General features: G+C 38.3%; 2 protein-coding genes across 6 annotated transcripts; one reads left to right on the top strand and one right to left on the bottom strand.

Moving 5' to 3' along the window:
- Window positions 1–5,795: 5,795 nt before the first annotated feature.
- LOC132491689 (pericentrin-like) lies at window positions 5,796–9,099 on the bottom strand. The gene is given in 3 exon segments (XM_060100523.1): window positions 5,796–5,948; window positions 6,043–6,229; window positions 6,382–9,099. Coding segments are annotated over 3 exon segments (3,051 nt in total). The 5' UTR covers window positions 9,093–9,099.
- A 7,044-nt stretch (window positions 9,100–16,143) lies between these two features.
- Window positions 16,144–45,420, top strand: ZNF484 (zinc finger protein 484). Of its 5 annotated transcripts, XM_060102393.1 has the most exons (7): window positions 16,144–16,311; window positions 21,153–21,319; window positions 26,279–26,323; window positions 28,485–28,584; window positions 34,390–34,516; window positions 34,792–34,887; window positions 41,985–45,420. In XM_060102393.1, the coding sequence occupies exons 5-7, from the start codon at window positions 34,483–34,485 to the stop codon at window positions 44,303–44,305; spliced, it is 2,451 nt and encodes an 816-aa protein (XP_059958376.1). In that variant the 5' UTR covers window positions 16,144–16,311; window positions 21,153–21,319; window positions 26,279–26,323; window positions 28,485–28,584; window positions 34,390–34,482; the 3' UTR covers window positions 44,306–45,420. The 5 variants fall into 5 exon arrangements, with proteins under 5 accessions (XP_059958376.1, XP_059958374.1, XP_059958373.1 ...); XM_060102391.1 differs by lacking the exon at window positions 28,485–28,584 and having other exon boundaries at window positions 16,144–16,245; XM_060102390.1 differs by lacking the exon at window positions 28,485–28,584.
- Window positions 45,421–72,089: the final 26,669 nt, after the last annotated feature.

Here is a 72,089-nt window from a genome sequence, read left to right as displayed (position 1 = left end):
CTCTATTAATATCCTGTTTTCAATTTTATTTATTTTTGCTCTAATTTTTATTTCTATTCTTCTGCTTGCTTTAGTTTTACCTTGCTCTTTTTCTTTAATTTCCTAAGGTGGAAGTTTATTTTTTTTTAAACTTTATAAATTATTTATTTTTACAGTAGGTCCTTGTTTGTTATCTACTTTAAATATAGCAGTATGTACATGTCAACCCCATACTCCCAATCTATTCCTCCCCCTCCCCCTTCCCTCCTGGTAACCATAAGTTAATTCTCTAAGTCTGTGAGTCTGTTTCTATTTTGTAAATAAGTTCATCTGTATTCATTTTTTTTGATTTTGCATATAAGCAATATCATATGATATTTATCTTTCTCTGTCTGACTTATTTCCCTTAGTATGATCATCTCCAGGTCCATCCATGTTGCTGCAAATGGCATGATTTCATTCTTTTTAATGGCTGAGTAATATTCCATTGTATATATGTACCACAACTTCTTTATCCATTCATCTGTTGATGGACATTTAGGTTGTTTCCATGTTTTGGCTATTGTAAGCATTGCTGCAATGAACATTGGGGTGCGTGTTTCCTTTTGAACCATGTTTTCCTCCAGATATATGCCCAGGAGTGGGATTGCTGGATCATATGGTAGCTCTATTTTTAGTTTTTTAAGGAACCTCCATACTGTTCTCCATAATGGCTGTACCAATTTACATTCCCACCAACAGTGTAAGAGGGTTCCCTTTTCTCCACACCCTCTCCACCATTTATTGTTTGTAGATTTTTTAAATGATGGCCATTCTGACTGGTGTGAGGTGATATCTCATTGTAGTTTTGATTTGCATTTCTTTAATAATTAGTGATATTGAGCATCTTTTCATATGCCTCTTGGCCATCTGTATATCTTCTTCGGAGAAATGTCTATTTTAGGGCTTCTGCCCATTTTAAGATTGGGCTGTTTGTTTTTTTGTTACTGAGCTGCATGAACTGCTTCTAAATCTTGGAGATTAATCCTTTGTCAGTTGCTTCATTTGCAAATATTTTCTCCTATTCTGAGGGTTGTCTTTTAGTCTTGTTTACGGTTTCCTTTGCTGTACAAAAACTTTGAAGTTTCATTAGGTCCCATTTGTTTGTCTTTGTTTTTATTTCCATTTCTCTAGGAGATGGGTCCAAAAGGATCTTGCTGTGATTTATGTCATAGAGTGTTCTGCCTATGTTTTCCTCTAAGAGTTTGATAGTGTCTGGCCTTACATTTAGGTCTTTAATTCATTTTGAGTTTATTTTTGTGTATGGTGTTCTGGAGTGTTCTAATTTTGTACTTTTACATGTCCCTGTCCAGTTTTCCCAGCACCACTTATTGAAGAGGCTGTCTTTTCTCCACTGTATTTTCCTGCCTCCTTTATCAAAGATAAGGTGACCATATGTGCGTGGGTTTATCTCTGGACTTTCTATCCTGTTCCATTGATCTATATTTCTGTTTTTGTGCCAGTACCATACCATCTTGATTACTGTAGCTTTGTAGTATAGCCTGAAGTCAGGGAGCCTGATTCCTCCAGCTCCGTTTTTCGTTCTCAAGATTGCTTTGGCTATTCGGGGTCTTCTGTGTTTCCATACAAATTGTGAAATTTTTTGTTCTAGTTCTGTGAAAAATGCCAGTGGTAGTTTGATAGGGATTGCATTGAATCTGTAGATTGCTTTGGGTAGTAGAGTCATTTTCACAATGTTGATTCTTCCAATCCAAGAACATGGTATATCTCTCCACCTATTTGTATCATCTTTCATTTCTTTCATCAGTGTCTTATAATTTTCTGCATACAGGTCTTTTGTCTCCTTAGGGAGGTTTATTCCTAGGTATTTTATTCTTTTTGTCGCAATGGTAAATGGGAGTGTTTTCTTAATTTCACTCTCAGATTTTTCATCATTAGTGTATAGGAATGCAGGAGATTTCTGTGCATTAATTTTGTATCCTGCTACTTTACCAAATTCATTGATTAGCTCTATTAGTTTTCTGGTAGCATCTTTAGGATTCTCTATGTAGAGCATCATGTCATCTACAAACGGTGACAGTTTTACTTCTTCTTTTCCGATTTGGATTCCTTTTATTTATTTTTTTCTTCTTTGATTGCTGTGGCTAAAACTTCCAAAACTATGTTGAGTGGTGAGAGTGGGCAATCTTGCCTGATCTTAGTGGAAATGGTTTCATTTTTTCACCATTGAGGATGATGTTGGCTGTGGATTTGTCATATATGGCCTTTATTATGTTGAGGAAAGTTCCCTCTATGCCTACTTTCTGCAAGGTTTTTATCATAAATGGGTGTTGAATTTTGTCGAAAGCTTTCTCTGCATTTATTGAGAAGATCATATGGTTTTTCTCCTTCAATTTGTTAATATGCTGTATCACGTTGATTGATTTGCATATATTGAAGAATCCTTGCATTCCTGGAATAAACCCCACTTGATCATGGTGTATGATCCTTTTAATGTGCTGTTGGATTCTGTTTGCTAGTATTTTGTTGAGGATTTTTGCATCTATGTTCATCAGTGATATTAGCCTTTAGTTTTCTTTCTTTGTGACACCTTTGTCTGGTTTTGGTGTCAGGGTGATGGTGACCTCGTAGAATGAGTTTGGGAGTGTTCCTCCCTCTGCTATATTTTGGAAGAGTTTGAGAAGGATAGGTGTTAGCTCTTCTCTAAATGTTTGATAGAATTCGCCTGTGAAGCCATCTGGTCCTGGGCTTTTGTTTGTTGGAAGATTTTTAATCACAGTTTCAATTTCAGTGCTTGTGATTGGTCTGTTCATATTTTCTATTTCTTCCTGATTCAGTCTTGGCAGGTTGTGCATTTCTAAGAATTTGTCCATTTCTTCCAGGTTGTGCATTTTATTGGCATAGAGTTGCTTGTAGTAATCTCTCATGATCTTTTGTATTTCTGCAGTGTCAGTTGTTACTTCTTCTTTTTCATTTCTAATTCTGTTGATTTGAGTCTTCTCCCTTTTTTTCTTAATGAGTCTGGATAATGGTTTATCAATTTTGTTTATCTTGTCAAAGAAACAGCTTTTAATTTTATTGATCTTTGGTGTCGTTTCCTTCATTTCTTTTTCATTTATTTCTGATCTGATCTTTATGATTTCTTTCCTTCTGCTAACTTAGGGTTTTTTTGTTCTTTCTCTAATTTCTTTAGGTGCAAGGTTAAGTTGTTTATTTGAGATGTTTCCTGTTTCTTAAGGTAGGATTGTATTGCTATAAACTTCCCTCTTAGAACTGTTTTTGCTGCATCCCATCGGTTTTGGGTTGTCGTGTCTCCATTGTCATTTGTTTCTAGGTATTTTTTGATTTCCTCTTTGATTTCTTCAGTGATCACTTGGGTATTAAGTAGTGTAATGTTTAGCCTCCATGTGTTTGTATTTTTTACAGATCTTTACCTGTAATTGATATCTAGTCTCATAGCATTATGGTCAGAAAAGATACTTGATACAATTTCAATTTTCTTAAATTACCAAGGCTTGACTTGTGACCCAAGATATGATCTATCCTGTAGAATGTTCCATGAGCACTTGAGAAAAATGTCAAAATACTTTAAAATTTTCTCCTAAGACTTTTTTGATACATGTGTTATTTAACAGTGTGTTGCAGAGTCTCCAAAATTTTGGGATTTTTCAGCTCCTTTTTTGTTGCTGATTTCTTGTTTAATTCCAGTGTTGTCTGAGAACATATTTTATTTAATTTGTATTCCTGTACATTGTTAAGACCTGTTTAATGGCCTAGAATGTGATCTATCTTGGTGAATGTTCCATGTGAGCTTGAGTTCAACGTGTATTCTGCTGTTGTTTGATGAATATTTTATAAATGTCTATTATGTCCAGTGGAATGATGGTGCTGGTGGGTTCAAATATATCATTACTGATTTTATGCCTATAAGATCTTTCAATTAGTGATAGAGGAATACTAAAGTCTCCAATAGTAACAGTGAATTTGACTACTTCTCTTTTCAGTTCTACCAGTTTTTTTTCCAGTTTCATTGAGAAATATTTGACACACATCACTGTGTAAGTAAGTTTAAAGTGTACAGTATGGTGGTTTGATTTACATATATTGTGAAATGATTACCACAATAAGGTTTAGTTAACATCTGTCATCTCACATAGATACATAAGTAGAAAAGAAATAAGCAATCTTTAAATTTATAAATAATATGAGATGAAAATTTAATACCTCCTCCTCTCATTCCTCATGTTCTATCCAAAAATTGTATCATACTTTAAATTATATCATAATTAGTGTTTGCATCATTATAACAATGTAAATATAGTTCACTGCAGAACCTTTTAGAATACTGTGATTATATATCCTTTTAAAAAATCGAAGTATAATTGACCTACAGCACTATTTTAGTTCCAGGTACACACCTCAGTGATTCAATATTTCTGTACATTACAAAATGATCACCACAGTAAGTCTAGCTACCATCGGTGACCATACAAAGTTATTACAACATTATTGACTATATTCCCAATGCTGTACATTTCATGTCCATGACTCAGTTATTTTGTAACTAGAAATTTGTACCTCTTAATCTCCTTCACCTATTTCACTCAACCCCCCATCCTCCTCTCCTCTGGCAACCATCTGTTTGTTCTCTGTATCTATGAGTCTTTCTGGTTTGTTTTTTTGTTGTTGTTCATTTGTTTCAGATTCCACATATAAGTGAATTCATACAGTATTTGTCTTTGTCTGATTTATTTCACTTAGCATAATACCCTCAAGGCCCATCCATGTTGTTGCAAATGGCAAGATTTCATTCTTCTTTATGGCTGAGTAGTATTCCATTGTATGTATATGTGTCTGTCTGAATATATAGATATTCATACGTCTTCTTTATCCATTCAACCTATTGATGGACACTTAGGTTGCATCCATATCTTGGCTATTGTAAATAATGCTGCTATGAACATTGGGGTACATGTATCTTTTTGAATTAAGTTTTTTCATTTTCTTCAGATTTATACCCAGAAGTAGAATTGCTGGATCATATGGTAGCTTTTTAAAAAAAATTAATTAATTTATTTATTTTTGGCTGTGTTGGGTCTTCATTGCTGGGTGTGGGCTTTCTCTAATTGTGGTGAGCGGGGGCTACTCTTCATTGCAGAGCAGGGGCTCTAGGTGTGTGGGCTCAGTAGTTGTGGCTTGCCGGCTCTAGAGCACAGGCTCAGTAGTAGTGGCCCATTGGCTTACTTGAGCCGTGGCATGTGGGATCTTCCCGGACCAGAGCTTGAACCTTCATCCCCTGCATTGGAAGGCGGATTCTCAACCACTGTGCCACCACGGAAGCCCCATATGGTAGTTTTATTTTTAGTTTTTTGAGGAACCTCCATACTGTTTTCCTCAGTGGCTGCCCCAATTTACATTCGCACCGACAGTGTACAAGTGTTCCTTTTTTCTCCATATCTTTGCCAGCATTTGTTATTTGTGTTCTTTTTGATTGTAGCCATTCTGACAGGTGTGAGGTGGTATGTTATTGCAATTTTTTAAAAAATAAATAAATAAACATTTTTTTAAAAAAAAGGACAAGATTTCGCCCGCAGACCACACAGAACAGGCAGAGCCGAAGCATACAATGAAGCCACCACACCTCTCAGCACTAAGCTGCCCTCTTCCTTCCATCCGTAAACACGCTAAACCAGGAGCAAAGGACAAAACCCCCCCTGGGAACATCCCATAAAGCACGTCTCAGTCACGAGCGAAGGTTCTACCTGGTACTTGTGTTCTCACAAGGCTGAGATTTCCTGCTTTGTAATTTTGAATATCTACTTCTTAAATACGTGACAAAAGTATGAAGGCGCCAGAACAGGATCATTCCTGAGTGCCTGGCATGCACACCTGGCCCAATGGGCACAGAGCAGCCCGTCCCCACACTGAATTCCCGCTACGTGATGACGTTCTACCCAAATAAATGCATCCTATTCACGACATACAAGTGCCATAGGTCTGCAGATGAGGAAAGGGGAGCGCTGGCTAGGGCAATGGGGCTGTCTCCAGAAGCTCCTTTCATACTACAGCTGAAAGCACCTGCCAAGGGGACAGTTGCTGCTCGACACAGGACAAAGGGTTTAATCTCACAGAAATCGGTAGAGGTCCTGAGGAGCACTCTGAACCCTTTGAAATCTCACAGGGAACGCTGTACGCAGGCACAGGCGCACGTTTTTCCAGGATCAGAGATCCAAAGCCTTCACCAAGGAGCCTGGGACCAAAAAACGCGTAAAACTCACTGTTGTGTACCCGCCTCACCAGGAAACCCACCGCTGTCCCTGGGACACACACACACACACACGTGCAGCTGACACATGTGGGCAATAGAAGACACCAGTCCTGGGGAAGGGCAAAGCCCCGCACCTCACCTGGCGAGCTCTGCGCAGCCGAGAGGCTCTCACACCCTCCACGTGCTCTGTGTTCACTCCCGCTCTCAGGCCGTCCTCTGTGGACTGAGGCTCTTCATCGTGTTTCAGCTTCAGCTTCTCTAACACCCAAGTCAAGACCACGTGGTGAGAAGCACCCTCTTTCTGCAGCTGCTCCTCCAGGCCCGGCAACTCCAGGCCCCGCAAGGTCTGCATCTCAGACAGGTAACGCGACTCCAAAGCGTACAGGCGTGACGCGTGTCTGGTCTCCAAAGCACTGATTTCCGCAGCGTGTTTTGTCTGCAGCTTACCCACAAGGGCTTCTGAGAGAGCCCCCCACTCTCGCTCCAAAGAAGCCCTTAGCGCGTCCACCTCGGCCTGGTGCCGGGTCTCCAGCTCCGCAGTCAAAGACAGGACGTGCTGCCGGTGTCTCTCCTGGAGCAGCTGGAGCTCGCGGGCGTGCTTCTCCCGGGCCTCCCGCAGGAAGGCGTCTTGCTCTGCGGCAAATTTCTCTGTGATTTCTCGATGTTCTTCTAAAAACCTGCTCTGGGCCAGCTTCAGCTGGAGGGCACAGTCCTCCTTCAGGTGGTCCCGGTCCATGGGGGCCAGACCACCGCCCAGCTCCCGGCCACACTGGCTGCACTGCAGAGACTCGTCCCCCAAGAGCCCCAGCTCCAGCTGCCTCAGGCGGCCCTGCTGCTCCATCAGCGACCCCTCCAGGTCCAGGATCTGGGCCGCCTGCTGGTCCTGCAGCTGCCTCATTTCGGCTTCTCGAAGCTCAAACCTGTGCATCATGGACAGCTTCTCGGACTCAGCCTGCTCCTGCAGCTCGAGGAGCAGCTGCGTCAGCCTCTCTTCGTCCCCTCTCCTCGGGTCCTCACTCGTGACTTTCCACTCAGCCTCTCTCTCGCCGAGTTCTCGTCTCATTAGCTCAAACTTCTCCTTAGCGCTCTTCAGTGCTTCCTGGTGGGCTTCAACTGAAGTACATTTCACTTGCTCAGAGTCCTCTTCTAGGCGGATTTCATGCTGCAATTTCTCGTGTAAATTTCTATTTTCTACTTTTAAGAGGTCGATTTCTTCCTTGAGCTCCGTGAGAAGAAGCAGGAGATGAGCCTTGTGCATGGTTTCCAGACCCAAGTCTCCGGCTGCCACCTCCAAGGCTGTGCTGTGTGCACACAGGAGGGGCACCTGGGCGAGCTCTTGGCCGGGCTCTTCCGAAGGCCCCGCATGCTGCTCCCCTTCCAACACCTGGGTCCCCGCGAGGCCCGCCTCCTGCTGGACTTCCTGGGAGGACTTCCCCGCTGCTAGTTGGTGCTGGTGGTTTTCTTCTAGCTGTGTGTGCAACCCCAGTGTCTCCTTGTGCTGCTCCAGCTGAAGGCCAAGTTCATCAAGACGGTCTCTTCCTTCTCCTTCAGACGTCTCTTCTGAACAGGCACTGATTCCCACAGCCTCCGGCGGGGAGCTGTCCTTCCCGTCCTGCAGCCGCTGGTGTAACAGGGTCGGGTCCTCCTGGTGGCCCCTCTCAGCCTCCCTCAACTTCTCTTCAGAAGAGATTCTCAGCTGTTCCAGTTCAGACTCGTGCCTGGTTCTCTCCTGCTGCTGCTGCTGCTGCTGCTCTAAGTCCCACGTCAGGTGTTCCAGCCCCTCCACGTGAGACGCTCGGGCCAGGAGCTGCTTGGGTAACTCGCTCGGCTCCTGCCCGCTGGACCTCGCAGACTCCAGCTGGGCCCCTAGGCGCCGGATCTCCTCCTGTGACTGGGCCTGCAGCTCTGCGTACGAGGCGTGCAGGTCCTCCAACTCAAGCTGCTTTTCCTTTTCCTTTTCTCTGAATTTCAGCTCCAGGTCTTCCACGTACTGGCAGTGTTCCAGCTGCAGGTCCGCGCGTAACTTGCTCAGGGCCGCCTCGTGCTGAGCCTCCTGAGTCTGAAGGGAAAATTCAGCCTGATTTTTGTCTTGAAAAACCTTCTCCAACTCAGCCTTCTATTCTGCCAATTCTTTCTTAAACTGGTTTTGTAAATTCTCCAGTTCTGACCGATGCCTTTCCGATAATTCTTGGCGTAGGTTTTCTAAGCACAATTCTCTCTCGGATTCCCAGTCTTGCTTCAGGGTCTCTATCATCTGGGCATTTTTCTCCATTTCTGATTGTAGCTTCTCCTTCAGCTCAGCTGCCTCCTCCCGGACCAGCTCCAGCTCCCGGCACGCGCGGCTCTGAAGCAGGGCCCGCTCCTGCGCGTGCCGCCCGGCGAGCTCGGCACGCAGCTCGGCCAGCGCCGCCTCCTTCTCGCGCTGCAGGTGCGCCTGCGTCAGCTCCAGCCGCGCCGTGTGCATGTCGCTCAAGCTCAGGAGCAGCACTTCCAGCTCCAGCTCCTTCGTCATTACCCCAGGCTGCTCCGGACCGTCGCCTTCCAGCTTCTGCGGCGTCCCCGCTCCACCGGGCTCCTGCAGCTGAGGGACTCCTGCGCCATCAGGGGTGTCGCTGCACGACGTGTTCTTGCCAACGTCCCGGCCTCCCAGGAGTCCGCTGGCCTCGGCCTCAGCTACCGGACTCTCCTCCTGGTCAGGCGCATCGACAGCCGCGCCCTTCCTCTTCGCCGGCGTTTTCTTCGAATGCGCACAGTCACCTTTTGTTTTTCTCTGTCGGAAGTGAGCAAGCTTCGCTCTCCCGGCCTCCACTTTTCTGCGCCGCTGCTGTTGCTCATCTTCTTCCATCTTACTCCGGGGCTCTTCGCAGGTCGCCGAGAGGTGGCGGGGCCGATGCGGTGCCCTGTTATTGCAATTTTGATTTGTATTTCTCTGATGATTAGTGATGTTGAGCATCCTTTCCTCTGCCTGTTAGCCATCTGTAAGTCTTCTTTGGAAAAATGTCTATTCAGATCTTCTACCCCCTCCCCCCTTTTATTTTTTGACCATGCCACATGGCTTGCATTATCTTAGTTCCCCGACCAGGGATTGAACCCTGGCCCAAGGCAGTGAAAGCACCAAGTCCTAACCACTGGACCACCAGGGAATTTCCCTCTGCCCATTTTTAGATTGGGTTGTTTGTTTGTTTGTTTTTTGATAGTGAGTTTTATATATTTTAGATATTAACCCCGTATCAGTAATATCATTTGCAAATATATTCACCCATTCAGTAGGTTGTCTTTTAATTTTTTAAAAAGTTTTGTTTTTATGTGGACCATTTTAAAAGTCTTTATTGAATTTGTTACAATATTGCTTCTGTTTTATGTTTTGGTGTTTTGGTCATGAGGCATGTGGGATCTTAGCTCCCCGACCAGAGATCGAACCTGCACCCCAGCACTGGAAGGCAAAATCTTAACTGCTGGACCACCAGGGAAGTCCCCTCTTTTCATTTTTTTGATGATTTCCTTTGCTGTGCAAAACCTCTAGCTTTATTTTGATTAATGTTAGCATGCAATATCTTTCTCTGTTGCTTTAATTTGATCTATTTGTGTCTTAAAATTTTTTTTTGTTTAGTTTGAATCCACAGCTTTATTTAGAAATAATTAATATATAACATTATGTAAACTTTAGCTGTACTGTGTAATGATTTGATACACATATATATTAGAAAATGATTACCACACAAGATTAGTTAATACATCCATCATCTCACACAATTACAGTTTTTTATTGTAATATAATGGACATATAACATATCAGTTTCAGGTGTACAACATAATGATTTGATATATATGTATACATACGTACATATTTATATAACAAAATGATCATTATTATAAGTCTAATTATATCCATTACCACACAGTAACAATTTTTTCTTGTGATGAGAACTTTTAATATCTACCCTCAGCAGCTCTCAAATATACAGTACACTATTATTAACTATTTTCACCATACTGTACATTATTGTCTCCAGGACTCTTTTATTTTATAATTGGAAGTCTGTACCTTTTTTAAAAAATAAATGTATGCATGTATGTATTTATTTATTTATGGCTGCATTGGGTCTTTGTTGCTGTGCGTGGGCTTTCTGTAGTTGTGGCTAGCAGGGGTTTCTTCATGGCGGTGCAGGGGCTTCTCATTGTGGTGACTTCTCTTGTTGTGGAGCACAGACTCTAGGCATGTGGGCTTCCGTAGTTGTGGCACACGGGTTCAGTAGTTGTGGCTCGCGGACTCTAGAGTGCAGGTTCAGTAACTGTGGCGCAGGGGCTTAGTTACTCCGTGGCATGTGGGATCTTCCTGGACCAGGGCTCAAACCCATGTCCCCTGCATTGGCAGGCAGATTCTTAACCACTGTGCCATGAGGGAAGTCCCAGAAGTTTGTATCTTTTGACTCCCTTCACCTCATTCAACCACCCCCACCCCCATGGTTGGAAACCACCAATTTGTCTGAGTTCAATTTTTTCCTTCTTTCTTTTTAAAAATTTCAAATATAAGTGAGATCATACAGTATTTGTCTTTCTCTGTTTGACTTATTTCACTTAGCATAATGCCCTCAAGGTCCATCCATGATGTTGCAAATGGCAGTGTTTCCTTCTTTTTAGGGCTTAATAATTTTCCATTATATACACATATGAAGGTCTATACAGATCCTTTTCCCATTATTTAATTGAATTATGTCTTTTTGCTATTGAGTTGTAGGAGTTCTTTATATATTCTTGATATTAATCCCTTGTCAGAAATAATTGATATATAACATTGTGTAAATTTAAAGTGTACATTTCTCTCTACCTGGAGATAGTAGCATTTCACAGGTTAAATGCTCCCCCTTTTGTTTCCCCCCTACTCCCTCCCAGACTTTAGATTCCAATGGTAAGTAAGGTTTTGTTACATGTACTTCTGAACAACTGGCTATAAATCAGAGGTTCCCGTGATTTCCTCCTTGGTTTCCATTAATTTGCTAGAGTGGCTCACAGAACTCAGAGAGACATTTTACTTACTAGATAACCAGTTTATTATAAAAGGGCAAGGTATAGGGAATAGACACTGCACTTCCATGTCCTCTCTGAGAGCGTCACTCTTCCCAAATCTCCATGTGTTCACCAATGCAGAAACTCTCTGAACCCCACCCTTCTGGATTTTTACGGAAGTGTTATTTCATAGACATGATTGATTAAATTGTTGGCCACTGGTGCTTGATTCAGACTCTCTCCCCTCCCTGGAGGTCAGTGGGGGTGAGACTGAAAGTTAGGTAGGAGGTCAGGGGCCCCTGGTTAGTTCCCCTGATAACTAGCCCCCATCCTTAGGTGTTTTCCCAAAATCGCCTCATTAACATAACAAAAGACAACCTTTTCATTCTTATCACTCAGGAAATTCCAAATGTTTTAGTAGCTTTGTGCCAGGAGTGGGGAAGAAGACCAAATATATATATTTCTTTTTATAACTCACAATATCACAGCTTCCGAACCATTTGTTGTGTTACCACCGAGTCTAAGCTTGTACTGCTTGCCCACAATAGGCCAATATGTCGAGAGACAAGGTATTGGGGCAAGGAATGGCGACTTTATTTGGAAAGTCAGAAAATTGAGAAGATGGCTGGATAATGTCCTAAAGAACCATCTTAACTTGGAATAGAATTCAGGCTTCTTTTATGTTCAGGGAAAGGGGAAGCAGGAGGATTCAAGATTAAAGGGTAAAAGTGGAATGCAGGCTTCTTGGAGTCACCTGGCCTTCAAGGGAAGCATAACATTTCTTTGTCCTTCTGCTTGCTCATGTAGGCTGGATCACAAGCCCCCCCCTGTAAAAACTTAATTTTTTTTTTTTTTTTTTTGCTGTACGCGGGCCTCTCACTGCTGTGGTCTCTCCCGTTGCGGAGCACAGGCTCCGGACACACAGGCTCCGCGGCCATGGCTCGCGGGCCCAGCCGCTCCGCGGCATGTGGGATCTTCCGGGATCGGGGCACGAACCCGTGTCCCCTGCATCGGCAGGCGGACTCTCAACCACTGCGCCACCATGGAAGCCCTACTCTAGTATTCTTATCTCTGCTTATTAGCAAGATTTCTGGGCTAAAAGCGAACTTATCTACAAAAAGTAGTAGCCATACTAGCTCGGGACCAGGGGATGGAAACTTTCCTCAGGGAACTTAATGAGCTATTTGGGCACAAGCAATATTTCTCTAATATTTAACTCCTTATGTGCAAGACTAGAGTAATAGAGTATAAGCTGAAAAATGAGGGAGGCTGTTCCAACATGGTGTTAGTTCTGTTCTTCCTCTGTTACAGTTGGAAAGACTATCCTTCTGCCATTGAATTGCTTTTGCACCTTTGTCAAAAATCAGTTGGCTGTACTTGCATACTATTTCTGGGTTCCCAATTCTTTTTCTTTGAACTGTCTGTCTCTTTGCTAATATCAAACTGTCTTGATTACTGTAGCTATATAATAAGTCCAAAAAATGAGTAGAATGATTTCCACTATATTTTGTCTCAAAATTATTTTATTGAGCTGGCTGGGTCTTCCAGGGCTAGGTAGAATTAGAGTGGTGAGAACAAACATATTTGCCTTGTTCCCAAACTTAGGGGGAAAGCATTCAGTCTTTCATAATTTAATTTGATATTCGCTCTAGTTTCCCCCCCTAACTTATGAAGTTAGGAAGTTCACCTCTACTCTTAATTCCTGACAGTTAAAAGAAAACAAGAAATGACTGTTCAATTTTGTCAAATGCCTTTTCTGCATCAATTGATATGATCATGTAATATCTTTAATTTTATCCTGTTAATATGATGGATTATAATGATTGATTACATTGGTTTAATTTATTCCATGACTTAATAAACACCACTTGGTAATAGTGTGTGATTATTTTTATATATCTGTTACAAACAAAATAACAGGCCCAAAATGGAGTCACTTATGCTAAACCTCATGTCACCAAATCAACACATACCTTAATTACAGTTTCAGCTCTCCAAGAAATAAAATCTTAAACCAGTCAATACGGAATCACCTGATCAGCACTTGTTAGGTAATCTGCCTGATAGCCCCTGTCATTCCCTAAAGGAAACTAATCTTGCAATAACCAATCTGCTTTCTGCCTAATATAAATATCTTCCTTGTTCCTGCTCTCTTCTGCCCATAAAAAATTTCATTTTGCACAGCTTCTCAGAGCTCCTTTCTATCTGCTACGTTGGATGCTGCCAGATTCATGAATCGTTGAATAAAGCCAATAAGATCTTTAAAATTTACTCAGCTGAATTTTACTTTTAACATATTTAAAAATTCTACTTGCTAATACTTTGTTAAGGATTTTTTCCTTATCAACATTCATGAAGTATATTGATCTGTATTCTTTTTTTGTTTTTTTGGTACTGTCTTTCATTTTGGTATCAGGGCAATACTGACCTCATGAAGTTTGTTGGACTGTGTTCCTTTTAATTGTTTATTCTGAAAGAGATCGTGTAGAATTTGTGTTAATCTTTAAATGTTTGTTAGAAATCTCCAATGAAGACATCTGGGCCTGAAGATTTCATTTTCAGATGTTTAAATTTTGACTTCAATTATAGAGCTACTCAACATATTCATTTCTTGCTGTGAAAGTTGTTGGAGTTTGTGCTTTTATGAGCAATTGGTGTATTTATCTAAGTTGTCAAATTTATGTGTATAGAATGGTTTTTGGTATCCTCTTTTTTTAAACATCTTTATTGGAGTATAATTGTTTTAAAATGGTGTGTTAGTTTCTGCTTTATAACAAAAATGAATCGGTTATACATATACATGTATCCTCATATCCCCTCCCTATCCCACCCCTCTATGTGGTCACAAAGCACCAAGCTGATCTCCCTGTGCTATGCAACTGCTTCCCACTAGCTATCGATTTTACATTTGGTAGTGTATATATGTCCATGCCATTCTCTCACTTTGTCCCAGCTTACCTTTCCCCTTCCCCGTGTCCTCAAGTCCATTCTCTAGTAAGTCTGCATCTTTATTCCCATCCTGCCCCTAAGTTCTTCATGACCTTTTTTTGTTTTTTTAGATTCCATATATATGTGTTAGCATACGGTATTTGTTTTCTCTTTCTGACTTATTTCACTCTGTATGACAGACTCTAGGTCCATCCACATCACTACAAATAACCCAATTTCGTTTCTTTTTATGGCTGAGTAATATTCCATTGTATATACGTGCCACATCTTTATCCATTCATCTGTCAATGGACACTTAGGTTGCTTCCATGTCCTGGCTACTGTAAATAGAGCTGCAATGGACATTGTGATACATGACTCTTTTTGAATTATGGTTTTCTCAGGGTATATGCCCAGTAGTGGGATTGCTGGGTCATATGGTAGTTCTATTGGTATTCTCTTGTTATCTGTAGGATCTACAGTGGTATCTTACATTTCATTCTTGTTTTTGGTAACTTATGTCTCCTCTAGAGGCTTGTCGATTTTATCACACTTCCCATAGAACTAGCTTATTGTTTTGTTTTCTGTATTGTTTATTCTTTTTTTAATTTTATTGTTTTTTGCTCATATTTTTATTATTTACTTCCTTCTTGTTTTTTTTTCTCTTCCTCTTCTAGTTTATTAATGTGGGAACTTAGGTTATTGATTCGAGAATTTTCTTCTTTTCTAATGTAAACATTTAGCAGTATAAAATTCCTCTCACCACTACTTTACTTGCCAACTACAAATTTTGATACATTTTGTTTCCACTTTCATTCATTTCAATATATTTTAAAAATTTCCTTGAGTCTTCTCTTTTGACCCATGGATTATTTAGAATTGTGTTGTTTAATTTACAAGTGTTAATTTCCCATTGTCTTTCTGTTACTGATTTCTTGTTTGATTCAATCGTGTCCAGAGAACATACTCTTGTTGGAGAAAATTTTCACATACTGAGGTATGGAGAAGTCATTTTGGCTTATACATGGTTCAGCCTGAACTTTGGGTGAACTAAAGAAGCCTGACTCATGGCCTGTCAAGTACACACAGTGCTTCTGCTTTAATCATTAAGGTAAAGAATGTTTGTTTCAAAGACAAGGATAAATAACTCCCTTCCTATAGCATCCAATGTTAACACTCCCTCGAAGATAAAGTTCCCTTTCCAGACACCAGGGTCCTGCTGTCTCGCTGTATATGTAATAAATCTGTCTCTTTTGAAAGCTTGAAGGAATATACCCCTGTCATGTTTGATGTATGCTCTTTGTTCTGATAAGGTTTAAGCTTATGCTAAAAACCATGCTTCAAGGGAGTGGTTCCTCAGAGCTATCTGAGAAGCTGTCTCCTGGGCTACAGTTCTCAGTTTGGCTCAAATAGAACTCTTTTATATTCCTATTTTAGATTATTTACTTATTATTTCCACCAATACTCTCTAAGATTTCAGTTCTATTAAAGTTGATAAGATTTGTTTTACAGTCCAGCTTATGATATCCCTTGGTAAATGCTCCATAGGTGCTTGCATAGAATGTTTATTCTACTGTTTGGGGGTGGAGTGTTTAATAATTGCTGATTAGATCTTATTGTTTGATGGTGTTTGAAGCCACAGGAGTAGGGGAAAGGCCTGGGGCTGTTTGGGGTGACCGACTCTGGTCACCCAGAGCTCTGGGTTGTTCCTGGCTTAATTCCAGGATACATACCTCTCTGGTCCACCTTTCCTCCTGACAACTCTTAATTACACACAAGTCTACGTCACTTCAACATGGCCGCCCACAGGCCTGAGTGACTACAGGGGCGCCGCCATAATGACTTCAAATTTAAGACATTTAGAGACGGCCGGGGCTCAGCAGAGCGCCATGTTGGATACTGGCAAGTTTTGGCAAAGAAGCCGCTACTGAGCATGCGCACACTCAGGAGGCGCCGAAGGAATTCCGCAAGGACAGGGAGGGATCCAGAAAAAGGAAGTGGGTGCTGTTGTTGTTCCAGTGATTAAATGACCACTGTCTTGAAAGAGCGTGGGTGAGGGGCTGGTGAGTGCAGGGAGTTTCCGAGGGCTGAGTGAAGAGGTGTCTCTGATGTCCGTGAAGAACAATCGGGTCAGTGATGGAGGCGGTCAGTGGATGGAATAATAGGGGTCGGTGTGGTCTTGATGGTGGCTTCCCGGCGGATTGATAGTGGGCTCTTTAATGGTGAATCCGCGGAGACATAGGGTGGGAGTGATGGGGTCTATGATGGTGGATTCCCAGGCGGAGTGAAGGGGTCTGTGGGATCTTTGATGTTGGATCTGTGGACGGATTCCCGGTGTCTGTGGGGGGTGGGGAGGATAACTGTGAGGCCTGAGTAATGAAGGCTCTGAGGGGGAAGGATGCTAGATCTTCATTGATTTCCTCTCTTTTTTCTGCTTACTGGTTTGTTTCTATTTCTGATATTTTAAAAGTTGTCGATGGAAATAATCAATAAGTAATCATAATAGGAGTAGAAAAGAGTTTTATTTGAGCCAAACTGAGGACTGTAGCGCAGGAGATAGCGTCTCAGAAGTCTCTGAGGAACCTCTGGGTTGAAGCATGATTTTTAACATAGTCTTATACCTTATCAGAACAAAAATCATACATCAAACATGCCAGGGATATATTCCTTCAAGGTTTTAAGAGCACCAGATTTAGTACATATAAAGTGAGATAGCCGAACCCTGGTGTCTAGGAAAGGGATGCCATGGGAAGGGAGTTATTTATTTTTATCTTCGAAACAGACTTCTTTACTTTAATGGTTAAAGCAGATGTGCTGTGTGTGTTCACACAAGTTCAGGCAGAACCATGTATAAGCCAGAATGACTTCTCCATACCTCTGTATGTGAAAATTTTCTTTATCGTTATCATGGTACACTTTGCTAGAGATTTTTTGATCCCTTCCATATCCAGATTAGTAGCTACTGTGTCATTCCTAATATTTATGTATCATTTTTCTTTCCCTTTTTTATTATCAGTCATCTCAAAGTTTACTTTATTGCATTTTGAAGTACCGATTGTGCTTATACTCTCTTCTGTTTTTATACTAATTTTATCTTTTTCTTTTTAGATAGTTTCTCTTTTATCTCCATTTTATGTAAATTGTCATTCTTTCCCTTATTTTCCCAGTTTTATACTGGATACGTTTAGGGGTATAAAGTTTCTTTTATATACATCTTTATCTTTGAAACGTATAGTTTCAGTTTGATGTTCCACTTTGATCCTGAGTTATTGGAGTTTCTTCATTCCCAAATTATTGATATGTTTTGTTTATTTTAAATTTTATTATATTGTCATAAACTGTAGACTACAAAGTCTCAACTTTTAAAAATTTGTCAAGATTTTACTTGAAGACAAGTTACACAAGTTACATTGAACTTTGTTCAATGGCTATAGAAGAAAGTATGTTTTCTGTTTGTGTGGTACAAACTTCTCTTAATGTATATTAAATATAGCCTGTTAGTATTTTTCAAGTTTTTTTCTTTCCTATTTTTGGTCTACTTGATTCATCATATTCTGAAAAATATATAAAAATAATCTCTCACTAATAATTCACTTTGTAGTTCTATGTGCTTTTTTGCTAGCTTTATTTGTGCGTGTCTGGGGGAGAGACATACATAAACCTAATGGTTAATGCATTTTGTATCTTTTTTTTCATTTATTGGATGCTATTATTATAGGATCCCTCTTTTCAACAAAAAGCAATTTCAATTTTGAATTTCACTTTGGTATTTATATTGCTATCCCTGCATTCACTTTCATTTCATTTGGATGATTTATCTTTGCCCAGGGCTTTATTTTATATTTCTATTTGTCTCATTGTTTAGGTTAACTACTTATAATAGATACATTTTATTTTTCTCAAATCCAACCTATAACCGAGTCTTTGTTTGTCAATAGGATAATTTTACCTTTTCAGTTTAGTGTAATAATGATTTACCTGATTTTTATACCTTCTGTTTTAATGTTTACTATTTATTTTAACTCATTTTCTTTTCCTTTTTCATACTTTTATTGGATTGATGAAATTTCTGTTCATTGTTTCCATTCTACACCCCAGATAAATCCTGTTTTTTTCCTGAGATAGTTAAAAATGTTTTGTCATAGGATAGTATTATTAATTTTCTGTTTAATGGCCTCCTTATCACATAATCATCATCTTTTAAAATAATTATATATCTCTTGCAAAAATTATTGCTGAACAATTTTTCTATTTGCTGTTTCTCATCTGATTTATTTTACATTTGTTTGGACTACTTTTGTGGGTATTTTCCTCAGGTAATGATAAGAGATATTCTGCAAGTGCTCTTATTTCTGAAAATGTCTTTGGCCCTAACAAAGAAGTGGTCCTTTAGATGCTACTTCTGATGTCAGGTAGCTTTCATTACTGCAGATGGGGCATCTTGATTTTCTTAATTCTTTTTCTGTAAATAATCTGTTCTTTCACACATGATTTAGATTTAGATGTGTTTTAGATTTTAAAATTTACCTTTAAAATTCAAGAATATTCCTAGATTTGTTCACTGATTGAGCTCCAACTGGTGTGCGTGTTTGTGTGTAAATTTGTTGGAAAGGCTAATGGTGTAGGCCTAGTGAGTGGTGTGGATAGTGGTAGGAGTCCTTGGGTGATTTCTCAGAGTCCATCACAGGTGCAGGTATGTCTGGAATTGGAGTCTTGGGATCACTGATGGAGATGCATTGTGGGTAGTGTGGACAAAGAACACCGCCTGCCATTTCAGTAAACAAAGTATGGTGTGGCTATCAAGCCATCAGCCACTGCAGCCACCCCCAACTGTGCATCCTGAGGGGAGTCCAGAATGGGGAAAAGCAGGATATTGGCCTTAGATAGTTAGATGCATGTCAAAGGAATGATTTCAGTGAGCCCAGACTCTTGCATCTCCCATATACAGGAAAGTGCTAAACTCATTAACTTGAGATGTCTGGATTTTCTTTAATTGACAGTAATCTTTTGATGTTCCAATTAGATGGTTTTGGTTTTGTTTTGTTTTGCAAAAACTCATATATATTCTGACTCCTCCCATACCTCTTTGGAACAGTCCCTCAGAGCTATCTGAGGGGCTGTATCCTGGGCTTAAGTCCTCAGCAATTCTGCTGAATAAATAATAATCCTCACCTTTTAGGCTGTGCACTTTTTTTTCAGTCGACAGTAGTGATAACAGTGTGGAGGCCAGTTATTGGTACATGTGGTATTGTGATATAATAAGAAATATATATTTTGGTTTTCATCCACTGTTCCCAGCTCCTAACACCTTTATTATTTCCTAAGTGATAGGGCTATAGGGGCTTCTTTTGTTGCTGTGTCTTGAAATAGCATCCAAGGGATAGGGTGAAATTAGTGGGGGTTTTTTGCTATAAAAATTTCCTTTCAACCACACCTGAAGTGATGTTTGGAAAGCCCCTAGTGAATTGCTGGATGGGGGCTGGTTGCCAGGGGAACCAAGCAAATTATTAGAGTTTTAGAACTTGAAACACACTCTCTGGCTGGAGGTTGAATCAGTTGCCAATGGCCAGTTATTTAATCAATCATTTGTACATAGTGAAGCCTCCATAAAAACCCAAAAGGGTAGGGTTTGGAGAGTTTCTGGATTGAACATGTTGAGATTCTGGGAGAGAGATGCACTGCTTCCGACGTATCTTGCCATAACCATCTCTTCTATTCTACCTGGCTGTTTCTGAGTTATATTCTTTTATAACAAATTGGTAATCTAATAAGTAAAATATTTTCTTGAGTTCTATGAGCTGCTCTAGCAAATTAATGGAGACTGAGGAGGAGGTCGTGGGAACCTCTGATTATAACCAGTTGGTCAGAGCACAGGTAACCTGAACTTGTGATTGGCACCTGAAGTTGGGGTGGGGACAGTCTCGTAGGACTAAGTCCTTAACCTGTGTGATCTAGTGCTAACCCTTAAGTAGATGGTGTCAGAACTGAGTTAAACTGTAGGACACCCAGCTGGTGTTGTAGAATTGCTTGGTTTGGGGACCCCTCCTCCCAACACACACACCACACACACACACACACACACACACTTGGTGGCCAGAAGTGTTGAGAATAGAGGAAAAACACACAGGAGGAGTTTTTCCTTTTCAGGGCATGATTGATGTAGAACCAGGACCATGAGGTAGAGATGTTGGAGGTTCTGTGATCAGGGACTGTAGAATGAGTGATTGTGATCTCGTGGAGAGAGCAGTGAGTGGTGGCTTGAAGTGAGATCTTAGTTCCATGCCCAAGAATTGGACCTGGGTAGCCTGGATGAAAACCAAGAATCCTAGCCCCTAGACCAGCAAGGGCAAAGTTTCCCTGGCTCTTGCCCGTTTGAAAGCAAGAATGTTTCAAGGAGGCAAAAACCGTAAAAACAGGTACAAAGTTTATTATTAAAGACACAGCACAACATGTGGGAGAGACATAGAGAAACAGTTTGTGTAGTTAAGACAGAAGCAAGGCAGAGATACACACCCGCAGAGAAAGAGTATGGGCATCCTCCCTAATGAGGAGGAGTGAAGTAAAGAGGTGGTTAAATCATTTATATAAGGCATTCCGTCTGGATCTTTGCTTATCTTTGACCAATTATCTCACTTCTTTTTCCACACCTGACCTATCCTAGGTCCCTCCCTCACATGCATGCACATCTTTTTGCCAAGATGGATTCCAGTGCAGAAGCCTGTGGGAAGGTTGACACCACCTATTATGGGGTGGAGCCCCCTCCTTTTTTTGACCCCTGAGGAGCCTTTATACGCATGTGTAGTTGGGGAGGTCTCCTTGACCTCAAACATGAGAAATATGTGGTCTCTTTATCGTTTATCTGGGCAGGACTCAGCTCCTGTCTGCCCCTGCCATTACTGTTATCTTAAAGTGTCCACTGGAGGCAAAGTGCAGCTGTTTACCCTGTTCCTGTGTTCTTTCTATCTGGAAGTGTAAACAGGAAGCTGGCTGTAAATGTCTAACCTGGAGCCCATCGATTTCTTGCCTCAAGAAATATAAACAGAGGATGGTTGTAAACGCCTAGCCTGGAACCCATCTATCTTCTGCCTCAATTGCGGCCTGTGGGAAGCAGGACAAGGGAACCAGTGATTCTGATGTGTGAGTAATGGCTGCTGGGGGGAGGTCAGTGTGCAGCAGTTGACAGTTGTAGTAAGCAGATTGAGGAGTGGGAGTGAGGAATTGAGTGTCAGGGTTGGTGATGACTTGAGGGGCTGGTGAAGTCAGATAATGTTTGATACAGTAATTGCATTCTATGTGGATTACTGATTTTGTAATAATAGCAGTAATTAATATTTAACAAGCACTTATGTGCCACACATGGACTGAGTGCTTTTCAAGTATTATAAAATTGGTTTGTTTATCTTAAAAGTATAAGGATGAGGAAACTGAGACTGAAGTAAGTTCTTCAGATTGTCACAGCTAGAAGGTGGAAGACCTGGGATTCAAATGTACGTTGATTTGGCTCCACACCTCATATATTTCCCCTGTGCCACCCTGTTCCACACTGTTTGATGCACTCTTGGGAGGACAGCTGAGAGGCTGTCACTGAGTGGCACTCTTTCTGTCAGGATCCCTTTGTGTTTCCACAGAGCTCTGAGGTCAGACCACTTAGTTGAGCCTTCAGGATCATTTTTTCAGACTCCAGCCCAACTAGGCCCGATAATCACTGGCAGTCTTTGGACCCTCACTCAACTTAGGGCTCCTGGGAAGACTGGAGTTCTAAGAAAACACAGAGGTGAAGCTCATTGTGAACATGCCAGCCAAAAAGAGCTTGTCTCATAGATCCCATATCCAGTTCAAATCCTGGCTTGGCAGGAATATGACAGTTCCTGTGAGTGGAGAGGGGGAAGCCCAGAAGCACGAATATTCTCAGAGATGGACTTGCTGAAACAAAGCATGATCCTTTGCAATGTGAATAATGCATGGCTCATGTCATGTACTCCAAGGCTGTTCCCTGTAATGGGAGAGGATTTATTTTTTTAAGTGTTTATTATAGAAAATTTCAAACATACAGGAAAATAGAGAAAATGTTATAATGAACCTACAAATGGGCTCATCACCCAGTCTCAATAATTATCAACTATTTGCCAGTGTTGTTTCACCTTATCTCTTCTCACTTGCTTTGTTCTAGTTAGAATATCTTAAAACAAATCTTGGATACCATGTCATTTCACCCACAAATACTTTAGCATGCAAATCCAACTGATGTGGACTGTTTTCCCCCACATAACCCCCAGGCCATTACTCACCTAACAAAAGTTACAGTAACTCCTTAATATCATCTGATACACAATCTATAGTCAGAGTTCTCTGATTATTGTGGACAAAGAAAGTTGTCACCTGCTGTATCAGTAAACAAAGGATGTGGTGGTCAACAATCCATCAGCCACTGCACTCGCCCCCAACTGTGCACCCTGAGGGGATTCAGGATGGAAAAAAACCAGGATACTGGCCCTAGATATTTAAGGTGCATATCAAAGCCATGATTTAATGAGCCCAGACTCTCGAATCTTCCCATACATAGAGAACTGCTAAATTCATTAACTTGAGATGTCTGGATTTTCTTTTTCTTTTCTTTTCTTTTTTTAAAATTTTTATTGGATATAGTTGATTTACAATGTTGTGTTAGTTTCAGGTGTACAGCAAAGTGAATCAGTTATACATATACATATATCCACTTTTTTAAAGATTCTTTTCCCATATAGGCTATTACAGTATTAACAGTAATCTTTTCATGTTCCAGCTACCTATTTTTTTGTGTGTAAAAACTCCTATATATCCTGGCTCCTCCCTTACCTTTTCGGAGCAGTCCCTCAGAGCTATCTGAGAGGCTGCATCCTGGGCTTAAGTTCTCAGCAAGTCCACCGAATAAAACATAATTCTCACCTTTTAGGTTGTGCATTTTTTTTCAGCTGATGTTATCTAAAAAATGACTTTTTAAACTTTTCCTATGAAAATTAAAAAAATACAAATGTAGAGAAAGTAGTATAAAGAAGCCTCATTTAGGGGATTTCCCTGGTGGTCCAGTGGTAAAGAATCCGCCTTCCAATGCAGGGGATGCGGGTTCGATCCCTGGTCAGGGAACTAGGATCCCACATGCCACAGGTCAACGAAGCCCGTGCACCACAGCTACTGAGCTGTGCGCCTCAACTAGAGAGCCCATGTGCCACAAGCTACAGAGCCCATGCGCTCTGGAGCCCGCATGCCATAACTAGAGAAGAGAAAACCCCCACGCCACAACTAGAGAGAAGCCCTCGCGCCGCAATTACCCATCAATTTTCACAATTATCAACTCATGCCCAGTCATTTGTCATCCATCCCTTCCTCCAACATTTCTTTTCTTCTGCTAGATTATTTTGAAGCAAATCTCAAAGATTTTGTCATTTTATCCATAAATATTTCAATATGTAAAATTCCTTTAATAAAAATAGCCACGGTGCTATTATCACACCTTAAAAAATTACAATACATTTTAAAGTATCATTTTATGTGGATTGGATTGTTAAGATTTAGAGGCTTGATCAGATTCAGATTCCTTTTTTTTGTTTTTGTTTTTTGGGGAGCAAGACTACTTCCCAGGTGATATACTTGATCAGGAGGCACATAATGTCTGGTTATCTGTTTTGTGATGTGAGCAGCCACTGATGATTGTTTCTTAGATCCATATTTCATTATGTGTGCAAAATGGACATTTCTATTTCTACCATTCCTTTACTTTGTCGACTTATAAAAATGCATAATGTGAGAGTTGAGAGTTGTCTTATTTGGGGCAAAATGAGGACTATAGCCCAGGAGACTGTTTTATATAGCTCTGAGAAACTGCTCCGAGAGGTAGGGGGGAGGGTCAGTATTATATCTGATTCAGGTGAAGGGGGTGGTACGTACAGTCAAGCACACATTTTGGCAAAGTCTTGCTGCTAGTCCTGTGAAGGTTGCTGCTAGTCACAAGGAGCAGATGTCTCTGTTCATGATTTTAATGCCTTTCTAGATATGAGGAGATGCAAGGATTTGGGCTCATAAAATATTCTCCTGAAAATATCTTACTATCTGCAGGGCTGTTCTGCCAGTTTTTGCCAGAGCATCAAGTGCCTCATTCCTGATCTCCACCCTGAACTCCTTTCAGGATGTGTTGAAGGTCAGCAGTTGCAGTGGCTGGTGACTTAACCCTTGTAGAGGCAGATGGCAAGTGCCAATTTTTAGTTGGCAACTTGTAGCTGGAATAATTATATAGGCAGAAAAAGAAATTCCTTCATGAAGTGTTTGGTTATGCTTGACTGACTCTTGCTTTTTGACAAGTTTCAAAAATAATGGTTTGATTCCCTAATACTTTCCAAAGGTGCTAGAAATGTTCTCTCTCTTGATCTGGATGGCAGATGTGAAAAATAGGGGGAAATGCTGTATACTTAATATTCATGTACTTTACATAAGTTATACCACACAAAAAAATTAGCAAAGAAGTAACCAAAATGTTGTATATATTAGAAGCAAAAAATTTAAAAGTCCATCATAAAAAGATACTGGGGAAGATAGGTCTAGGGTAAAAGGGACACAGTCCTCAATGTATAAGTCTTGATTGGAACATTCAACAAAACAGCAAGAAAAGGTTTTTCTGGGGTAATTGGGAATTTTGAATATGAGCTGAATATTAAAGTGTTATAGAATTGCTAATAATTTTCTCAGGCATGATAATAATCTTTTAGGAGATTGATGTTATGAATTTAGGCATGAAGTGTCATGAAATCTGCAACTTTCAAATGGTTCAGCCAAAAAAAAGTATATACACTAGTATACTCATATATATGTATGCATTTACATGTAACTATATGTGTATATACAAAGATTAAACAAATATGGCAAAATACTAATTGTTGAAACTAGATGGAAGTTATTTCTTGTACTAATAATTCAACTCTTTATGTTAGAAAACTCAATAAAAAAATTAGAGGGGCTTCCCTGGTGGCACAGTGGTTGAGACTCCGCCTGCCGATGCAGGGGACACGAGTTCGTGCCCCGGTCCGGGAAGATCCCACATGTAGCGGAGCGGCCAGGCCCGGAGCGGCTGAGCCTGCGCGTCCGGAGCCTGTGCTGCACAACGGGAGAGGCCACAACAGTGAGAGGCTCGTGTACCGCAAAAAAAAAAAAAAAAAAAAATTAGAAAACAGTGGCTTCAGTCAGTAAGTGACTTAGGTCTTAAAGTTTATTAACTAGAACCAAATCCACTTATTATATTGTAGTTAAGACAAAGTTTCCATTGACAGTTCCCTTTTAAGAATGGGAAGCGGGAATTCCCTGGTGGTTCAGTGGTTAGGGCTCAGCACTTTCACTGCTGGGTCCAGGTTCAATTCCTGTTCTGGGAGCTAATATCCCACAAGCCGCGGGGTGTGGCCCCCCCAAAAAAGAACTGTAAGCAAAGAACAGTGAAAAAGCTAGCAGTCTCCCTTTTTTTGGTCTTACTTATGGATGTTCTCTCTACTTGTTATGGGCTGGTCACAGAAGCTCAGAGCAAAATCATTAAAAAGTTACTTTGCTTTTTACTAGCAAATAAGAAAAATATAAACATTCAAATTACTTATAATTTTACCATCACCCAAATATTATATCTGTTAACATATATTTCCTTCCAGATAATTTTCTCTATGTGTATGAATGCATTCATGTATGTGTGTATGTGTGTATGTACACACATATTGTTCAATGAAAATGGACTCATACTGTTTGGTACATATTTTTATTTTTACTTAGCATTTTAACATATTTTTCTACAGTAGTTTAATTTTACATGACATTATGTCTACTTTATAATACCTATAAAGTATTTAAAGCTGTCCACAATTATTGTTATCAAGATGTTTCTAAACTTTTTTTTTTTTTTGATATTAGCTGTGGTAAAACTCCTGGATTTAAATCTTTGTGCAACACAGGATGATTTTTTTATGATGTAGTTCTAGAAATAAGTTTTTGGGTCAGTTGCATGGACACTAAATTATGTATATGTCCATGTGTGCCATTGACACACTTCCTTCTCTCATCTGTCCCTCTGTCAATCTGTTTTTTCAGATCTCTGCCCCTTTCCCAGAAGAACCAGAAATGACCAAGTCCCTGGTGAGTTCTTATTTGTTCATGTATTTATTTGTTGCTTTCTTTATTTTTTAGTGGATTTTAGGAGGCATCTATTAACCCATATAGTAAATGTGTAAGTATAAATAAATGAAAGTTAAGATCAGAGAAAGTAAAGAAGAGATTATCAACTCCAAGTCAAGCTTGGATTATAGGTATATGTGAGTTGTGTGGCTTCACACAGTTATGAACTTTGAACTGTAAAATTGTCTCTGGTCTTCCTGAAAGACATAACAATGATGGAAGTGAAATACATGGTTTATATTGTTGAAAAGTAATTTATTTCATCTATAGTAACTATTTCCTGGTTCTTGATGTTTGATAAAATTTTTGATAGATCTTCAGATGAATGGAGATAGGACAGTGTCTTTAACAACCCTGTTAGAAGTTCACTAACAGGTTTTCTATAGTGACTTACAAAGCAGTGCTTTTCACACTTGCACATGACTTCAGATTCTGATTTAGTAGGACTGGGATTCCCACAGGATATTAGTGCTGCTGGTGCAAGGACCACGTTGTGAGGCAAAGTTTTGAGTGAATCGACGTTGAATTTTGTCAGTTGCTTTTTCTGCATCAGTTGACATGGTCAGGTGATTTTCCTTTTTAGCTTATTGCTGCTGTAGATTACATTGATTAATTTTCACATATTGAGCCAGCCTCAGCCTTTCAACCTCTGAATAATTTCCACTTGTTCATGACATACACTTCTTTTTATATATTTGTATTTGCTAGTATATTTTTTAAGGATTTTGTATCATGTTTAGGAGGGATATTGTTCTATATTTTTCTTTCGTTACTACTATACATGGATGAAAGTCCCAAAACTCCACTTGGCTTTTTTCTTTTTCCATACCACTCCATTGGAGTGTGACGGGGCCCCTCTGTTCAGCCAGGCAAGAGTGGGAATCTAAGCTACCCACTGGGTCTTTGCTGATGGGCATGGGATCAGGCCCAGAGTTTTCTGTTTATTTGTTATGTTTGGCTGGAGCATGTTTTGCCTAAAGGTTTTCTGTCTTTCTAGATTGCCCCTTTCCTGGTCTTTTAGCTAGAGAGAGCAGACTTTTCTTTGAGTTTTTTTGTTGTGCCCTTGTTGGTGTTTCTGGGTTGTAGGCTTTTCTAGTACTTGGCCAGGGCTGTATGAGTTAATAGACTTCAGGAAACTCATGCTGTGTAGTTCCTTGGTTCCTGAGGTCCCTAGACAGTTTGCTTTTTTTTTCTTTAAGCTTTCAGTCTTCTTATGTTTGCTTTATGGATAATGTCTATGGTTACTAGATGTACTTAGTGGGTGAATAGGGACAAGTGCATCTACCCTGTTTTTCCAGGGGTCGAAGTCAGTTCATTGATTTTTTTTTTAAAGGAGGAGTTATTTATATATTAAGCATGGTCTTTTTTTTTTCAATTTTTTTTTTACTTCTTTGTTCTTTGCATTTTAACTTTTAAAAGTAAATATTTAATTGTGAATATCATTAAGGTTATAGATATGTTTACTCAAATAGATTTTTGAAGCTTCATTTAAAAAAAAACAAACCACCTGTTAGCTGCTCTCTTTTCCCTCAAATTGCAGCTCCTTAAAGGTAATCACATCACTCTGAACTCAACTGAACTAATTTTTTTAGTATTTACGTTCCCATGTCTAAATAACATGTTTATATTGGTACCTTTTGGTTTTCAGTTTTAGGCAGTTTCTACTGACTTAGCACAATGGAAAGTAGGGATTTTACTCTCTTTCAGACACTTAAGGCTTCAACACTTATATGCACATTTCTTCTTCCCCTCCTTCTAATATAAGTATATCATAATTTTGGGTAAATCAATAGGCTGTATTTATTATTATGATTATTTTAATTATATTCACAGCTGAACCATTTATTTTACCTTTTATGCACTATTTTTTGTTTTACCTGGAATTAATTATTGTTTGGTTTAATCATTTGTTTCATTTTCCATATTTGGATCACTAATTCAACTCCACATTCTTCCCAGGTATATAAAGATCTTCTCAATATGTTAAAATATATTAGATAATAACAGTAATCACAAACATTAATATAGGCTTACTATATGCTAGGCACTATAAACACTCTCTGTTAACTGATTTAATCATAACCCCTCTGAGGTATCTATAATCATTATCCTCATTTTACAGAGAAGGAAACATCCACAGAGAAGTAACTTGCCCTGGGTCACACTGCTAGTAAGTGGTGAAGCCAGAAGTAAAACCCAAGCAATTTGGCTCCAGAATATAGGTATTTATTTCAGCTGTTGAAAGAAGCTTCCCTTAGAGTCTTTGACCTGCTTGAAGTTGCTCTCTATTTGATATTCATCCACTGACTTGGGGATCTCCCTTTGGCATGATTCTAGGAATTCCTTTCATGTCTCTCAAGTATTGGAGCTCTTGTTTTCTGGCTCTTTCCTGATTTATGCTTTCATTTTTAGAGAATATTATCCAGTAGCTCTCTAGAAAGTATTGTGTGGAAAGTAAATTTTTTGAGACTTTGCATATCTGGAAATATTTTTATTTTACCCTCAGTAATTTCATAGCTAATTCTAGATTGTAAGTCATTTTTACTCAGAAATTTAAAGCCATTCTTTTTACTTTTACTATCCCATCTTCTCTTACTGATGTGATAGGCAGAATAATAACCCCCAAAGGTATCCACATCCTAATTCCTGAAACCCGTGAATATGTTACTTCACATGACAATAGGGACTTTGTAGATGTGATTAAGTTAACGATTTTGAGATGGGGTGATTGTTCTGGGTTATCTGGGAGGGCCCAGTGTAATCACAGTTCCTTATAAATGAAAGAGGGAGGCAGAAGGGTCAGAGTCAAGGGGAGATTTGAAGATGCTACTCTGCTGGCTTTGAAGATAGAGGAAGGGACCACGAGCCTCTTAGAAGTCATACAAGACAAGGAAATGGATTCTCTCTTATAGCCTCCAGAAGGAGTGCATCCAACACATTGATTTTAGCCCAGTAAGACCTATTTTCAACTTCTGATCTCCAGAACTGTAAGATAATAAATTTGTGTTTTAAGTTTGTGGCAATTTGTTGCAGCAGCAATAGGAAACCTTTACAGATTTTGGTACCTGGAAGTGGAATGATGTTGTAACAAATACCCAAGAATGTCAAATGGCTTTGGAATTTGGTAATAGATAGAAACTGTAAAGATTTTGAAGAGCATAATAGCAAGAGCCTAGATTTCCTCGAACAGACTGATAATAGAAATATGAATGTTAACTCTGCTAGAGGACTCAGAATGAAGTGAGGAGCACACTAGGAAAAAAGCTATATTGTTTTAGAGAATATTTCAATTATTATAAACAGACTATTGATAGAAATATGGGTGTTAATGGTGCTGCTGCTGAAGACTCAGAAGGAAATGAGGAACATGTTACTGGAAACTAGAGGAAAACATCTCTGTTATACAGTGGCAGAAAGCTTAGCTGACTTTTTCTGTAGTTATGTGAAAAGCAGATTTGTCCATGATGAACTTGTATTTTTCTCTGAGGAGATTTTCAAGCAAAAGGTTGAAGATGTAGCCTGGTTTCTTCTTCCTGCTTATAGTAAAATATGAATGTTAAGAGACAGATTGAAGGAAGAACTGTTGAGCAAAAAGGAACTAGACTTGATGTTTTGGGAAATTTGGGGGCTATCAAGATTCCAAAAGATGCTAAAATTAGTTTCACTGTAGGAAAGTATGCTCTCGAGAGAAAGTCAAGGGTGTGGATAGATGCTTGTATATATTTCTAGGTTTTTAGAAAAAAACCTAGGTATTTAGCAGGATGAATAGGGTGGAATGCATTTAACTTTTTTTTTTTTGAACTGGAAGTCTCAATCTTTGCTGTTAATTTGATTGTTTAGTTTATTTACATTTAATGCAATTACTGATATACTTGAATTTATATCAAGTTTTTTTTTTCTTTCTTTCTTTCTTTTTAAATTAATTAATTAATTTTTTTGGCTGCGTTGGGTCTTTGTTGCCGGGCATGGGCTCTCTCTAGTTGTGGCGAGTGGGGACTACTCTTCGTTGTGGTGCCCGGGCTTCTCATTGTGGTGGCTTCTCTTTGTTGTGGAGCATGGGCTCTAGGCACACGGGCTTCAGTAGTTGTGGCACACGGGCTCAGTAGTTGTAGTGCGAGGGCTTAGTTGCTCCGCAGTATGTGCGATCTTCCTGGACCAGGGCTCAAACCCGTGTCCCCTGCATTGGCAGGCAGATTCTTAATCACTGTGCCACCAGAGAAGTCCTATATCCAATTTTATTAGTTTTATTTTTGAATTGTCTGTTTAATATTATTTTTACATTCCTTTCTTGACTTTCTTTTAGATTAGTCAAAATTTTAATTTTTATTTTGTTAACTTGCTTGTTATACATTCTTTTATTTGTTTCCCTAGATATTACAATATCCATTTTTAACTCATTATTACCTTGCCCCCTTCTCAGTAGATACTAAAACACCTTAATTCCATTTGCTGCATTTAAATTCTACACATATTTTAAACTTCACAAGATATTACTGTTACTGTTTTTGCATAGTCAGTATTTACAGTATTGTAAAGTGGGATTTGAGAAACTTCTTGAATCTTTGAGTTGCTGTCATTCACCATTACTTTTTCAAATTTTGCTTCTGCCTCATATTCTCCCTCTTTATCTTCTCAGACTACAATATGTTATTCCTTTTCACTGTGTTGTACATGTGATATGTCACATGCACTTGTGTTTATTTTATTTAGAAAAAACTCTGTGGTCTGGTTTGTATATTTTCTGTTTGCTTGTCTTCCATCTCAGTAATTCTGTATTCTGCTATTAAACCTCTCTCAGTTCTTAATTTTAGATACTGAATTTTTCATTTTTCATTTGATATCTTTATTATAAGTCCCATTTTCTCTAATGAAATTCTCCATCTTTTCTTCTAACTCCAAAGCACTGTAGAACTGTTTCTTTTGAATATTTTTCCTCTGGTTTTGGATATTTGGCCCTGTTTTTTGATAGGCATAGGATTTCTTTTATTGTATCAAAACATGTATAAAGCATTGTAGAAGATCTAGATTATGATATCTTTCTCAATGGTGGATTCATCTTTCCCAGAGCAGATAGCGTAGAAGATGAACATCTTTATCCAGTCAGGCACAGTGTTATGTTGAATCAAGGCTGAGTTGAAGCCCTAATAATAGTCTACCTTTGGTTCACTCTGGCTATCTAAGATTTTCAGCTGAGAGCCTGGTTTGTCCTCTGTGGACCCCCCTCCTGATAGATGCCAACTCTGTCTTCTTACCAGACTACTAAAATTTTGCTTTGCTTTTCAGAGGCTATTCTGCTTAAGTTTTTAGTCTTCTGCCCATACAGCCCTAGAATTTGGTAGATGTCCTGAGGGGAAAATTGGCCATGTGTTTGAGTTCTGGTTTATCTGTCACCCAACTGTAGCCTTCTACTTGTTCAAAGCTGGATTTTCACCTTTTGCCACACCCAGAATTGGTAAATACTCCCAGTGTAAAAGTGGCTGTGTACATCAACTTAAATCTTCAATGTTCTCTTGAGAGTCTTAGAACCTAACAAGCTTCCAGTACTTCCAAACAGATGATTTCAGTATTTCATCTGGCATTTATAGTTATTCTTGGAATAAACACTGGACTGCCATAAACTATTGTATGCCATCTGGAAATGACAGTGCCTCAAAAGGGTCTCCTTCACATACCATATATATTGCCCATTTAAAGTGTGCATTCAATGGGTTTTAGTATATTCATGGAGTTGTGCACCCTTTTTCACAGTTTTAGAACATTTCCTTTCCCTCCCTACTCCGACTCATACCTTTTAGCTGTCACCAGCCCCCCCCCCACACACATCCTTCCATTCCCCCTAGCCCTGGGCAACCAGTAGTCTTCTTTCTGTCTCAATAGGTTTGCCTGTTCTGGACATCTCATATAAATAGAATCATATAATATGTGGTCTTATGTGACTGGCTTCTTTCACTTAGCATAGTATTTTCAAGATTCATCCATATTGTAGCATAAATCAGTACTTCATTTCTTATTATGGCTGAATAATCTCTTGTATGGATAGACCACATTTTAAAATTCATCATTAGTTGGCAGACATTGCATTGGTTCTATTTTTGACTATTAAGAATAATGCTACTATGAACATTCCTGTACAAGTTTCATGTGGATAAGTGTTTTTATTTCTATTGGGTATGTACCTAGAAGTGGAACCATTGGGTCATATTATTCCTTTTGAGGAAGTATCAGACTGTTTTACAAAGTGACTGCACCATTTTACATTCTCACCTTTACTGTATGAGGGTTCCAGTTTCTCCACTTCCTCACTAACACTTGTTATTATGTGTCTTTTTTTTTTAATTATAGCCATCCTAATGGGTGCATTTTTCTGATGACTAATGACTAATGATTTAAGCAGTTTTTTAAATGTCAGAATGCAAATTTTAATGTCATTTATTATTTTGCTACAAAGTAATAATAAAAATACAAATAGGCACAAACAGAGCATTTTTTAGATTATAATCATCTTAGTGAATTTGAAGGGGTATCTCTTTGATTTGAATTTCAATATCCCTTATGACTAAAGATATTGAGACCCTCTCATGTGCTCTTTTGGCCATTTGTATATCTTCTTTGGAGATATGTATATTCAGATTCTTGATCCATTTTTAATTGGATCATTTATCTTTTTATTGAGTTGTAAGAGTTCTTCATCTATTCTATACACAAGTCCCTTATCAGATATATAGTTGCAAACATTTTCTCCCAGTCTTTGGGTTGTCTTTTCACTCTCTTTTTTAAAAAGTACACCTTTTATATGTTTGTTTGTTTTGGCTGCGCCGCATGGCATGTGAGATCTTAGTTCCCCAACTAGAGATCGAACCCATGCCCCCTGCAGTGGAAGCACAGTGACCTAACCACTGGACCACCAGAGAATTCTCCCTGTGTTTTCACTTTCTTGATGGTATCCTTTTAAACACAAAGTTTTTAACTTTGATAAAGTCCAATTTATCTATTTTTTTCTTTGGTTACTTGTGCTTTTGATTTTATATCTAAGCATTGACATATATATGCTACCAAAATGTAAAATAGTTATCTAGTGGGAAGCAGCAGCATAGCACAGGGAGATCAGCTGAGTGCTTTGTGATGACCTAGAGGGGTGGGATAGGGAGGGTGGGAGGGAGGCTCAAGAGGGAGGGCATATGGGGATATATGTATATAGATAGCTGATTCACTTTGTTGTACAACAGAAACTAATGCAGTATTGTGAAGCAATTAGTCTCCAATAAAGATCTATTAAAAAAAAAGAAATCATTGCCAAATCCAATGTCACAAAGATATACCCTTTTTAGCTAAAACTTAAGAACATTTAGGTCTTTTGATCCATTGTGAGTTTATTTTTTTAATATGGCATGAGGTAGGAGTCCAACCTCATTTTTTTGCGTGTGGATGTCCACTAGTCCTAGCACCATTTGTTGAAAAGACTATTTTTCCTTTTTAAATTGTCTTGACATCTGTGTTGAATTATCAGTTTACCCTAAATATGAGGGTTTATTTCTGGATTCTTGGTTACATTCCATTGAATTCTATCGTCTATACTTATGCCAATACCACACAGCTTATTGAAAAAAAAGCCTATTTTATTCATCTTTTTTAAAGAAAGAATTGACTTAGTAGATCGATGAGTGCAAAGTGAAAAGCAGAAGATATATTCTAAGTGAAGTGTTAATGAAATATGGCATACATAGAAAAGAATGCACAAATCATGTGTATGCAGCTTGATGAGTTTTCACAACTTATTCTTTTGTAACCAGCACACAGATAAAAACAAAACAAAATAAAACACCAGAATATTATCAGAACCATAGAAAGAATGGCATGATACTTTTAATATTTATTTTTTCCTTGAAATAATAATGTAAAATTTAGGTATTTAGTGGGAATCTTATATGTTGTATCATGTTAAAAATTATTAAAAATAAGTTTCTTAATATCTTGTTCCTGTCCTGCAATCCTGATCCTTTACATTGAATAAGCATGTGTTTTTCCAGGGATCAGTGTCTTTCAAGGATGTAACTGTAGACTTCAGCAGGGAGGAGTGGCAACAGTTGGACCTTGCTCAGAAAAGTCTATACAGGGATGTAATGCTGGAAAACTATTTCAACTTGATCTCAGTGGGTAAGCACAGCTCTGCTGGGTAAGGCTGTACCTAATTGAGTGTATTTTCTTTCTCAGTGGAATTTCTGAAATCTGTGAGATTTCTGAGGTACGTGGGACTTCTAAAGACTGCAGGACATCTGAAGTGTGTAATAGTTTTGTCCTTATTTTTTGTCCTATGTTCTTAACAATATTATGAATATACTTCTGTTCCCCATGAACTTTTCTGGAAAGTAAATGGAATGTTTCATTGTATGACCTCTGAAATCAAGTATTTTATCATTTCCTGTTATTAGGGTGTCAAGTTCCCAAGCCAGAAGTCATTTTCAACTTGGAGCGGGGAGAAGAGCCATGTATGTTGGATGGTGAAATCTCAAGCCAGAGCTATCTAGGTGAGTAGGGAACAAAAAGCATAAGAGATAGCACAACCGAACTGCAGTTGTACTGGCAGAGGCTGACAACTTTGAAGTGCTATTCATATAATGTTTCTCAACATTCTGAACTTTTGGAACTGCATGGATAGAGTTGATATTGGCCCCTTGGACATCTAAATGCCATCCCCACTTCAGGCCCCTTCCAATATCAGTGTCTTTTTTGCTTGACTTTTTTTTTATTTTATTAGCAGAGTTCCCTGTGCTATTCAGTAAGTCCTTGCTGGTTGTCTATTAATTTAAATTAATTAATTAATTAATTACTTTAAAAAGCATCTTTATTGGAGTATAATTGCTTTACAATGGTGTGTTAGTTTCTGCTTTGTAACAAAGTGAATCAGCTATACACATACATATATCCCCATATCTCCTCCCTCTTGCATCTCCCTCCCACCCTCCCTATTCTACCCCTCTAGGTGGTCACAAAGCACTGAGCTGATCTCCCTGTGCTATGTGGCTGCTTCCCACTAGCTATCTGTTTTACATTTGCTAGTGTATATATGTCCATGCCACTCTCTTCATCCCACTTTGCTTGACTTTTTAGGAGGGATGTGCTACAACTACTGGTATGTTGGATTTAGGATACTACTTTTTTGCTTTTTCTCCCTTTTTATAGCATTTTAAAAATTCTTTTTACCTCCATCAAGGTCTTAAATCATTTTCTTACACATTCAGGGGCTCATAGAGTTGTTTTTTTTTTTTTTAATTACTGTGGGTCACACTCCTGCTGATTTCTTTCCATTGTTTTTCTTTTCCCTTAGTGCTTCAGAATTGTCATCTAGAGATGGCCTTATTATATCTTCTCCCATGCCTCTCCTCCAACTGTTGACTTTGAGGGTACCATTACGTACATTTGGGGACAGCTTTTTGTTGTATGTGACATTAGTAATTATGCTTCCTGACATTTTCTTCCTATCTGGCTAGTGTAACACAACACTCACTAGGTCTTTCTGATTAATTTATTAATTTTGATATTTTACAAAAAGTTTCTGTACCTTGTGTGCAGGAAATTGAGTAAATTACAGTCTTCACTTTATAGTCAATATATTCATCACTCTGTTTAAGCTCCCCTTCTTATTTTATTTCTTTCATAACTTTTTTCTTTTTTTTTGTCACACCCTGCAGCATGCAGGATCTTAGTTCTCTGACTAGGGATCGAACCGTGCCCCCCTGCAGTGGAAGCTCAAAGTCCTAACCACTGGATGGCCAGGGAATTCCCTATTTTACAATAAAAATTTTATTTTATTTTATTTCTTTACTTATCCCTTTTAATCCTCACTCTCTATTTGTTTTTATTCTTCCCAGAGGCAACTGCTCTATTATATTTGATATGTTTGCAATCTATCCTTGTATTTGTGGGGTATTTGTAAAATTTAAATTTTTGGTCATTTTAATTTATAGAAATGGTACTGTGCTGTATGTCCTACTCAGTTTCTTATTTTTTTCTCTCAGAACTAAATTGGTTCATGTTACAATGTGTTTTTCTAGTTCATTTCTTCTAATTGACGCATATATTTCATAGTGTGTATATATACCACATTTACTTGTCCAGCTTTCTAGCTACTACAACTAGTATTGTAATAAGTTTCTTCATGAACTATTCTTATAAGAAATGAGAATTTCTTGAGGAAGAGTAGTGGGATTGTTTTATTACTGAGTATACTAATACTTTATTTCACTAAGTATAAACATGTTGTTTTCTAGATAGGATGTATTAGTCTGCAATCCCCTGAACATACAAGGGCATCAGTTTCTCCACACCCCTGCCCATATTTTTAATAATTTCACATAATGTGGCTAATATGATGGATTTTAATTTCTAACTATTGTTTTAATTTGTATTTCTCTAATAACAAAATATTTTGAACATCTTATCATGTACCTTGTAGTAGATTCTGACTTCATTTTTGGTATTTGACTGCTGGCACCTTCTAAACTTCACCACGGTCTCTACCTTCTGCCCCACATCTGGGCAAACTGACAAGAAAGCCCAGGTGCTCTCTCCCTTGGTACTAGTGGGAAGTTGCACTCTATCAGTCAGCTTAGCCCCACATCCCAACCACCATAAGGATCCCAAGCCAGTTTCCTTTTCTTGCTCTCTTAAGTCACTTTTGGACCTTCTTGGGAGCTCTCCCTTTAAAAGCCTCATTGTGTGAGTAATGAACCTTTTCACACCTTATTGGTACGTATGTCAAATTATCACTTGACATTTGAACCAAATTTGGGGTGGGAGTCCATTCCTCCTCTGAAGGTGACTTAACAGTTGGTGTAGTAAGCAGGATCTTTAGACAATGACCACCACCAGGGGGTCTTTCTTCTCTTGTTCTGTGGCTTTACTGCTCTCTGGTGAGTATACACTTTGAGCTGTGCTACTTTATGCTACATTTGCTGAGTCCCACAAGTCTCTGTCATATTTTTTTTTCTCTGTGGGTGGGTGAGGATATATTTATTCTCTCAGAGTATACTTAATAAGTGGAAATAAGAATCAGAGTAAATAATCACATTTATATGTATATTTTGTAGGCTGATTAGCAATAAGTGAAATTGAAATAAAAATGACAAACATAAAAACAGCAAAAAAAAAAAAATAACAGTTAAAACAATGATGGCAGGTACATTGAGAAACAGGTACAATGCTGAAAGCTCTGTAAGTTTAGCCAAATCTTTCTGGAAAGAACTCTGGAAACATATAATAAGTGATATTAAACTGAACATGCTTCCTGCCCTGGAAATTCTACTTTGGGGACATACTCCAAGGAAGTAAGCAAAAGAAAAGTCAAGAAGTTGACACAAAGATGTTTATGGCTACACTATGTATGAGAATAAACTAAACAACCCAAATGGTCCAAACAGAGGAAAAACTACCATAGCTATAAAAAAAATTATAAGTATAGGAAGTACTAATATACAGAAATGTACTATGAAATGTTATGTGAAGGAAGCAAAAACAAATAATCTATCAACACAGAGTTTAAATACATATAATGTACACACAGACCTTAACAGTGTTCATAAGATTTTAAACAATATAAATAAATTATAATGCTCTGTCATATTTTTAACCAATTGAGGTTGGAAGTTATTGGCATTATGGGACATATGTAAAGGACAACGCCTTCCTTAAAGTGGCCTAGACCTATCTGTGTGTTTCAGAGTGAATCATGTGTCTCAATTCTGGCATAAGCCATGATTGACTCCAGAATCGGGAACAAGTCTTAACCTGTCACTGTTGGTTGTGTGTCTCAAGGAGGCATTGGCCCCCATTGTATAGAGCTTTCAGGGGAACAACTGATACCTTACACGTATAAGGGCCCATCAGGTGGCTGCTTTTGTGGAGGAAGAGCAGTTACAATGCAGCATGCTAACAGCAGATGGCACATCTTTCAAAATTTTGTCATATTTTATTGTGCTTTTTGCTTTTCCCTGTGACTCATCTTCTCAAACAATTCTTTATGCTCTTTCTACTAATTTTTCTCTTTTATAAAATATCAGTTAGATGCCCTCCTCCTTTTACTTTCCAGTGAGATCATCAAAACCATGTCTGTATTTACTTATGCCTGGATTATTCAAACCCTATTTGGATGTACTGTTTCCTTTTTTTTTTTTTAACTTTTTTTTCTTAGATGCTGATTAAAATATTCTGCTTATCTTGTCATAGCTATATGGTGCAAAATATTATCTAACATATGACAAATTCCTCTCTCAATGGGTTTATAAAGGAAGAACATGCCTCATATTTGCAATTCACATTTATCTCTATTTAGTTTCCATAATTATGTTTACTTTGTTTTAACATTTTCTTTAATGATCCCCCTGCATCTGACCCTTTATTTTCTGACCTATCTGCCTATTCAGATAATCCACATATTTATGCTTTGCTCTCAGGTTTCACTTACTCCTTGAATTGGACCTAACTATTACAGCATACATTGCTTTTCCCTTTTCTAATTCTCCAACCCCCAGAAATTCAGAGAAAACAACATTAATTTGTGTGATAACTGAGTCTTTTACCTCTTTTTAAAAATGTTTCCTTAGAGAATAGTTAGTGAAATTAACTTCTTTAATTGGTGTGATAGGCAGAGGAGGTTATTTTGTGCTATTTCAGAGGGATTTGAAAAATTTTCTGCTAGGAGTAATTCAAAGGGCCAATAATTGTAATTAGAAAGGGAAGACAACTGCAAGAAATGTTTAAAATTTCAGGCTTTGAGCATTAAGCATTTGTTATTGTGCAAATCTATGCCGATTAAATATGACTATGAAATGCTCAGAAATATCTGTGTTTATTTTTAAGTTAAAAGAAAAGAGAGCCTTCCTAGAATTGTGCTGAGATTTGAGATTCATTTTCAGAGCATAGAATCCTAAATGATCCATGAAGAAAATGAATTTTGAATAGGAACAGAGGATCAGAAAAAGGAAGCTTAATGGGGAAAAGGAAAAGAATATATGTTTGGATTCAGTAATAAAATAGACTTTAGTGACTGGTGGAAAGATAACTTGCATACATTCATTTTATTGGCCTGAATTATGACTCTGTATTTTATTGAATGAGTAATTCAATGTGTGACAGAGGAATTATGGATAAACTTTTTACCACAGGAGCAAATTTTTTACATTGAACGTTGTTGGTAATAATGTAAATGTTGTCAGGTGTAGCAATGGGTTTATAAACTAAAGAAAGTGAAAGGTTGCAAAAGATGAAAATCCATGTTTAGAAATCAGTATTAGAGGCCCTCAGGATTAATGAAAGCCATTAATGTGTGTGAGTAAAAATGTAATATAAAAATTAAAGAATGTGTTTGGGGACATTACAAGGCCCTAGAGATAGAATGAAATGGATATGAGGTTAGAGTGTGTCTATATTCAAGAATAATCTAATTTTTACTTAAATATTTACTGAGAATCTACTATGTCTTACACACTATTCCAGAATTTGGAATATTAGTGATTCTTATTCTGGGCAAGAATGGTATATTGGAGTAAAACTAAGCCCCTGTCACCGAGAGACCCCCAAGAAACAGTGACTTAGAGAATATAAACATTGACCCATCACATGACAGTTCCAAAGTGTGGTCCAAGTCTGCCAGACCACTCTGCTTTCAATGACTATTTAGGGACAGAGTTTCTAGAAAGTCATTGCACCATGATCTCCTAGAGCAGGGGTTGGCAAACATTTTCTGTAAAGGCCCAGAAGTAAATATTTTAGGCTTTGTGAGGCATGTGATTGCTGTCATAATTACTCAATTTTGTTTTGAATCCCCAAAGCATCTATAGAAAATACATCAATGAATGGATGTGGTTGTGTTCCAATAAGAACTTTATGGACATGGAAATTTGAATTTCATATAATTTTCATGTACCATGAAGTATTACTCTGCTTTTGTTTTTTCAACCATTCAAAACTGTAAAATCTTTTCTTAGCTTTTGGGTAGAGGCCTGGATTTAGCCTGAGGGCTGTAGTTTTCTGATCTCTGCCTTGGGCATTGCCAGCTGCAAGTCTGGAATATAGCCAGTGGGAAGAGGAGAGGGTTTGGGGAGACACACCCGCTTCCTTAAGACCTTGGCCTGATTACAACAAATATAATTTTTACTCCCATTTGATTGGTGATAACTGAATTACTTGGCTTGACAAATGAGGCTGCACAGACCTATTGTTCTTTTGGGTTTTTTTAGACCTATTGTTTTGAGGCAGACACATGTTTGGCTACAAGCTTAATACTGTTGAAGGAAGGGGACAGATTTTGATGGACAACTTTCAGTCTCTGCTTCAGAGTTAGCCCTTTTTGTTGTTATATTCTTCCTATTAGATGCATGTGTGTGCACCCCAAACAGGACATAAAGAATTGAATCATATACATACATTTGTTGTTTGTAATGGTAAAGCTAATTCAGGATGACTGAGGCTACAATAGTTTTCTAAACATAAATAAGTTGGTATTTAGGGCACAGTGGTTAATAGGGAAAAGAGAAAGCAGGGAGATTAAGATTTATAGATGAAGGATAGTAAGAATCTAGAATCAGAAACACTTCTTTTGGGCTTCCCTTCGGGTGGCGCAGTGGTTGAGAATCTGCCTGCCAATGCAGGGGACACGGGTTCGAGCCCTGGTCTGGGAAGACCCCACATGCCGCGGAGCAAGTAGGCCCGTGAGCCACAATTACTGAGCCTGCGTGTCTGGAGCCTGTGCTCCGCAACAAGAGAGGCCGCGATAGTGAGAGGCCCCGCGCACCGCGATGAAGAGTGGCCCTCACTTGCCGCAACTGGAGAAAGCCCTCGCACAGAAACGAAGACCCAACACAGCTATAAATAAATAAATAAATAAAAAAAAAAAAAAAAAAAAGAAACACTTCTTTTTAGCCACATAGTTTGTCAATTTGTTCTTCTGACCCCTTACTATGTAGTTCTGCTACATACACAGAACTGATGTACTTCAGTTTGAATCTCATCTTCCCCAATCACTAAACATTTGATTTGGACACACTACTTAACTCTTCTTTGGCTCAGTTTCCTCATCTGTAAAATAGGGACAATAATAACACCAATAACAAAAGCTTGTGATGATGTTTAAATGAGTTAGAACTTGGAAAAATGCCTGGCAAATCTAAATGCTATTGTTTATCAGACAGTAAATGTAATGTAAATGCTTATTTTTTTTTTTGCGGTACGCGGGCCTCTCACTGTTGTGGCCTCTCCCGTTGCGGAGCACAGGCTCCAGACGTGCAGGCTCAGCGGCCATGGCTTACGGGCCTAGCTGCTCCGTGGCATGTGGGATCTTCCCAGACCGGGGCACAAACCCATGTCCCCTGCATCGGCAGGCGGACTCTCAACCACTGTGCCACCAGGGAAGCCCTGTAAATGCTTATTTTATTATTGCATATTATTATATATAAAGAGATTACTACACATATATTTATTCATATTTTATATATTTATCTATATTTAGTATTATGTTTATATAAACATCTTCCATTTCTCTGTGTTCACCCTGTATCCACTCTATGTATCATCCCTTCTGTGTTCTGCTAACTGTTCTTTGTGTGTTTTATTTTATTTTATTTTTTAGATCAGGGTATTGGTTTTGAAACGTCACAACAGGGAATGTCTGAAGAAGTTTCAATCCAGTTTGAGAGAATTAATCTCTTCACAAGAGATGACCTGTATTCCATTTTAGAAGAATTGTGGCAAGATGATGAACAGACAGGGAGATGTGAGGAAAACCAGAACAAATATTTAAGTCATGTTCCCTTCATCAACAAGGATACACTAGCTAATGAGGGAGACTGTGAATATAATAAAGACATTAGGAAACTATTTCCTGTAAACACATACCTTGTTCCTTCAAGAAAAAGACTCCATAACTATGACTCATTTCAAAAGAATTTGAAGCCTATTGTAAGCCTATGTAATTATAATAGAAACAATGCAACAGAAAATTTTGATAAGATTATTGGATATGGTAATATCTTTACTCATATGAATTCTCATACAGAAATGAATGCTTGTGAATATAATCAATGTAAGAAACTTCTGAGTCATAAGCAAACTCTCATTCAACATCAAAAATTTCATGGGGAGAACCTCTATTTATTTTCTGATTGTGTAAAACTTTCCACCCATAAGTCACACCTTTTTGCACATCAAAGGATTTGTACTGAAGAGAAACATCATGAGTGCAGCAAATGTGAAACAGTCTTCACTCGGAAGTCCCAATTTGCTGTACCTCAGGTTTATACAAGAGAGAAACCCTATATATGCACTGAATATGGGAAGGACTTTTCCCTCAACTCAAACCATGAGAAAACTCCTCACACTGAGGAGACTGCTTGTAAATGCAGTCCACATGGAAAAGCCTTTATCCTGAAGTCAGATCTGTTCAGACACCAGAGAATTCATACTGGAGGGAGAAAACCCTATAATTGTAATGAATGTGGGGAAAATGTCTCCCAGAATTCAAACCTCAGTATACATAAAAAAGTTCATACTGGCGAGAAACACTTTGAATGTACTGAATGTGGAAAAGCTTTCACAAGGAAATCAACACTAAGTATGCATCAGAAAATTCATACAGGAGAAAAACCCTATGTATGTACTGAATGTGGGAAAGCCTTTATCCGGAAGTCACATTTTATTACACATGAGAGAATTCATACTGGAGAGAAACCTTATGAATGCAGTGACTGTGGGAATTCCTTTATAAAGAAGTCACAGCTCCATGTGCATCAGCGAATTCACACAGGGGAGAATCCCTTTATATGTTCAGAATGTGGGAAGGTATTCACCCACAAGACAAATCTCATTATACACCAGAAAATTCATACTGGTGAGAGACCCTATATATGTACTGAATGTGGGAAGGCCTTTACTGACAGGTCAAATCTCATTAAACACCAAAAAATTCATACTGGAGAGAAACCCTATAAATGCAGTGACTGTGGAAAATCATTCACCTGGAAGTCACGGCTCAGGATACATCAGAAATGTCATACTGGAGAGAGACATTATGAATGCAGTGAATGTGGGAAAGCATTTATTCAGAAGTCAACACTGAGTATGCACCAGAGAATTCATAAAGGAGAAAAGCCCTATGTTTGCACTGAATGTGGGAAGGCCTTCTTCCATAAGTCACATTTTATTACACATGAGAGAATTCATACTGGAGAGAAACCTTACGAATGCAGTGATTGTGGGAAATCCTTCACGAAGAAATCACAGCTTCATGTACATCAGCAAATTCACACAGGAGAGAAACCCTACAGATGTGCTGAATGTGGAAAGGCTTTTACTGACAGATCAAATCTCTTTACACACCAGAAAATTCATACTGGTGAGAAACCCTATAAATGTAATGACTGTGGAAAAGCTTTCACTCGGAAGTCAGGCCTCCATATACATCAGCAGTCTCATACTGGAGAAAAGCATTATGAGTGCAGTGAATGTGGGAAAGCCTTTGCAAGAAAATCAACACTAATTATGCATCAGAGAATTCATACAGGAGAGAAACCTTATATTTGTACTGAATGTGGGAAGTCCTTCATCCAGAAGTCACATTTAAATCGACATCGGAGAATTCATACTGGAGAGAAGCCCTATGAATGCAGTGACTGTGGGAAGGCCTTTATTAAGAAGACACAACTCCTTGAACACCATCGAATTCACACAGGAGAGAAACCATATATGTGTGCTGAATGTGGAAAGGCTTTCACCATCAGATCAAATCTTATTAAACACCAGAAAATTCATACTAAGCAGAAACCCTATAAATGTAGTGACTTTAGGAAAGCCTTCAACTGGAAAGTACAACTCAGTATACATCAGAAATCTGATACTGGGGACGTAGAATGCTCAGTGCCACAATCATGGTGTGGGGATAAAAGTTTTGAGTAGCTATAGCTTGGCTAAGAAGAGGTAACCAAAGTCACTTTATCTAGTCAGAAGAATGAATATCTGGATCTCATAGCTGATGTCCAGTTTTATACATATGGGGAGACACTCTGGAGAAAGTGTTTAAGCAGTGTTTAATGGCCATGCTTGGTTAATTGGGATTGTCAAGCCCCTGCAAATAATAGTACATTTGGAAGGAGATAACTTGGCAATCTTTCTTGTTTCACATTTTGGATAAGCAGCTTTATAAATCAGGGCTGTTGAGTTTTTCATGCCCTGCATAGCAAAAATATTCAATGTTGACCAAAGGAATTTCTTAATGAACAGTGTTCTAAGAAAATTTTTCATTGTCCAAGCACTCTAAGGACACTGAAATCAAGGCAACAGTATAGACAGTTCAGGTCTATAATGAAGAAAAGCTAGACGTTTTTGTGAAAAGTGACATTAAAGGCACAAAGAAGGACTCTACTTTTTTTTTTCTTTGGGAAGTCAGTATTATTTATTGTTTATAATGTTTACTAGTGTATGGAAATTTGGATTCATAAATTTAAAATTTACAATTTGACTTTGAGATTGGCAAATCAGAACCACAGACTTACCTGAATATTCACAGGTATATCTTTAGGTAACCAATGTGTTCCCTCGTTTACTAATTCCCTGCCATGGCAGCAGGTAACTCATGCCCAAGAGGTATAAAGTGCTCCCAGCCTATATCCCAAAAGTGATCAATGATGTAAGCAGCACCCCATAGACTACCTGTCACACTAGAAGTGGCCCTGAGATCGTGGAATTTAGCTGCAGGTTACAGATTTAGCACTCTGGATTCTCAGCATCTTCCACAGAAACCCCTACTTTTTACTGATTTCTGTTTGAAAAAGAGACAAATTAAGAAAATGAGTTTTAAAACCTAGAATTCTTTCCTTGCAATTTCGTTAATGCATTCTCTACATATTTATTATTACATACTAGGTTATATGAGGCAGTTGTCTTGCATTTGAGCTTGTATTCTTAGAAGATAGCTGCACATTTGGAAGAGTACTCCTATTTCCTTTCAGTCTCTACAAATTAATCAATTGTTTTCAAATCCTCTATATTCTTAAACTTTTTTGTGTTTTCAAATCCTCTATATTTTTAAATTCTTAATCCTCTATATTCTATCAGATACTAAAAGAATGTGTGTACTAATCTCCCAGAATAATTGTGAATTTGTCTCTCTTTTAGAGCTACTAGTTTTTGTTTTATATATTTTAAGTCTTTGTCTTTACATATATTCATATTTAGAATTGTTATACTCTTTCTGGTTAGTTGAAACAATCATTATAAAATATCTGTTTTTATCTCTAGTGGTGCTTTTTGTCTCAAAATTTACTATGTAAGATATTAATACAATATGCATACTTTACTTATTAACGGCTAATGTAAATTAGTACACCACTTTCTGTATAAGGTGAAGAGTAGAACATTAACTTTATTTCCTTCTTGACATATGGTATTGGTAGCATGTATTTTAATTCTGAATGTAGTTGAAACACTCAATCATTACTATTTCAGAGTCAATATGCATTTAAATGAATCTGTATATTTACCCTTTTTGTTACTTTTTCCCCTTCTTTTTCTTGAATTTTCCTTCTAGAATAATTTTTTTTTCTGACTGAAGAACACCTTTTAGTATTTCTTTTAGTGTATGTTTGCTAGTGACAAATTGTTTTCATTTGTTGGAAAATGTCTTAATTTTGCCTTCATTTTTAAAGGATGTTTTTACTGAGTATAGAATTCTAAGTTGGCAGTTATTTTCTATTAGTATTTTGAGATATTTTGTTATGATTTGTATTTCATTGTTTTGTTGAAAAGTAAGCTTTCAATCCAGTTACCTTTGAAGGTTATGTTTTTTTAAAATTCTTCTTTTCTCTCACTCCTTTAAAATCTGTGTCTTTGTCTTAGGCTGTCAACAATTGGACAGTGATATGCTTAGGTATGATATTCTCTGTATTTATCCTGCTTGTGGTTTGCAGTGTTTTTTTTAAAATCTGGAGCTTAATGCTTTTTTTCTTTGGGTTGTTTTTTTTTTTTTTTTTTTTTTTTTTTTGCACATTTGGGGAAATTTCTAGCTATTATTTATTCAAATTATGCATTTACTTCATTATGTTCCTCTCCTTCTCCTAGTGATGACCCCATTGTCTAGATCCCAATAGTATTTTTCTGTTGACTATTGTTTCTCTTGGGTTTTGGTGATGTCTTGTCTCCTCATATACCTGGTGATTTTAAATGAACTGCTTAGACATTATATATTAAAAATTGTAGATATGATTAGATGGTCTGGGTGATATCTTTCAGAGAGGGTTTCCTTTGCTTCTAACAGGTGACCAGCCTAGGAACACGAGCAATCCCTGATTGCCTTCATCCAATCATTTACTGAGATTATTTGAAACTGGGCTGCAGTCCCTGTGAAGGCTTGTCTATTTTTTTTCACTCTTATTCTTAGGGAATACCCTCAAGACTTAGGACTTTGGGAGATTTATCAGGCCCCTCCTCCTTAGAGGGAACTTAATTCTACTATTTGTCCCTTTAGTCCCATAAGTTTGTCAAAAAACTGTCTTAAGCTTCCCTTGCCCAGTATTTGCTTTAAGAATTAGCAAACACCTCTTTTTAATAAATAGTTCCAAATTCCAGAGGTTATGTCTTTAATCTTATTCTTGCAGTTTCTCACTTCCTTGGTAGCTCTCCAGTGCTGTCACAAAGCTAAACGTTTTTAATATTTTCTTCCACCTTTTTTAGTTCTCAGAGGGAGTACTGGTACAGACCACCTACATTGCCATTAACAGAAGTTTTTAATTCACTGAGATAGCTGTTGTTACTTAAGGAATGCAGAGTCCAGAAATATATTTTTTTAATTACCAAAACTCTCCAAACTTTCCAAAAAATGAAAGTGCTCTGATTTGCAACATGACTTTATTCCCAATTTTTGTTGCTAAAAGTTAAGTCATTCACTCTTTTGTTAAACACTTTATAAAGAAAATTACTTCTGGTGGTGTCAAATTTTATTACGGTAGCTGCCAAACGTTAGCAAAAGGAGGAGATTGACTAAGAGCCTCTCAGATTCCTTCTTTGATAGTATGCCCCCCATTGGATAATTAATAGAAAATTAAGTTAATGAAAACTGGTGTCAAGAGCCCAGCGATTTGATTCTCAACTTTTTTTTTCTATATTGGGGGTAAGAGTTTATTAATTAATTAATTTATTTTTGCTGTGTTGGGTCTTCATTTCTGTGCGAGGGCTTTCTCTAGTTGTGGCAAGCAGGGGCCACTCTTCATTGCAGTGCGTGGGCCTCTCACTATCACGGCCTCTCTTGTTGCAGAGCACAGGCTCCAGACGCGCAAGCTCAGTAGTTGTGGCTCATGGGCCTAGTTGCTCCGCGGCATGTGGGATCCTCCCAGACCAGGGCGCGAACCCATGTCCCCTGCATTAGCAGGCAGATTCTCAACCACTGTGCCACCAGGGAAGCCCCTCAACTTTTTTTATTCTTAGGTACATTAAAAAAAAAGACAATTCTACATTACCAAGCCAAAAAAAAAAAAAGATACTTTACCTTTCGTAAACACACAATTAATCTCTAGGAGAAAGGAAGAGTGTTTTGCAGGCCTCCATGTATCTCAAGGGATACTTGGGAATTGATTGAGGAATGGATGATGGAAAATTATCAGTGGAACATGAGAGCTAAATCCTAAATAGGTAAACTCCAAGGTCAGTATAAATTGATTGGGGGAAATGTGGAGTATAGACTTGACTTGGGAAAGTAGTGTGAGTTAGCCATATCTCTTTTTTTTTAACATCTTTATTGGAGTATAATTGTTTACAATGGTGTGCTAGTTTCTGCTTTATAACAAAGTGAATCAACTATACATAAACATATATCCCCATATCTCTCTCTTGCCTCTCCCTCCCCACTCCCTATCCCATTCCTCTAGGTGGACACAAAGCACTGAGCCGATCTTCCTGTGCTATGCGGCTGCTTCCCATTAGCTATTTTACATTTGGTAGTGTATATATGTCTATGCCACTCTCTCACTTCATCCCAGCTCACCCTTCCCCCTCCTCATGTCTTCAAGTCCATTCTCTACAGCTGTATCTTTTTATGACAGCACTATAATACAGTTCACTTGTATTTACAGCAAAACTATTTTAAGACAGTTTTACAATATAAATTTTTAAATTAAAAATGCACTTTATATTAATTTTTCAAAAAGGAATCTTGTTCTGTGAATTCAGTAAATGTAAGAAACCGGTCACTTGGACCAGTATTTAATTATACATCAGGTAATTCATAGGGGAGAGTACTGTGATTAAATGTGGTAGGGCTGCATTCACAAATCATACTTCATTACAGAAACTCATTTTGGAGAGAAAAACCTATAAAAGCAGTGACTAGAAAACACTACACCTGGAAGTTATAAGAAAATTGCTGCTAGAGGAAGACAAATGCACTAAATATGGGAATAGCTTCATTCAGAAATCAGTTTTCAGTATTCTGTATTATACACAAGTAAAATTGTGTAATTCTTAAAAGCAAGAAAGTATTCTTACACAAGTCAGAATTATAAATTATTAATTACAAGTTATTCATACTACAGAGAGGCCCTATGATATTGTATGTTGTATGTTATATGTCAAAAAGTCTTTGTCCATGAGTTACACACTGGACATCAGATAAATAATTGAGAAAAATAAGTCTTCTAAGAATACATCATTTTCTTAAAATGCCACAAAATTCATAGTGGGAGGAAACTATATATTTGATATAGTGGAAGAAGCCTTCCTATAGAAGCAAATTCCTCAAGAAATATGATTCATCTTGTTTATTGCTTTAATTTCATGCCCATGTCTCTAGAACCAGTGGGGACAAATAGGTCAGTCCCAAAATCTCCTTTCTTTTAATTAAAAAAAATATTTAAAGACACACATGTGCACACACAAAAAACTTTGTATAAATGTGACTTATAATATATTTTATCTCTTGAATTTTGTACTTTCTCCATTCTCAGCAACTCCAGCCATCAACAGTCTGTCAACAGATAAGCAATGCTGATGAACTTCTTTTATTTTTCTTTATACTCATAACCATATGTAGACACATTAATATGTTATCTGTGCACACATATATGAGTGTGTGTTTCAATTGTCTTAATATGGGATTATACACACATTTTTGCATCTTTTGCACTCAACAGTACTTTTAACCAGCTGAAGAGTCCATGGTGCGGACATGCCATAATTTGTTCAACCACTTTGCCACTGTTCATTGACATTTTTGTCACTAGGAAAAATGATCTGATAAATATCTTCAAGAGGTGACATAGCATAATAGGTTAGTGGACAAGCATAATCATGCCCTTACCTACTGGAGCTTTTTGTTTTCCCCTGTAAGAGTGAGATTGATGGATTTAATTGTGTTTTCTTATTTTAATAGATGTTGCCAGATTTCTCTGTAATAAGACTAGCATTTCATATTTCTAACATTATTATAAATATATGCCCTTCCCCTGTATTAAAAGTAGCTGTTACTCTTTAACCTTGAGGAGTTTTATGATTTCAAAGTGATAACTAGTTTTATTTTAATTGACATGTTAATATACCTCTTTAAAAGTTCCTTGGCCACTTTGCTAATCTGCAAAGTTGCCTTTATAAACCACCCTAAATTTTTCTTTTTGGATTGTCTTGTCAATTTGTAACAGCTTTTTATGTTCTAAAGGTAGTAACTCCTTTTTGTAAAGAAAAGCCTATTGTTTGTCTCTTGAGTTTGTATATGATATTTTCCCATTCACATTTTATTTTTTACATTTTTTTGTGTGTTTTTTTGTGGTACGCTGGCCTCTCACTGTTGTGGCCTCTCCCATTGTGGAGCACAGGCTCCGGACATGCAGGCTCAGCAGCCATGGCTCACGGGCCCAGCTGCTCCGCAGCATGTGGGATCTTCCCGGACTGGGGCATGAACCCGTGTCCCCTGCATCAGCAGGCGGACTCTCAACCACTGCGCCACCAGGGAAGCCCTTTTTACATGTTTAAATATGCCCATCTATTCTTCTGCAGTTTCTGAATTTCTAGTCTTAGTTAATCTTCACACATTATAAGATTTTTAAGTGTTTGTGGGTTTTTTTGGTATACTTTGTATATCTTTTTTCTTGGATATGGATAGTCACTTTCACAGTTGTAGACACTGTTGGTTTGCTGAGCAATTCCAGTACTCCTCTCTCACTGCTTACTCCATTAGCATCTTTTGAAGCTGGTAGTGGCTAAGTGAACTGACTCAGGCCAGGAGAAGCAAAACACTGGTAGTTCTGGGAAAACCTTTGCTTTCCTAAAGAAAAGGACAGACTTAGCTGCTGTCATCAATTTATGCTTTCTTCCTTTTACATGATGCCTGGGGCAGAGGCAACATTTTCTCAACCATAGGGGAGAGGCCAAAAGAATCAGAGACATGTCCTGACATATATTTAATCAACACTAGCAGCAAGTTACCTCCTGAATTTTGCTATGTGATAAAAATAGACATGCTTTGTATAAACCATTCTATTTTAGATTTCTCTTGCATGGGAAACTATGCCTGAATTTATTCAGGCACCAAATTTATAAAGTAGTCCATCTTTTCTCTATTAAAATAAATAGAAAAGATTTTTTAAAACCCCAGTAAACTAGATACCCCACAGAAACTGAAATGAGGTAGACAGATAGCAAAATTAAACAAGATGTGTAATGAGTAAAAACAACCACAGATACTGGGTCAATCAATAGGAACAAAAGAGAATACTACCAAGAGTAAATGATTTCCTAGCAAGACATAATTGATCAAAATTGAAAAAGAAAAAACTGAAAAAAGTCAACAATCATAAAAAATTGTAAATGTCATTATAGAGCAACCATTTAAAATGTACCAGGACCATAGGAAAATACTTCTTAGATTGGACACACAAATAATGAACTATAAAAGAAAAAATGTTAAGTTTGAGTTTTCAAAATTAAAAACTTGCCCTTTGAAAGGCACTGTTAAGAAAATGAAATGACAAGATACAGAATGGGAGAGAATATTTGCAGTATACATCTGACAAAAGATTTGTATTCTGAAAATATAAAGAAATTTACAACCCAATTGTAAAAAAGGCAGATAAACGCCCCCCCCAAACGGCAACAAATTCAAATAGAGATCATTCATGAAAAAAGTTATGAAATAGCCAATAAGGACAAGAAAGGATTTTCAACATTAGCCATCAGGGAAATACAAATTAAAATCACAAGACACATCTATACACTCATTAAAAAGAGTAAAAAGGATTGACATCATGTGTTGAAAGATGTGGAGCAACTGGAACTCATACATGGCAAATGGGAATATAAAATTACACAAACACTGTAAAATAGTTTGGCAAATACTTAACAGTTAAACATGCAACTACTATACAACACAGCCATCCCATTCCTATATTTAACCCAAGAGAAATAAAAACTTATGTCCATACAAAGACTTGTACATGAATGTTGATATCAGTTTTATTCATAATAGCTTCAAACTGGAAATAACCTACATGTCCATCATCAAGTGAATGGATAGTCAAAATGTGGTATATTCATAAATGAATACTACAATACTATTCAGCAATGAAAAGGAATGGACTACTGATATATGTAACAACATAAATGAATTTCAAAGCCATTCTGAGTAAAAGAAGCAGACACAAACGAGTATTATATACGGAATGGCTGCATTTATATGAAATTCTAGAAATGAAAACTAATATACAGTGAAGTGACAAAAATCACATCAGTGGTTGCCTGGGGCTAGGGGCAGAGGGAGGGATGGCCAGCAAATGGGTACAAGGAACCTTTTGGGGATGATGAAAATGTTCTGTATTTTTATTGTGTTGGTGTACGCAGCTGTCAAAATGCATTGAATTCAACACAATGGGTGCAGTTTATTGTATGTAAATTATATCAATAAAGTTGATTTTAAAAATTAACATGAAAAGATGGACTTATATATGAATTTAGCTCACGTTTAAAAACAAGATAATTTTATTCAAATCTTCCAAGTCCTAGAGAAAGATAGTGTTTCCCAGTACATTTTACTATTTTTTTAATTAGTTTCTGCTTTATAACAAAGTGAATCAGTCATACATATACATTTGTTCCCACATCCCTTCCCTCATGCATCTCCCTCCCTCCCACCCTCCCCATCCCACCCCTCCAGGCAGTCACAAAGCACCGGGCTGATCTCCCTGTGCTCTGCGGCTGCTTCCCACTATCTATCTACCTTATGTTTGGTAGTGTATATATGTCCATGCCTCTCTTTCGCTTTGTCACAGCTTACTCTTCCCCCTCCCCATATCCTCAAGCCCATTCTCAAGTAGGTCTGTGTCTTTATTCCCGTTTTACCCGTAGCTTCTTCATGGCATTTTTTTTTTAAATTCCAAATATATGTGTTAGCATATGGTATTTGTCTTTCTCTTTCTGACTTACTTCACTCTGTATGACAGACTCTAGGTCTATCCACCTCATTACAAATAGCTCAGTTTCGTTTCTTTTTATGGCTGAGTAATATTCCATTGTATATATGTGCCACATCTTCTTTATCCACTCATCCGATGATGGACACTTAGGTTGTTTCCATCTCCGGGCTATTGTGAATAGAGTTGCAATGAACATTTTGGTACATGTCTCTTTTTGAATTATGGTTTTCTCAGGGTATATGCCCAGTAGTGGGATTGCTGGGTCATATGGTAGTTCTATTTGTAGTTTTTTAAGGAACCTCCGTACTGTTCTCCATAGTGGCTGTACCAATTCACATTCCCACCAGCAGTGCAAGAGTGTTTCCTTTTCTCCACACCCTCTCCAGCATTTATTGTTTCTAGATTTCTTGATGATGGCCATTCTGACTGGTGTGAGATGATATCTCATTGTAGTTTTGATTTGCATTTCTCTAATGATTAATGATGTTGAGCATTCTTTCATGTGTTTGTTGGCAGTCTGTATATCTTCTTTGGAGAAATGCCTATTTAAGTCTTCTGCCCATTTTTGGATTGGGTTTTTTGTTTTTTTGCTGTTGAGCTGCGTGAGCTGTTTATAAATTTTGGAGATTAATCCTTTGTCAGTTGCTTCATTTGCAAATATTTTCTCCCATTCTGAGGGTTGTCTTTTGGTCTTGTTTATGGTTTCCTTTGCTGTGCAAAAGCTTTTAAGTTTCATTAGGTCCCATTGGTTTATCTTTGTTTCTATTTCCATTTCTCTAGGAGGTGGGTCCAAAAGGATCTCACTGTGATTTATGTCACAGAGTGTTCTGCCTATGTTTTCCTCTAAGAGTTTGATAGTTTCTGGCCTTACATTTAGGTCTTTAATCCACTTTGAGCTTATTTTTGTGTATGGTGTTAAGGAATGATCTAATCTCATACTTTTAAATGTCCCTGTCCAGTTTTCCCAGCACCACTTATTGAAGAGGCTGTCCTTTCTCCACTGTATGTTCCTGCCTCCATTATCAAAGATAAGCTGACCATATGTGCATGGGTTTATCTCTGGGCTTTCTATCCTGTTCCACTGATCTATCTTTCTGTTTTTGTGCCAGTACCACACTGTCTTGATTACTGTAGCTTTGTAGTATAGTCTGAAGTCAGGGAGCCTGATTCCTCCAGCCCCGTGTTTTGTTCTCAAGACTGCTTTGGCTATTCGGGGTCTTTTGTTTTTCCAAACAAATTTTGAAATTTTTTGTTCTAGTTCTGTGAAAAATACCAGTGGTAGTTTGATAGGGATTGCATTGACTCTGTAGATTGCTTTGGGTAGTAGAGTCATTTTCACAATATTGATTCTTCCAATCCAGGAGCATGGTATATCTCTCCATCTATTTGTATCATCTTTAATTTCTTTCATCAGTGTCTTATAATTTTCTGCATACAGGTCTTTTGTCTCCTTAGGTAGGTTTATTCCTAGAAATTTTATTCTTTTTGTTGCAGTGGTAAATGGGAGTGTTTTCTTGATTTCACTTTCAGATTTTTCATCATTAGTGTATAGGAATGCCAGAGATTTCTGTGCATTAATTTTGTATCCTGCTACTTTACCAAATTCATTGATTAGCTCTAGTAGTTTTCTGGTAGCATCTTTAGGATTCTCTATGTATAGTATCATATCAGCTGCAAACAGTGACAGCTTTACTTCTTCTTTTCCGATTTGGATTCCTTTTATTTCCTTTTCTTCTCTGATTGCTGTGGCTAAAACTTCCAAAACTAGGTTGAATAAGAGTGGTGAGAGTGGGCAGCCTTGTCTTGTTCTTGATCTTAGTGAAAATGATTTCAGTTTTTCACCATTGAGGACAATGTTGGCTGTGGGTTTGTCATATATGGCCTTTATTATGTTGAGGAAAGTTCCCTCTATGCCTACTTTCTGCAGGGTTTTTATCATAAATGGGTGTTGAATTTTGTCAAAAGCTTTCTCTGCATCTATTGAGATGATCATATGGTTTTTCTCCTTCAACTTGTTAATATGGTGTATCACATTGATTGATTTGCATACATTGAAGAATCCTTGCATTCCTGGAATAAACCCCACTTGATCATGGTGTATGATCCTTTTAATGTGCTGTTGGATTGTTTGCTAGTATTTTGTTGAGGATTTTTGCATCTATGTTCATCAGTGATATTGGCCTGTAGTTTTCTTTCTTTGTGACATCCTTGTCTGGTTTTGGTATCAAGGTGATGGTGGCCTCGTAGAATGAGTTTTGGAGTGTTCCTTCCTCTGAAATTGTTTGGAAGAGTTTGAGAAGGTGTTAGCTCTTCTCTAAATGTTTGATAGAATTCGCCTGTGAATCCATCTGGTCCTGGGCTTTTGTTTGTTGGACGATTTTTAATCACAGTTTCAATTTCAGTGCTTGTGATTGGTCTATTCATATTTTCTATTTCTTCCTGAGTCAGTCTTGGCAGGTTGTGCATTTCTAAGAATTTGTCCATTTCTTCCAGGTTGTCCATTTTATTGGCATAGAGTTGCTTGTAGTAATCTCTCATGATCTTTTGTATTTCTGCAGTGTCAGTTGTTACTTCTCCTTTTTCATTTCTAATTCTATTGATTTGAGTCTTCTCCCTTTTTTTCTTGATGAGTCTGCCTAATGGTTTGTCAATTTTGTTTATCTTCTCAAAGAACCAGCTTTTAGTTTTATTGATCTTTGCTATTGTTTCCTTCATTTCTTTTTCATTTATTTCTGATCTGATCTTTATGATTTCTTTCCTTCTGCTAGCTTTGGGGGTTTTTTATTCTTCTTTCTCTAATTTCTTTAGGTGCAGGGTCAGGTTGTTTACTCGAGATGTTTCCTGTTTCTTAAGGTGGGATTGTATTGCTATAAACTTCCCCCTTAGAACTGCTTTTGCTGCGTCCCATAGGTTTTGGGTTGTCATGTCTCCATTGTCAATTGTTTCTAGGTATTTTTTTATTTCCTCTTTGATTTCTTCAGTGATCACTTCGTTATTAAGTAGTGTATTGTTTAGCCTCCATGTGTTTGTATTTCTTACAGATCTTTTCCTGTAATTGATGTCTAGTCTCATAGCATTGTGGTCGGAAAAGATACTTGATACAATTTCAATTTTCTTAAATTTACCAAGGCTTGATTTGTGACCCAAGATATGATCTACCCTGGAGAATATTCCATGAACAGTTGAGAAAAATGTGTATTTTGTTGTTTTTGGATGAAATGTCCTATAAATATCAATTAAGTCCATCTTGTTTAATGTATCATTTAAAGCTTGTGTTTCCTTATTTATTTTCATTTTGGATGATCTGTCCATTGGTGAAAGTGGGGTGTTAAAATCCCCTAATGTGAGTGTGTTACTGTCGATTTAACCTTTTATGCCTATTAGTATTTGCCTTATGTATTGAGGTGCTCCTATGTTGGGTGCATAAATATTTACAATTGTTATATCTTCTTCTTGGATCGATCCCTTTATCATTATGTAGTGTCCTTCTTTGTCTCTTCTAATAGTCTTTATTTTAAAGTCTATTTTGTCTGATATAAGAATTGCTACTGCAGCTTTCTTTTGATTTCCATTTGCATGGAATATCTTTTTCCATCCCCTTACTTTCAATCTGTATGTGTCTTTAGGTCTGAAGTGGGTCTTGTTTTTGTATCCATTCAGCCAATCTGTGTCTTTTGGTGGGAGCATTTAGTCCATTTACATTTAAGGTAATTATTGATATGTATGTTCCTATCCCCATTTCCTTAATTGTTTTGGGTTCGTTATTGTAGGTCTTTTCCTTCTGTTGTGTTTCTTGCCTAGAGAAGTTCCTTTAGCATTTGTTGTAAAGCTGGTTTGGTGGTGCTGAACTCTCTCAGCTTTTGCTTGTCAGTAAACGTTTTAATTTCTCCATCAAATCTGAATGAGATCCTTGCTGGGTAGAGTAATCTTGGTTGCAGGTTTCTCTCCTTCATCACTTTAATTATGTCCTGCCACTCCCTTCTGGCTTGTAGAGTTTCTGCTGAGAGATCAGCTGTTAACCTGATGGGGATTCCCTTGTGTGTTATTTGTTGTTTTTCCCTTGCTGCTTTTAATATGATTTCTTTGTGTTTAATTTTTGACAGTTTGATTAATATGTGTCTTGGCGTATTTCTCCTTGGATTTATTCTGTATGGCACTCTCTGTGCCTCCTGGACTTGATTAACTATTTCCTTTCCCATATTAGGGAAGTTTTCAACTATAATCTCTTCAAATATTTTCTCAGTCCCTTTCTTTTTCTCTTCTTCTTCTGGAACCCCTATAATTCGAATGTTGGTGCGTTTAATGTTGTCCCAGAGGTCTCTGAGACTGTCCTCTGTTCTTTTCATTCTTTTTTCTTTATTTTGCTCTGCATCAGTTATTTCCACTATTTTATCTTCCACCTCACTTATCCGTTCTTCTGCCTCAGTTATTCTGCTATTGATCCCATCTAGAGTATTTTTTATTTCATGTATTGTGTTTTTAATCGATGCTTGATTCATCTTTAGTTCTTCTAGGTCCTTGTTAACTGTTTCTTGCATTTTGTCTATTCTATTTCCAAGACTTTGGATCTTGGAAATAGAATCTTGGATCAGCTTTACTATCATTATTCTGAATTCTTTTTCAGGTAGACTGCTTCTTACCTCTTCATTTGTTAGGTCTGATAGGTTTTTATCTTGCTCCTTCACCTGCTGTGTGTTTTTCTGTCTTCTCATTTTGCTTATGTTACTGTGTTTGGGGTCTCCTTTTTGCAGGCTGCAGATTTGTAGTTCCCGTTGTTTTTGGTGTCTGTCCCCAGTGGCTAAGGTTGTTTCAGTAGGTTGTGTAGGCTTCCTGGTGGGGGGGACTAGTGCCTGTGTTCTGGTGGTTGAGGCTCGATCTTGTCTTTCTGGTGGACAGGTCCACGTCTGGTGGTGTGTTTTGGGGTGCCTGTGGCCTTATTATGTTTTTAGGCAGCATCTCTGCTAAAGGGTGGGGTTGTGTTCCTGCCTTGCTAGTTGCTTGGCATAGGGTGACCAGCACTGTAGCTTGCTGGTCATTGACTAAAGCTGGGTGGTGGTGTTGAGATGGAGATCTCTGGGAGATTTTCGCTGCTTGATATTATGTGGAGCTGGGAGGTCTCTTGTGGACCCGTGTCCTGAAGTTGGCTCTCCCACTTCAGAGGCACAGCACTGACTCCTGGCTGCAGCACCAAGAGCCTTTCATCTACCCGGCTCAGAATAAAAGGGAGAAAAAGTAGAAAGAAAGAATTAGTAGAAGAAAGAAAGAGAGAGAGAAAGAAAGGAAGAAGGATAGAAAGGAAGGAAGAAAGAAAGAAAGGAGGGAGGGAGGGAGGAAGGATGGAAAGAAAGAAAGGAGGGAGGGAGGGAGAAATGAAAGAAAAAGGAAGAGTTAATGGAAGAAGGGAGGGAGGGAGGAAAAGAAAGAAAGAAAGAAAGACAGGAGGGAGGGAGGGAGGAAGGAAAGAAAAAGAAAGTGAAAGGAAGAAGGGTGGGAGGGAGGGAGGAAGGAAAGAAAGACAGGAGGGAGGGAGGGAGGAAGGAAAGAAAAAGAGTGAAAGGAAGAAGGCAGGGAGGGAGGGAGGAAGGAAAGAAAGAGAGAAACAAGGAAAGGAGGGGCGGAGGGAGAGAGGGAGGAAGGGAAGGTAGGAAAAAAAGAAAGAGCGGGTAAAGTAAAATAGAATAAAGTATGAAATATAGTAGCATTATTAAAATTAAAAATTAATTATTGAAAAAAAAACGGACCGATAGAACCCTGGGACTTATGGTGGAAGCAAAGCTATTCAGAGAGAATCTTACACAGAAGAATACATATACACATTCACAAAAAGAGAGTAGGGGGAAAAATCAAAAATCTTGCTCTCCAAGTCCACCTCCTCAATTTGGGATAATTTGTTGTAAAAAGAGGAAAAGGGCGAGAAGTCTGAAATCTTGCTCTCTAAGTCCACCTCCTTAATTTGGGATAGTTCGTTGTAAAAAGAGGAAAAGGGGGGAAAGTCTTAAATATTGTCCTCAAAGTCCACTTCCTCAATTTGGGATGATTCTCTGTCCATTCATGCACTCCACAGACGCAGGGCACATCAAGTGGACCGTGGAGCTTTAATCCGCTGCCTCCGAGGCTGCACAGAGAGATTTCCCTGTCTCTTCTCTGCTCTCACAGCTCCCGGGTCTCAGCCTTGGACCTGGCCCCACCTCTGTGCGTAGGTCGCCGGAGGGCGTCCGTTCTTCGCTCAGACAGGACGGGTTTAAAGGAACCGCTGATTCGGGGGCTCTGGCTCACTCAGGCAGAGGGGAGGAAGGGGCGCGCAGTGTGGGGCGGGCCTGCGGCGGCAGAGGCCGGCGTGACGTTGCAGCAGCCTGTGGCGCTCCGTGCGCTTTCCCGGGAAAGCCGTCCCCGGGTCTCGGGACCCCGGCAGTGGCGGGGTGCACAGGTCCCCCGGAAGGCGGGGCGGACAGTGACCCGCGCTCGCACACAGGCCCCGCGGTGGCGGCGGCAGCAGCAGCCCCAGCGTCCCACGCCCGTCTCCGGGGTCCGCGCCTTTAGCCGCGGCTCGCGCCCGTCTCCGGCACTTCCTCAAGCAGCCCTCTTAATGCCCTCTCCTCGCGCACCAGGAAACAAAAGGGAAAAAAGTCTCTTGCCTCTTCGGCAGCTCCAGACCCTTTCCCCGGACTCCCTCCGGGCTAGCCGTGGTGCACTAACCCCTTCAGGCTCTCTTCCTGCCGCCAGCCCCAGTCCTCTCCCTGTGCTCCGACTGTAAGCCGATACCCGAGCCTCAGCTCCCAGCCCCGCCCGCCCCGGCGGCCGAGCAGACAAGCCTCTCGGGCTGGTGTGTGCCTGAGGGCACCGATCCTCTGTGCCGGAATCTCTCCGCTTTGCCCTCCGCACCCCTGTTGCTGTGCTCTCCTCCGCTACTCCAAAGCTTTCCCCCTCCGCCACCTGCAGTCTCCGCCCACGAAGGGGCTTGTAGTGTGTAGAAACCTTCCCTCCTTCACGGCTCCCTCCCACTGGTGCAGGCCCCGTCCCTATCCTATTGTCGCTGTTTATTCTTTTTTTCTTTTGCCCTACCCAGGTATGTGGGGAGTTTCTTGCCTTTTGGGGGGTCTGAGGTCTTCTGTCAGCGTTCAGTAGGTGTTCTGTAGGAGTTGTTCCACGTGTAGATGAATTTCTGATGTATCTGTGGGGAGGAAGGTGATCTCCGCATCTTACTCTTCCGCCATCTTCCTCCGGGGCTCCATTTTAATATTTTTATTGCACCATTGTGGTTTAAAAATATGCTGTCACTGTACAACCGTCATAGTAAATACAGTACAAAAATAATTATTGACTGGTGTTATGTATGACTACACCTGCATTTTAGCAAATAGAATCTTGCAGTATATAAAATGAAAATTAGTGATTTTAATTCTAAAACTCAACAGTGATGGAATATCAAGAAATTAGAATAAGTAATTAAGTTAAAAGAGAAAAGCAATATGTTGATATCAATATTTACTGAAAAGTGATTAGTTCATCATTCTTTACTAATAGGCATAGTAGAAAACTACTTAAATATACTTATTCTCTAATAGCAACAACAAATATTTTAAATGGAAATAAATAGTTGAATTAAAATCTGTAATTAGAGATTTCCACTGGTACCATTATTGTTTAACATACTATTAGAAAATATGACGTATGAAATAAGATGAAAAATGCAAGTATTGATACAAACATTGGAAACAGAATTAAGAATAGATTTTAGTGGCAGGAGGGTTTTAAAACAGCAGACATAGCATTTAATTCTATGAGAAAATGTGATTCATTTTTTATTACTGATAATATATGCACCAGCCTGAAATATTTAAAACATTACAAAAGAAAGTGCAGGTAAATGCTACCTCCACTATTTTATGGTCCCCACATTCCTCTGCCGATTATAATCTTTGAAAATGTAAGCAGAAAGTAGGCATGGCTTGTTAATTAGTCTAGATATTAGAACATGTATATCTGTATCACTTATTTTTAAAATCTTACTTGTATATATCCTATATATACATTAATAATGGGTTTACCATTATTATTTACCCCATCACATTCTGATGGGCATTTGTTTGTATCTAGTATTTTTATATGTCAGAAAGTGTACAGTTTTTAATGAAGAGAATTTCCAGGTTGGGGATATTTTAAACTTATACATCATAGAAGTTAAAAGATTGTCAAATTTTTCTGACAGTTTGATAAGTGAAAAAGGTAACTATATATTTTTAAATTATATTTTCATATGAATGTGGTAGAATTTTGTGTGTTTAGAAGCCATTTTTTTCCCTTTACTATGAACTGCCTACTTATTTTCTTTGCCCATTGTTTTACTGTATTATTGTTTCTTTGTTGGCTCCATATACTTAGGAAATGATCCCTTTGTCATATACCATGCATGTGGTTCTTACTAATCTGTCATTTCTCTATTGATTTTGCTTGTGATACATTCAGCTATGCATTTTTTTCTTTCAAATTTTATTTTGATATAATTTCAGATTTAAAGAAAATTTGAAAAAACATTACAAAATTCTCATATATCCTTTACCCACATTCACTGAATGTTAATATTTAACTACATTTACTTCAACTCTTTCCCCATTAAAAATGCATATGTCCACAAACACACACAGACACGTGTCATTTTTTGAACCTTTGAGAGTATATTGAAGATATCATTCCTCTTTATCCCTAATTTTCAATTTTTATTTCCTAAAAACAAGGACATTCTCTTATATAACCATGGCACAATTACCAAAACAGGAATTAATACAGATTCAATGCTATTACCTAATCCACAGACTTTATTCAGATTTTACTACTCCATCAACTAAAATACTTAATTGCTAAAGCAAATACTAGATACGTCTTACACTGTTAACATGTCTTTTAGTCTCCTTAAATCTACAACAGATCCTCAGTCTTTTTGTGCTCTTCATGACATTTTTTAAAACATCTTTATTGGAGTATAATTGCTTCACAATGGTGTGTTAGTTTCTGCTTTATAACAAAATGAATCAGTTACACATATATCCCCATATCTCTTCCCTCTTGCGTCTCCCTCCCTCCCACCCTCCCTATCCCACCCCTCTAGGTGGTCACAAAGCACCGAGCTGATCTCCCTGTGCTATGCGGCTGCTTCCTACTAGCTACCTATTTTACGTTTGGTAGTGTATATATGTCCATGCCACTCTCTCACTTTGTCCCAGCTTACCCTTCCCCCTCCCCATATCCTCAAGTCCATTCTCTTGAAGGTCTGCATCTTTATTCCTGTCTTGCCCCTAGGTTCTTCATGACCTTTTTTTTTTTTAGATTCTCTCTCTCTCTCTCTCTCTCTCTATATATATATATGTAAGCATATGGTATTTGTTTTTCTCTTTCTGATTTACTTCACTCTGTATGACAGACTCTACGTCCATCCACCTCACTACAAATAACTCAATTTCATGTCTTTTTATGGCTGAGTAATATTCCATTGTATATATGTGCCACATCTTCTTTATCCATTCATCTGATGATGGACACTTAGGTTGTTTCCATCTCTGGGCTATTGTGAATAGAGCTGCAATGAACATTTTGGTACATGTCTCTTTTTGAATTATGGTTTTCTCAGGGTATATGCCCAATAGTGGGATTGCTCGGTTGTATGGTAGTTCTATTTTTAGTTTTTTAAGGAACCTCCATACTGTTCTCCATAGTAGCTGTATCAATTTACATTCCCACCAAGAGTGCAAGAGGGTTCCCTTTTCTCCACACCCTCTCCAGCATTTATTGTTTGTAGATTTTTTGATGATGGCCATTCTGACTGGTGTGAGATGATATCTCATGGTAATTTTGATTTACATTTCTCTAATGATTAATGATGTTGAGCATTTCTTCATACGTTTGTTGGAAATCTGTATATCTTTTTGGAGAAATATCTATTTAGGTCTTCTGCCCATTTTTGGATTGGGTTGTTTCTCTTTTTGATATTGAGCTGTATGAGTTGCTTGTAAATTTTGGAGATTAATCCTCTGTCAGTTGTGGTTTGCAAATATTTTCTCCCATTCTGAGGGTTGTCTTTTCATCTTGTTTATGGTTTCCTTTGCCGTGCAAAAGCTTTTAAGTTTCATTAGGTCCCATTTGTTTATTTTTGTTTTTATTTCCATTTCTCTAGGAGGTGGGTCCAAATGGATCTTGCTGTGATTTATGTCATGGAATATTCTGCCTATGTTTTCCTCTAAGAGTTTAATAGTGTTTGGCCTTACATTTAGGTCTTTAATCCATTTTGTGTATGTTTTTAAAGAATGTTCTAATTTCATTCTTTTACATGTAGCTGTCCAGTTTTCCCAGCACTACTTATTGATGAGGCTGTCTTTTCTCCACTGTATATTCTTGCCTCCTTTATCAAAGATATGGTGACCATATGTGCATGGGTTTATCTCTGGGCTTTCTATCCTGTTCCATTGATCTATATTTTTGTGTTTGTGCCAGTACCATACTTGATTACTGTAGCTTTGTAGTATAGTCTGACGTCAGGGAGCCTGATTCCTCCAGCTCCGTTTTTCTTGCTCAAGATTGCTTTGGCTACTCAGGGTCTTTTGTGTTTCCATACAAATTGTGAGATTTTTTGTTCCAGTTCTGTGAAAAATGCCAGTGGTAGTCTGATAGGGATTGCATTCAATCTGTAGATTGCTTTGGGTAGTAGAGTCATTTTCAAAATGTTTATTCTTCCAATCCAAGAACATGGTATATCTCTCCATCTATTTGTGTCATCTTTAATTTTTTCACCAGTGTCTTATAATTTTCTGCATACAGGTCTTTTGTCTCCTTAGGTAGGTTTATTCCTAGATATTTTATTCTTTTTGTTGCAATGGTAAATGGGAGTGTTTTCTTAATTTCACTTTCAGATTTTTCATCATTAGTGTATAGGAATGCAAGAGATTTTGGTGCACTAATTTTATATCTTGCTATGTTACCAAATTCATTGATTAGCTCTAGTAGTTTTCTGGTAGCATCTTTAGGATTCTCTATGCATAGTGTCATGTCATCTGCAAACAGTGACAGCTTTACTTCTTCTTTTCCCATTTGGATTCCTTTTATTTCTTTATCTTCTCTGATTGCTGTGACTAAAACTTTCAAAACTATGTTGAATAATAGTGGTGCAAATGGGCAACCTTGTCTTGTTCATGATCTTAGAGGAAATGGTTTCAGTTTTTCACCATTGAGGATGATGTTGGCTGTGGGTTTGTCATATATGGCCTTTATTATGTTGAGGAAAGTTCCCTCTATGCCTACTTTCTGCAGGGTTTTTATCATAAATGGGTGTTGATTTTTTTGAAAGCTTTCTCTGCATCTATTGAGATGATCATATGGTTTTTCTCCTTCAGTTTGTTCATATGGTGTCTCACATTGATTGATTTGTGTATACTGAAGAATCCTTGCATTCCTGGAGTAAACCCCACTTGATCATGGTGTATGATCCTTTTAATGTGCTGTTGGATTCTGTTTGCCAGTATTTTTTAGAGGATTTTTGCATCTATGTTCATCAGTGATATTGGCCTGTAGTTTTCTTTCTTTGTGACATCCTTGTCTGGTTTTGGTATCAGTGTGATGGTGGCCTCGTAGAATGAGTTTGGGAGTGTTCCTCCCTTTGCTATATTTTAGGAAGAGTTTGAGAAGGATAGGTGTTAGCTCTTCTCTAAATGTCTGATAGAATTTGCCTGTGAAGCCATCTGGTCCTGGGCTTTTGTTTGTTGGAAGATTTTTAATCACAGTTTCAATTTCAGTGCTTGTGATTAGTCTGTTCATATTTTCTATTTCTTCCTGATTCAGTCTTGGCAGGTTGTGCATTTCTAAGAATTTGTCCATTTCTTCCAGGTTGTCCATTTTATTGTCATAGAGTTGCTTGTTGTAACCTCTCATGATCCTTTGTATTTCTGCAGTATCAGTTCTTACTTTCCCTTTTTCATTTCTAATTGTATAGATTTGAGTCTTCTCCCTTATTTTCTTGATGAGTCTGGCTAATGGTTTATCAATTTTGTTTATCTTCTTAAAGAACCAGCTTTTAGTTTTATTGATCTTTGCTATCGTTTCCTTCATTTCTTTTTCATTTATTTCTGATCTGATCTTTCTTTCTTTCCTTCTGCTAATTTTGGGATTTTTTTTTCTTCTTCTTTCTTTAATTGCTTTAGGTGTAATGTTAGGTTGTTTTTTTGAGATGTTTCCTATTTCTTAAGGTAGGATTTTATTGCTATAAACTTCCCTCTTAGAACTGCTTTTGCTGCATCCCATAGGTTTTGGGTCATCGTGTTTTCATTGTCATTTGTCTCTAGGTATTTTTTGATTTCCTCCTTGATTTCTTCAGTGATCTCTTGGTTATTAAGTAATGTATTGTTTAGCCTCCATGTGTTTGTATTTTTTACAGATTTTTTCCTGTAATTGATATCTAGTCTCATAGTGTTCTGGTCGGAACAGATACTTGATATGATATCAGTTTTCGTAAGTTTACCAAGGCTTGATTTGTGACCCAAGATATGATCTATCCTGGAGAATGTTCCATGAGCACTTGAGAAGAACGTGTATTCTGTTGTTTTTGGATGCAATGTCCAATAAATATCAATTAATTCCATCGTGTTTAATATATCCTTTAAAGCTTGTGTTTCCTTATTTATTTTCATTTTGGATGATCTGTCCATTGGTGAAAGTGGGGTGTCCAAGTCCCTGGCTATGATTGTATTACTGTCAATTTCCCCTTTTATGGCTGTTAGTATTTGCCTTAGGTATTGACGTGCTCCTCTGTTGGGTGCATAAATATTTACAATTGTTATCTTCTTATTGGATTGATCCCTTGATCATTATGCAGTGTCCTTCTTTGTCTCTTGTTATAGTCTTTGTTTTCAAGTCTATTTTTTCTAATATGAAAATTACTACCCCAGCTTTCTGTTGATTTCCATTTGCATGGAATATCTTTTTCCATCCCCTCACTTTCAGTCTGTATGTGTTTCTAGATCTGAAGTGCATCTCTTGTAGACAGCATATATACGGGTCTTGCTTTTCTATGCATTCAGCCAGTCAATGTCTTTTGGTTGGAGCATTTAACCATTTACATTTAAGGTAATTATCGATATGTATGTTTCTATTACCATTTTCTTAATTGTTTTGTGTTGGCTATTGTAGGTCTTTTCCTTCTCTTGTGTTTCCTGCCTAGAGAAGTTCCTTTAGCATTTGTTGTAAAGCTGGTTTGGTGGTGCTGAATTCTCTTAGCTTTTGCCTGTCTGTAAAGGTTTTAATTTCTGCATCAAATCTGAATGAGATCCTTGCTGGGTAGAGTAATCTTGGTTGTAGCTGTTTCCTCTTCATCACTTTAAATATGTCCTGCCACTCCCTTCTGGCTTGCACAGTTTCTGCTGAAAGATCAGCTGGTAACCTTATGGGGATTCCCTTTTATGTTATGTTTTGTTTTTCCCTTGCTGCTTTTAATATTTTTTCTTTGTATTTAATTTTTGATAGTTTGATTAATATGTGTTTTGGCGTGTTTCTCTTTGGATTTATCCTACGTGGGACTCTCTGTGCCTCCTCGACTTAACTATTTCCTTTCCCATATTAGGGAAGTTTTCAACTGTTATCTCTTCAAATATTTCCTCAGTCCCTTTCTTTTTCTCTTCTTCTTCTGGCACCCCTATAATTCAAATGTTGGTGCCTTTAATGTTGTCCCAGAGGCCTCTTAGAGTGTCCTTAATTCTTTTCATTGTTTTTCCTTTATTCTGCTCTGCAGTAGTTATTTCCACTATTTTATCTTGCAGGTCACTTATCCGTTCTTCTGCCTCAGTTATTCTGCTGTTGATCCCTTCTAGATAATTTTTAATTTCATTTATTGTGTTGTTCATCGTTGTTTGTTTGCTCTTTAATTGTTTTAGGTCCATGTTAAACGTTTCTTGTATTTTCTCCATTCTATTTCCAAGAGTTTGGATCATCTTTAGTATTAGTCTGAATTCTTTTTCAGGTAGACTGGCTATTTCCTCTTCATTTCTTAGGTCTGGTGGGTTTTATCTTGCTCCTTCATCTGCTGTGTGTTTCTTTGTCTTCTCATTTTGCTTAACTTACTATGTTTGGGGTCTCCTTTTCACAGGCTGCAGGTTCTTAGTTCCTGTTGTTTTTGGTGTCTGCCCCAGTGAGTAAAATTGATTCAGTGGTTTAGGTAGGCTTCCTGGTGGAGGGGACTGTTGCTTGTTTTCTGGTGGATGAGGCTGGATCTTGTCTTTCTGGTGGGCAGGTCCACGTCTGGTTGTGTGTCTGTGGCCTTATTATGATTTTAGGCAGCGTCTCTGCTAATGGTTGTGGTTGTGTTTCTGTATTGCTAGTTGTTTGGCATAGCGTGTCCAGCACTGGAGTTTGCTGGTCATCGAGTGGAGGTGGGTCTTGGTGTTGAGATGGAGATCTCTGGGAGACTTTCATCGTTTGATAGTACCTGAAGCTGGGAGGTCTCTTGTGGACCAATGTCCTGAACTTGGCTCTCCCACTTCATAGGCACAGCCTTGATGCCTGGCTGGAGCACCAAGAGCCTATCATCCACATGGCTCAGAATAAAAGGGAGAAAAGAAATTAAGAAAGAAGATAAAATAAAGTTATTAAAATAAAAAATAATCATTTAAAAGAAAATTTTTAAAAAGTAATAAAAAGAAAAAGAAAGAGGAGAGCAACCAAACCAAACCACAAGTCCACCAATGATAACCAGCGCTAAAAGCTATACTAAAAAAACCCCCAGAAACGGACAGACAGAACCCTAGGACAAATGGTAAAAGCAAAGCTATACAGACAAAATCACAGAGAGAAGTGTATACATACACATTCACAAGAAAAGAAAAAGGCAAAAAAAATATGTGTATCGTTGCTCTCAAAGTCCACCTCCTCAATTTGGGATGATTCGTTTTCTATTCAGGTATTCCACAAATGCAGGGTACATCAAGTTGATTTTGGAGATTTTATCTGCTGCTCCTGGGGCTGCTGGGAGAGATTTCCCTTTATCTTCTTTGTTCACACAGCTCCCGGTGTTCAGCTTTGGATTTGGCCATGCCTCTGCGTGTCGGTCACCTGAAGGCGTCTGTTCTTCACTCAGACAGCATGGGGTTAAAGGAGCATCTAATGTGGGGGCTCTGGCTCACTTGGGCCATGGGGAGGGAGGGGTATGGAGTTCGGGGCGAGCCTGTGGCGGCAGAGGCTGGCATGACATTGCACAACCCTGAGGTGCACCGTGTGTTCTCCCAGGGAAATTGTACTTGGATCATGGGACCCCGGCAGTGGCAGGCTGCACAGACTCCCAGGAGGGAAGGTGTGGATAGTGACCTTTGCTTGCACAGGGCTTCTTGATGGATGCAGCAGCAGCCTTAGCATCTCATGCCCGTCTCTGGGGTTCGTTCTGATAGCCGCAGCTCACGCCCATCTTTGGAGCTCCTTTAAGTGGCACTCTTTATCCCCTCTCCTTGCGCACCAGGAAACAAAGAGGCAAGAAAAAGTCTCTTGCCTCTTTGGCAGGTCCAGACTTTTTTCCCGACTCCCTCCCGGCTAGCTGTGGCACACTAGCTCCCTTCAGGCTGTGTTCACACAGCCAACCCCAGTCCTCTCCCTGGGATCCTACCAAAGCTGGAGCCTGAGCTCCCAGTCCCCGCCTGCCCCGGCGGGTGAGCAGACAAGCCTCTCCAGCTGGTGAGTGCTGGTTGGCACCAATCTTCTGTGCGGGAATCTCTCTGCTTTGCCCTCTGCACCCCTGTTGCTGTGCTCTCCTCTGTGGCTCCAAAGCTTCCCCCCTCTGCCACCCGCAGTCTCCACCCACGAAGGGGCTTCCTAGTGTGTGGAAACCTTTCCTCCTTCACAGCTCCCTCCCACTGGTGCAGGTCCCGTCCCTATCCCTTTGTCTCTGTTTATTCTTTTTCCTTTTGCCCTACCCAGGTACGTGGGGACTTCCTTGCCTTTTGGGAGGTCTGAGGTATTCTGCCTGCTTTCAGTACATGTTCTGTAGGGGTTGTTCCACATGTAGATGTATTTGTGATGTATTTGTGGGGAGGAAGGTGATCTCTGCGTCTTACTCTTCCGCCATCTTGAAGCTTCTCTTCTTCATGACATTTTAAATGAAGAGTATGGACCAGTTATTTTGTAGACTGTCTCTGTCTGATGTTTCCTTATAATTAGATTCTGATAATTTTCATTCAAAAAACCATAGAAATGACTTTGTATTTCATAAGTTCATCATATTAGAACTCATATGATATTGATTTACTTACCAGTTATATTAACTTTGATCATTTAAGGTTGTTGTCTACCAGGTTTCTCCCCTGTCAAGTTTCTGTTTTCCATTAATATTAATAAGTTCCCTGGAGGGGGGAATCTTTGAGACTATGTAAATATCTTTTAATTCCTCTTAGATTCATCCACTACACTTAGCATTTACTGATGCTTCTTGCATGAATCCATTATTCTGATGGCTGCAAAATGATAACTTTCTAATTCCATATTTTTTATATGTGTATTAGATGACTTTCTGTTTTTAAAAATTCATATTTTTATTTTTCCAGCTTCATTGAGACATAATTGATATATAATGTGTAAATTTAAGGTGTACAACGTGATGACTGTATACACATTTATTGTAAAATGATTACTAAAATAAGGTCAGTTAACACTTCAATTGTCTCACATAATTACCTTTTTTTTGTGTGATGAGAACATTTAAGATCTACTCTCTTAGCAACTTTCAAGTATATAATACAGTATTGTTAACTATAGTTACCATGAGGTACATTAGATCCCCAGAGCTTATTCAGTATTAAACTAGAAGTGTGTATCCTTTGACAAACTCTCACTTCCCCTGGCCCCCAGCCCCGGCAACAACCACTCTACTCTCTCTGTTTCTATGAGATTGGTTTTTATTAGATTCCACATATAAGTGAGATCATACAGTATTTGCCTTTGTCTGGCTTATTTCACTTAGGATAATGCCCTAAAGAGCCATCCACATTGCCTCAAATGGCAGGATTTCCTTCTTTCTTATGTGTGAATAATATTCTATTGTGTGTGCATTTGTGTGTGTGTATGTATGTATGTGTGTATAATGTTTTCTTTATCATTGATGGACACTTAGGTTGTTTCCATACTTTGGCTATTGAGAATAATGCTACAATGAACATGAGAGTGCAAATATCTCTTTGAGATACTCATTTCATTACCTTTGGATACAGACAAAGGAGTGGAATTGCTGGGTCATATCTTAGTTCTATTTTTAATTTTTTGAGGAATCTGCATATGGTTTTCCATAGTGGCTGTACCAATTTACATTCCTACCAACAGTGCACAAAAGTTCCCTTTTCTTCCCATCCTTAAAAACACTTGTTATCTCTTGGTTTTTTTTGGTTTTGTTTTTTGTAATAGCCATTCTAACAGGTGTGAGGTAATATCTTGTGGTTTTGATTTGCATTTTCCTTATGATAAGTGATGTTGAGCATCTTTTCATGTACATGTTAGCCATTTGGATATCTTCTTTGGGAAAATGTCTATTCAGGTTCTCTGCCCATTTTTTAAAATGGATTGTTTCTTCTTTCTGCTACTGAGTTGTATGAGTTCTTTCTATATTTTGAACATTAACTCCTATCCTAGGTATGATTAGCAGATATTTTCTCCCATTCTTTAGGTTTCCTTTTCATTTTAATTGTTTCTTTTGTTATGTAGAAGTTTTTAGTTTTATGTAGTGCCACTTATTGACTTTTGCTTTTGTTGCTTGTGATTTTAGTGTCATAAAAAAATCATTGGAACATCTATGTCAAGAGCTTCTTCCCTCTGTTATTTTCTAGAACTTTTATGATATAAGGTCTTATCTTTAGTCTTCACTCCATTTTGAGTTAATTTTTGTGAGTGGTGTGAGGGAGGGGTCCAATTTTATTTTTCTGCATGTGGTTATATAGTTTTCCCAACACCATGTGTTGAAGACTGTTCTCTCCCCATTGAGTATTCTTGGCGCCCTTGTCAAATATTATTTGACTTAATATGCATGGGTTAATTTCCAGGTTTTCTATTTTGTTCCATTGATCAATGTGTCTTCTTTATTCCCATACTATACTGTTTTGATTACCATGGATTTGAAAGACACTTTGAAATCAGGGAGCATTATGCCTCTAGCTTTGTTCTTTCCTAAGATTGCTTTGGCTACTTGGGGTCTTTTGTGGTTCCATGCAAATTTAAGAATTGTTTTATCTATTTCTGTGAAAAATACCACTGGAAGTTTTATAGGGATTGCATTGAATCTATAGATGGCATTGGGCAGTATGGATATTTAAACAATATTAATCCTTTTGATCCATGGATATGGGACATCTTTCTGTTTGTGTGTTCTTCAATTTCTTTCATCAATGTCTTCCTTTGTTTGGTTTTGTTTGGTTTTGTTTTATTGGCTGCACCGTGTGACTTGTGGGATCTTAGTTCCCTGACCAGGGACCAAACCTGGGCCCACGGCAGTGAAAGCACACAGTCCTAACCACTGGACCACCAGGGAATTCCCTGTCTTACAGTTTTTAGTGTACAGATCTTTCACCTCCTTGGTTAAATTTATTCCTAAGTATTACATTGTTTTTGATACTATTGTAAATAGGATTTGTTTCTTAATTTTTTTTTCAGATTGATCATTTGTTAGTGTATAGAAGTACAACTGATTTTTGTATGTTGATTTTACATTATCCTGAAACTTTACTGAATTCATTTATTAGTTCTAATAGTTTTTAGCAGAGTCTTTAGGGTTATTTTTACATAAGATCATCTGAAAACAGACAGTTTTACTTCTTTATTTCTGATTTAGATGCCTATTATTTCTTTTTCTTGACTAATTGCTCTGGCTAGGACATCTAGTACTCTCTTGAATAAGAGTGGTGAGAGTGGGCATGCCTGTCTTATTTCTAATCTTAGAGGAAAAGCTTTCAACCTTTCACCACTGGGTAAGATGTTAGCTGTGTGCTCATCACATATGGCCTTTATTATGTTGAGGTACATTCTTTCTACTCAGTTTGTTGAGAATCTTTATCATGAAAGGATATTGAATTTTTCAAATGCTTTTTCTGCATCTATTGAGAGGATTGTGTGATTTTTATCTTTAATTCTATCAATGTGATGTATCACATTTATTGATTGTGTATGTTGAATCATCCTTGTATCCCAGGGATATAGCCCTCTTCATCATGGTGTATGATCCTTTTAATGTGTTAATTTAATTTGGTTTGCTAATATTTTCATTAGTTTTTTCCATCTATATTCACCAGGGA

This window comes from Mesoplodon densirostris, chromosome 6 (assembly GCF_025265405.1).
Source record: "Mesoplodon densirostris isolate mMesDen1 chromosome 6, mMesDen1 primary haplotype, whole genome shotgun sequence".
Classification (NCBI taxonomy): Eukaryota; Metazoa; Chordata; class Mammalia; order Artiodactyla; family Ziphiidae; genus Mesoplodon; species Mesoplodon densirostris.
This window is presented reverse-complemented; position numbering and strand designations above follow the sequence as displayed.

Coding starts and splice junctions, on each gene's coding strand:
- ZNF484 (XM_060102389.1), top strand. CDS start 16,291: ATGTCCGTGAAGAACAATCGG. Junction 26,324..34,389: donor CAGAAATGACCAAGTCCCTG/GTGAGTTCTTAT, acceptor GTGTTTTTCCAG/GGATCAGTGTCTTTCAAGGA. Junction 34,517..34,791: donor TTTCAACTTGATCTCAGTGG/GTAAGCACAGCT, acceptor TCCTGTTATTAG/GGTGTCAAGTTCCCAAGCCA.